At 41.7% G+C, this 72,089-nt stretch overlaps 2 protein-coding genes across 2 annotated transcripts; both read left to right on the top strand.

The window, feature by feature from the left end:
• Positions 1–23,686: 23,686 nt before the first annotated feature.
• LOC142218778 (forkhead box protein E4-like) lies at positions 23,687–25,144 on the top strand. Its single transcript, XM_075287694.1, has one exon. The coding sequence runs from the start codon at positions 23,733–23,735 to the stop codon at positions 24,963–24,965; it is 1,233 nt and encodes a 410-aa protein (XP_075143795.1). The 5' UTR covers positions 23,687–23,732; the 3' UTR covers positions 24,966–25,144.
• Positions 25,145–49,368: 24,224 nt separating this feature from the next.
• On the top strand, positions 49,369–50,676 carry LOC142218793 (forkhead box protein D2-like). Its single transcript, XM_075287721.1, has one exon. It carries the CDS (start codon positions 49,610–49,612, stop codon positions 50,663–50,665), a length of 1,056 nt encoding a protein of 351 aa, XP_075143822.1. The 5' UTR covers positions 49,369–49,609; the 3' UTR covers positions 50,666–50,676.
• The last annotated feature ends 21,413 nt before the right edge of the window (positions 50,677–72,089 follow it).

Here is a 72,089-nt window from a genome sequence, read left to right as displayed (position 1 = left end):
TACACTATGTTTTATAGATAGGTTCCTAGGAGCCCTGACAGTGTTCTACACTATGTGTTATAGATAGGTTCCCAGGAGCCCTGACAGTGTCATACACTATGTTTTATAGATAGGTTCCTAGGAGCCCTGACAGTTTTATACACTATGTTTTATAGATAGGTTCCTAGGAGCCCTGACCGTGTTCTACACTATGTTTTATAGATAGGTTCCTAGGAGCCCTGACAGTTTTATACACTATGTTTTATAGATAGGTTCCTAGGAGCCCTGACAGTGTTCTACACTATGTTTTATAGATAGGTTCCTAGGAGCCCTGACAGTGTCATACACTATGTTTTATAGATAGGTTCCTAGGAGCCCTGACAGTGTTCTACACTATGTGTTATAGATAGGTTCCCAGGAGCCCTGACAGTGTCATACACTATGTTTTATAGATAGGTTCCTAGGAGCCATGACAGTTTTATACACTATGTTTTATAGATAGGTTCCTAGGAGCCCTGACAGTGTTCTACACTATGTTTTATAGATAGGTTCCTAGGAGCCTTGACAGTGTTATACACTATGTTTTATAGATAGGACCTAGGAGCCCTGACAGTGTTCTACACTATGTTTTATAGATAGGTTCCTAGGAGCCCTGACAGTGTTCTACACTATGTTTTATAGAAAGGTTCCTAGGAGCCCTGACAGTGTTCTACAATATGTTTTATAGAAAGGTTCCTAGGAGCCCTGACAGTGTTATACACTATGTTTTATAGATTTTAGAATTTGAGGATGTTGGATCATTTGATCTCATAGGAGATGAAAAAAAAATTGTATCTGCAACTTTAAACCGCTGCCCTGGACGCGTAGATGTCTTTTTATCCATTTGGGCAACAAAAGGTTAAACAGACCTGTGTATTGTGAGAGAGAGCAAGACCAGCCTAATGGAAGAAGTCACTAATGGAAGTGGAACACTTATTGTCCCATGGTCTCCCATAAAGCCTAAATCCTTTTGTTAAACAGTGGAGGAGCTGGGTAAACTTTGCAGCTTTTTAGTAAGTCTCCAGTATGCAGCTTACAAAAGAATGGTGACTTCTTGAATCTCAGCGCGTCCTTACCGCCTGTCACTCAGCTGTCCTGGATGCCTGCCAGTGAGGCCTGTCAGTCTTCCCGAAATATTTCAGTGTGGGAGGCGACATCAATGGTTTGATGGGTTCTTCTTATCTACCGTACCTTTAAGATTGCCATAGAAATGAGCTTTGAGGCTTGGTCTGGCGACATATTAGACTCCTGACTCACACATACACATGCATACTCGGCTCAGTCGCATGTCTAAGACTCTTAGGCTCTATAGTTAAGCTGGTCCCAGATCACAGATCTTCCCTAAAGCAATGAGCCAAAAAGTAGCCGTGCAACAAACATGGAGGAAAATTAATATCTGGTAGTCGTCGACTGTCGGGGCTGAGTTATATTTCATGTCTGGGCTCATGACTGGACTGTTGCTTTAAGTGGAAGAGTGATCTGTTGCTTCTTACAAAATGTTACCACATGAGCGTACACTGACAGGGTCACTTAGTTTCAGTGTGGAAAAAGTTCTAAAGGACAAACATGGAAGAACCTGGAACAAGTTCACAGAGCTCAAGTGCTCTATAGCGGACATCAAATATGGATTCGGCAATTTGTTATAGGGGGAGGTCCGGAATATACAATCAGACCAGTTATAGACAATGTCCCGGCTACACGGCCAGGCTGCAGGTATAGGGGTGCTCCAGACTATACGGCCAGGCTGCAGGTATAGGGGTGCTCCAGACTACGCCACAGGGATGCAGGTATAGGGGTGCTCCGGACTACACGGCCAGGCTGCAGGTATAGGGGTGCTCCAGACTACGCCGCCAGGCTGCAGGTATAGAGGTGCTCCAGACTACGCCACCAGGCTGCAGGTATAGGGGTGCTCCAGACTATACGGCCAGGCTGCAGGTATAGAGGTGCTCCAGACTACGCCACCAGGCTGCAGGTATAGGGGTGCTCCAGACTACACGGCCAGGCTGCAGGTATAGGGGTGCTCCAGACTACGCCGCCAGGCTGCAGGTATAGGGGTGCTCCAGACTACGCCACCAGGCTGCAGGTATAGGGGTGCTCCAGACTACACGGCCAGGCTGCAGGTATAGGGGTGCTCCAGACTACGCCACCAGGCTGCAGGTATAGGGGTGCTCCAGACTACACTGCCAGGCTGCAGGTATAGAGGTGCTCCAGACTACGCCACCAGGCTGCAGGTATAGGGGTGCTCCAGACTATACGGCCAGGCTGCAGGTATAGGGGTGCTCCAGACTACGCCGCAGGGATGCAGGTATAGGGGTGCTCCGGACCACACGGACAGGCTGCAGGTATAGGGGTGCTCCAGACTACACTGCCAGGCTGCAGGTATAGAGGTGCTCCAGACTACGCCACCAGGCTGCAGGTATAGGGGTGCTCCAGACTACACGGCCAGGCTGCAGGTATAGGGGTGCTCCAGACTACGCCACCAGGCTGCAGGTATAGGGGTGCTCCAGACTACACGGTCAGGCTACAGGTATAGGGGTGCTCCAGACTACGCCGCCAGGCTGCAGGTATAGGGGTGCTCCAGACTACGCCACCAGGCTGCAGGTATAGGGGTGCTCCAGACTACGCCACCAGGCTGCAGGTATAGGGGTGCTCCAGACTACACGGCCAGGCTGCAGGTATAGGGGTGCTCCAGACTACACCGCCAGGCTGCAGGTATAGGGGTGCTCCAGACTACGCCACCAGGCTGCAGGTATAGGGGTGCTCCAGACTACACGGCCAGGCTGCAGGTATAGGGGTGCTCCAGACTACACTGCCAGGCTGCAGGTATAGGGGTGCTCCAGACTACACTGCCAGGCTGCAGGTATAGGGGTGCTCCAGACTATACGGCCAGGCTGCAGGTATAGGGGTGCTCCAGACTACACGGCCAGGCTGCAGGTATAGGGGTGCTCCAGACTACACGGTCAGGCTGCAGGTATAGGGGTGCTCCAGACTACACGGCCAGGCTGCAGGTATAGGGGTGCTCCAGACTACACGGTCAGGCTGCAGGTATAGGAGTGCTCCAGACTACACCGCCAGGCTGCAGGTATAGGGGTGCTCCAGACTACGCCACCAGGCTGCAGGTATAGGGGTGCTCCAGACTACACGGCCAGGCTGCAGGTATAGGGGTGCTCCAGACTACACTGCCAGGCTGCAGGTATAGGGGTGCTCCAGACTACACTGCCAGGCTGCAGGTATAGGGGTGCTCCAGACTACACGGCCAGGCTGCAGGTATAGGGGTGCTCCAGACTACACGGTCAGGCTGCAGGTATAGGGGTGCTCCAGACTACACGGTCAGGCTGCAGGTATAGGGGTGCTCCAGACTATACGGCCAGGCTGCAGGTATAGGGGTGCTCCAGACTACACGGTCAGGCTACAGGTATAGGGGTGCTCCAGACTACACGGTCAGGCTGCAGGTATAGGGGTGCTCCAGACTACACGGTCAGGCTGCAGGTATAGGGGTGCTCCAGACTACACTGCCAGGCTGCAGGTATTGGGGTGCTCCAGACTACACGGCCAGGCTGCAGGTATAGGGGTGCTCCAGACTACCCCGCAGGGATGCAGGTATAGGGGTGCTCCAGACTACACGGCCAGGCTGCAGGTATAGGGGTGCTCTAGATTACACTGCCAGTCTGCAGGTATAGGGGTGCTCCAGACTACACGGCCAGGCTGCAGGTATAGGGGTGCTCCAGACTATGCCACCAGGCTGCAGGTATTGGGGTGCTCCAGACTACACGGCCAGGCTGCAGGTATAGGGGTGCTCCAGACTACCCCGCAGGGATGCAGGTATAGGGGTGCTCCAGACTACACGGCCAGGCTGCAGGTATAGGGGTGCTCCAGACTACACGGCCAGGCTGCAGGTATAGGGGTGCTCCAGACTACGCCACCAGGCTGCAGGTATTGGGGTGCTCCAGACTACACGGCCAGGCTGCAGGTATAGGGGTGCTCTAGATTACACGGCCAGGCTGCAGGTATAGGGGTGCTCCAGACTACACTGCCAGGCTGCAGGTATAGGGGTGCTCCAGACTACACTGCCAGGCTGCAGGTATAGGGGTGCTCCAGACTACGCCACCAGGCTGCAGGTATTGGGGTGCTCCAGACTACACGGCCAGGCTGCAGGTATAGGGGTGCTCCAGACTACACCGCCAGGCTGCAGGTATAGGGGTGCTCCAGACTACACCGCCAGGCTGCAGGTATAGGGGTGCTCCAGACTACACGGCCAGGCTGCAGGTATAGGGGTGCTCCAGACTACGCCGCCAGGCTGCAGGTATAGGGGTGCTCCAGACTACGCCGCCAGGCTGCAGGTATAGGGGTGCTCCAGACTACGCCACCAGGCTGCAGGTATTGGGGTGCTCCAGACTACACGGCCAGGCTGCAGGTATAGGGGTGCTCCAGACTACCCCGCAGGGATGCAGGTATAGGGGTGCTCCAGACTACACGGCCAGGCTGCAGGTATAGGGGTGCTCTAGATTACACTGCCAGGCTGCAGGTATAGGGGTGCTCCAGACTACACGGCCAGGCTGCAGGTATAGGGGTGCTCCAGACTACGCCACCAGGCTGCAGGTATTGGGGTGCTCCAGACTACACGGCCAGGCTGCAGGTATAGGGGTGCTCCAGACTACACGGCCAGGCTGCAGGTATAGGGGTGCTCTAGATTACACTGCCAGGCTGCAGGTATAGGGGTGCTCCAGACTACACGGCCAGGCTGCAGGTATAGGGGTGCTCCAGACTACGCCACCAGGCTGCAGGTATAGGGGTGCTCCAGACTACACGGCCAGGCTGCAGGTATAGGGGTGCTCTAGATTACACGGCCAGGCTGCAGGTATAGGGGTGCTCCAGACTATACGGCCAGGCTGCAGGTATAGGGGTGCTCCAGACTACACTGCCAGGCTGCAGGTATAGGGGTGCTCCAGACTACGCCACCAGGCTGCAGGTATAGGGGTGCTCCAGACTACACGGCCAGGCTGCAGGTATAGGGGTGCTCTAGATTACACGGCCAGGCTGCAGGTATAGGGGTGCTCCAGACTACACGGCCAGGCTGCAGGTATAGGGGTGCTCTAGATTACACGGCCAGGCTGCAGGTATAGGGGTGCTCCAGACTATACGGCCAGGCTGCAGGTATAGGGGTGCTCCAGACTACACTGCCAGGCTGCAGGTATAGGGGTGCTCTAGATTACACGGCCAGGCTGCAGGTATAGGGGTGCTCCAGACTATACGGCCAGGCTGCAGGTATAGGGGTGCTCCAGACTACGCTGCCAGGCTGCAGGTATAGGGGTGCTCCAGACTACGCTGCCAGGCTGCAGGTATAGGGGTGCTCTAGACTATATGGCCAGGCTTCAGGTATAGGGGTGCTCCAGACTACGCCGCCAGGCTGCAGGTATAGGGGTGCTCCAGACTACACTGCCAGGCTGCAGGTATAGGGGTGCTCCAGACTACGCCACCAGGCTACAGGTATAGGGGTGCTCCAGACTACACGGCCAGGCTGCAGGTATAGGGGTGCTCCAGACTACGCCACCAGGCTGCAGGTATAGGGGTGCTCCAGACTACGCCACCAGGCTACAGGTATAGGGGTGCTCCAGACTACACTGCCAGGCTGCACTTATAAGGAAGAATCCAGACTACACCACCAGTCCAGGCTGCGGTTATAGGGGTGCTCCAGACTCCACCACCAGGTTGCTGTTATTGGTAATGCTCCAAAGCTAAACAACCAGACGGCAGGATTTTTTTTTTGGGAGGGGGGCTCCAGACTCTTCAGCCACACTGTTTTTCCAAAGTAAAGCGGCACTTGATCTCGGGATCTCACTTGTAGGGTAACATGTAAGGCCCTTCTCATTACTTTTTCATCTTTTTGCTCTTTAGGCTTTCTCTGGTGCTCGTGCTGTTTTGTGACCTTTAAGAACATATTCTGCTCGGGTAACCTTAGAGACAGGATGGATTTACTTGGAACCAGAATATGCTACCGCCCCAACCTGAGCTAAACCGTAATCTGTCATCACGTCCCTCAATATTGTATCGGTCTGAAAATGCAGTGTGAATGTGCTGTCTAAGGACAATATTAAAAGAGATCTCAGTGTGAGGTCATTTGCACATCGTATAAGAGCTTTACTTGGGCTTGCTTCACAGTCTCTGCAAAATGTTACTGAATCAATGAGGCTCTTGTTAGCGTGCAATTACTCCGGAGCTGCCTCTGAGGCCGTGTCAGCGATGTGCGTAAAACAGAGAAATTATTGAACACCGTCTGGTTTCAAGAGACCTGCGATGGTATTTAGGATTAAGAGACTGGTGCATCGGAGCCTTTATACAGGTTCTTTGTACATTGTACGTCCTTGCAACCGCTTCATGTCCTGTCGTTGAAGAAGCTGTAGGGATTGGTCTCCACTTAGATTTATCGATTCCTGATATGCTCCACTAGCTGGCACTTCTGTATTACCCTAAATGAGAGCAATCCCTATTGCAAAGATCAAAAGCGCCCGCCATGGTGCCAGGACAGAAGGTGTGGGGTTTATTTCCCTCTTTTCGCCTGTAATTCTCCAACCTTGTGGTTTTCTACTAAGGCGGTTCCCTTGGAGTGGACACTCTGGTGCAGGTACCAGCCACTCAGTAGCCAAAGCTATTGGACCAACCAGGGGGCTATCGACCACATCTCACCAACAGCCCTGTAGCACCTACATGGCCTGGCTCTATGATACATATACCCCATCCAGTCTCCTAAACCAGTCCAATATGGAAATTCTGAAGTCCATACTTGTATACATATAGTATTAGGATATTCTAGTCAGTTTGCAAAGCCCACTGCAACTAACCCGAGTCCTTAGACCACCCTCCATCTGCACAGACCATGTGAATGCCAACTTTTATACTCATTGCTGTTATAATTATAGAAACAGAATATTGAGTTGGACATTTCGGCAGGTTAGGCTAACTATATGTTTATAGTACCAAAAGATGTTCTGGTGGATCTTGTTCTGGTGAATCTTGTTCTGGTCTTGCATCTACATAATAGTAAAATCTGTGGTTTTTATAATAATTTAATTCGTCTATTATATGGATGAGTAGCATCTGCTTGCGACTTCGTCTGCGGGTTGGCGGTGGCGCTGAGCCGCTTATATGTACTCAAGCGCTTCTGATTGGTGGTGCGCACACGTGCCAACCCCTGCGCGCCCCCGACCCCCATTGCCCCTCGCTTGGCACCGCGGTCTCTACCTACCTATACATCCCAACTTCCAAAGAGCCGAAAGAGGGCCAAAATATGCGCTTCACGTGCCGTGGGAAACTTAACACCGCTCACTTTTATGTTGACTGCCCCCATTCTCATGTTTTTTTTTATGTGCTCCCACACAGTATAATCCTGCTACACTCACCTATACATTATATTCCCCCCTTCATCTCTCCCCCAGTTTATATAAGCCCTTCATCTGCCCCCAGTTTCATGTCCCCCATCTCTGCCCCCAGTTTTATGTCCCTCCCCATCTCTGTCCCCAGTTTCATCTCCCCCCACTTTTGACCACAGTTTCATGCCGTTATTTCCCCCCTTCATCTGCTCCAGTGTCATGCCGTTCTCCCCCCTTTCATCTGCCCCAGTGTCATGCCATTCCCCCCCTTCATCTGCCCCAGTGTCATGCTGTTTCCCCCCCCTTCATCTGGCCCGGTGTCATGCTGTTTCCCCCCCTTCATCTGGCCCGGTTTCATGCCGTTCTCCCGCCCCTTCATCTGCCCAGTGTCATGCTGTTCTCCCCCTGCTCTTCATCTGCCCCCAGTTTCATAGGCCCCCTACATTATGTCCCCCTCGATGTTTAACACAAAGAAATAGTTGTACTCACCTTTCCACGCTCCCCCGCCGCTCTCTCCGCTCGTTCACTCCACTGACATAGGTGTCGGGCCGATGGTTGGGTGGTATGCCTAGCAGCTGTGTGTTGCATACATGAGGCAGAGCAGGCAGCCTGTCCGCGGCGCTCCGGAGCTGCGTGTAGGCGCCATGCTGGCCGGGCTGGAGAGCGGAGAGCGGCCTGCCCATACACCAATGGGAACGCCACGGACAGACCAGCGAGGACGACACCTGAGGCCATACAGCAGAGCCGGAGCAGCGTTTCGCGGGGCTTTCGGGGACTGCGCGGCTCGGGAGGTGGCCTATCCTTCATTCTGGGTAAATATCTAGGTATCTGCGAAATGTCAGCCAAATCCGTACAGGAGTTTGGCTGTGATAGTGGAAAAAACATCCAAACACACAAACTATCACATTTATAATATTAGTAGGATAGACTGGGTGAGATGTTGCATGCTGCCTATCTGGGAAGGTTGGGGGCCCACCTCGGCTCAAGGGTCCACCAGGGGATTAATTTACATCCTTGTGCATCAATCTGAGTCGTCAAATTGTTTTCTATGACAACTTCTTTTGAAGACTTTGTTTTCCTTCAGCCAACCCAAGATACTGTAGCAAACACAGCACTATTAAGACCCCCTAAATGAATACAGATTGAGAAAGAAAACCACCAAATAATGACATCACATCCTCTAAACAAATACAGACCCCAGACCCCATATACTTACACAGCAAATTATAAACTCCTCGACTGTGTGGTTTTGCTGCTCTTCTGACTTGAGGACCTGTAGAGGCATGGTCGTCTGTGCAGGCCATGTGACCAGGTCTGTGCAGGTTCTGCTCATCATTGCCCAATGCAGTATGTGTAATGTGTGTTAAACATTTGATAGGTGAAGGCCCCCCAGGAACCTCCCAGACACCCAAATCAACCATGAGGCACCTATGGCTCTTACTCTGCTGCTGTTAGGGCAATATGTCCCATTTGCCTCGTCCAATACAACACTGCTCACCAATCTGAGTCACGTTGAAAATAACTTCAGGTTAGGGAATCACTCTTTATGCCAGTCTATAAGATGGCGCACCACCAAAATTCTTCCCCATACAAAGTGATTGAGCCTAGTAGGGATGAGGAGGTCACGGCGGCTTCCTGGGGTTGTATGTGAAGTGTAGGTGAATCTCTGCAGAGTGGTTAGACTGGTATGAGAAAGCTTTCAAACAATGTAGAAATGGAGCGGCAGCTGTCAAACCTCAGGATTCCTCAAGAAGCTGCGAGAGGGTCATGTTATTTTAAGTCAGACAAAAAGTTGGAGTCATCAGAGTAAGAGACTTTCATTGAAAATTGCTCAAAATAGAGAAATACTTTGTTAGGTTAATCTGCCAGGTAAACACGAGCGACGATAACAGATCTGGAGGATAAGGCAGGAATGCTGCGACTCTCTGAGGTTTTACTACATCAAAATACATTTTAGTATGATTGACATAAAGATGACATCTATAGATAGATAATGTGATAGAAATAGAAAGAAAGAAAGAAAGAAAGAAAGAAAGAAAGAAAGAAAGAAAGAAAGAAAGAAAGAAAGAAAGAAAGAAAGAAAAAGATAGACATCAAATGACAGATTAGAAAAATAGATCAAAAGATAAAGAGATAGATTAAACGACAGCAACATTTTACTGCATCAAAAAGCACATTGATATAATCGACGATAACATCTATTCATAGATATTGTGATAGATACAGTAAGTGCAATGATAGATAAATCAAAACAGATGAAATGATAGATAGATAGATAGATAGATAGATAGATAGATAGATAGATAGGAGATAGATAGATAGATAGATAGATAGATAGATAGGAGATAGATAGATAGATAGATAGATAGATAGATAGATAGATAGATAGGAGATAGATAAATAGATAGATAGATAGATGATAGATAGATAGATAGATAGATAGATAGATAGATAGATAGATAGGAGATAGATAGATAGATAGATAGATGATAGATAGATAGATAGATAGATAGATAGATGATAGATAGATAGATAGATAGATAGATAGATAGATAGATAGGAGATAGATAGATAGATAGATAGATAGATAGATAGGTGATAGATAGATAAATAGATAGATAGATATGTGATAGATAGATAGATAGGAGATAGATAGATAGATAGATAGATAGATAGATAGATAGATAGGAGATAGATAGATAGATAGATAGATAGATAGATAGATAGATGTCATCACTTTCCACGGGTCATAGCTTGTAACAGCTGTAGAAAAGGAGTTTATATCTGTAGTCAACTTTTTACTGTGTAAATAGTAAAAAAAAAATATGTACCTATATCTATAACATCCATATAAATTTGGCCATAATATTACCATAATTTTGTTGCAAATATTTATACATCATAAGTATCTGTCAACATGAATCTCCTATTCATTGGCCTATACAAACAAACTGATCTGTTTTTTTAAATGTAAAAATCGATTCACATTTGTATCTGTTTTTCTTGAAGTTCTATAACTTGTCACTCCACCACCAAGATGTTGCTGCGGCATTTGTTCTGATACAGGGATAAGAGGCAGGATAATCCGGGTTCTTTTCTGGCTCCCATGTTTTCATGGTCATAGAATTCTTTCTGTTTTAGAAGATATTCTGACCTTTTCAGCTGACACAGCAGGCACACAGATAGTTTCTTGAGATTCTGTATTTGTCACTCCTCGTTGCTGCATCAGAGAGTGATGGCATATTCTAACAATATGTCATCATTTTTGTAGGAAATAGGGTTTACTTTACCCCTAGAACAACTCAATTTTTGTCCATACCTGGTATTGCAACTCACGTCCAGTCACTTCAATGCAGATGAGGTGCAATACCAGACACAGCCATGAACAAGAGTGGCGCTGTTTCTAGAAAAGACAAAACCCTTCCTTCTTCTAATACAAACCTGTTTAATTTTTTTAATTGCTCAATGTCAAGAGAAGGTGGAATAGAAGGGGGATTCCAGGAGTAATGATGGAGACTGCGGTCCAGTTACTCTGAGTCACTGGCGTCTTTTTCCAGTCTTACGTTATTCATAAAGTAGCGCAAAAACAACACAGTTGGGAAGTTCAGTTCTGTCCTGCATGGTCAGCATGGGAACCGCACTGACTAAGCACTAGCAGTCCTTGAACGGGTCACCTCAGTCTGGGAAGGATCAGTAGGTGATGATTCGGGAGCTGTCAGGCATTCCACAGGGTCAGTCATATGAAATAAATATGGATCTTGGGAATCCAGACTTACAGAGATTGCCTGCAGCCAGACATGGAAAAGAGTTACAGTAGCCGACTATCACATGAGGGAGTGCGGTCTCTCCATACTGCTGTCCTATATTGTCACCATCATTTATTATACAGCATCTTATCCTAAAAGAATCCAACATTGTCTGCATGAAATACTATACCTTTAATTTATTTTTTTTATGGAAGAACCCTTTAAGGGGTGAAAGTGAACCCATAACGTGATTTCTCGTGTCCTATCTGAGAACATGATATGATGGAGAGAAGCTGAGCTCTGTGATCTATAGGGTTATATGATAGAGGAGAGAAGCTGAGCTCTGTGATATATAGGGTTATATGATAGAGGAGAGAAGTTGAGCTCTGTGATATATAGGGTTATATGATAGAGGAGAGAAGCTGAGCTCTGTGATATATAGGGTTATATGATAGAGGAGAGAAGATGAGCTCTGTGATATATAGGGTTATATGATAGAGGGAGAGAAGCTGAGCTCTGTGATATATAGGTTATATGATAGAGGAGAGAAGCTGAGCTCTGTGATATATAGGGTTATATGATAGAGGAGAGAAGCTGAGCTCTGTGATATATAGGGTTATATGATAGAGGAGAGAAGCTGAGCTCTGTGATATATAGGGTTATATGATAGAGGAGAGAAGCTGAGCTCTGTGATATATAGGTTATATGATAGAGGAGAGAAGCTGAGCTCTGTGATATATAGGGTTATATGATAGAGGAGAGAAGCTGAGCTGTGTGATATATAGGGTTATATGATAGAGGAGAGAAGCTGAGCTCTGTGATATATAGGATTATATGATAGAGGAGAGAAGCTGAGCTCTGTGATATATAGGGTTATATGATAGAGGAGAGAAGCTGAGCTCTGTGATATATAGGGTTATATGATAGAGGAGAGAAGCTGAGCTCTGTGATATATAGGGTTATATGATAGAGGAGAGAAGTTGAGCTCTGTGATATATAGGGTTATATGATAGAGGAGAGAAGCTGAGCTCTGTGATATATAGGGTTATATGATAGAGGAGAGAAGCTGAGCTCTGTGATATATAGGGTTATATGATAGAGGGAGAGAAGCTGAGCTCTGTGATATATAGGTTATATGATAGAGGAGAGAAGCTGAGCTCTGTGATATATAGGGTTATATGATAGAGGAGAGAAGCTGAGCTCTGTGATATATAGGGTTATATGATAGAGGAGAGAAGCTGAGCTCTGTGATATATAGGGTTATATGATAGAGGAGAGAAGCTGAGCTCTGTGATATATAGGTTATATGATAGAGGAGAGAAGCTGAGCTCTGTGATATATAGGGTTATATGATAGAGGAGAGAAGCTGAGCTGTGTGATATATAGGGTTATATGATAGAGGAGAGAAGCTGAGCTGTGTGATATATAGGATTATATGATAGAGGAGAGAAGCTGAGCTCTGTGATATATAGGGTTATATGATAGAGGAGAGAAGCTGAGCTCTGTGATATATAGGGTTATATGATAGAGGAGAGAAGCTGAGCTCTGTGATATATAGGGTTATATGATAGAGGAGAGAAGTTGAGCTCTGTGATATATAGGGTTATATGATAGAGGAGAGAAGCTGAGCTCTGTGATATATAGGGTTATATGATAGAGGAGAGAAGCTGAGCTCTGTGATATATAGGGTTATATGATAGAGGAGAGAAGCTGAGCTCTGTGATATATAGGGTTATATGACAGAGGAGAGAAGCTGAGCTCTGTGATATATAGGGTTATATGATAGAGGAGAGAAGCTGAGCTCTGTGATATATAGGGTTATATGATAGAGGAGAGAAGCTGAGCTGTGTGATATATAGGGTTATATGATAAAGGAGAGAAGCTGAGCTCTGTGATATATAGGGTTATATGATAGAGGAGAGAAACTGAGCTCTGTGATATATGGGGTTATATGATAGAGGAGAGAAGCTGAGCTATGTGGTAATACCTTGGCCAGAGCCTTTAGATATAGGACAGATATATTTAGATATACCTAGGTAGTATAGTATGTGATTGAACTGCTATTCTTTTAGTCTGATATGATATCAATCAGATGAAAAAAAATCTCTTTAATTCTCTATATGAAATCATGGCCATACGGAGATACAGTAGAGCCACACAGAAGTCTATGGATTCCATATCACAGCTCCATTACTTATAGGCAGTGTAATTCAGAATCTGCTCATGTGCTGGAGTCCTCAGTGCTGGAGATCTGACATTTGCTGGAACAACCATAGATGGCTGACAGCACTTAAAGAGACATGTCAAACATGACTGCCATCTCCAAATGTAACCTCTTAGAGCGCGGCTTGTGCGGTGACTGGCAGCTTTTTAATAGAGCATTAGAGGATTATGAGACCTTTGTTTGCTCTGTGATACACCTGCCAGAGACATGGCTGAGAGGGTTTATTCTGGACACTGGGCATAGCTGCTTGCTGCATTTTTAGGGAGAAAAATACAGGGGGCAGATTAACCCTTTTGGACTATTTTTAGACAATCATTATAAAGAGCAGCCAAATATAGAGAGAAAGGGAGTAGCTCTGATGACTGGGAATAAAGATAAGATAAGATAATCCATTAATAGTCCCACCATGGGGAAATTCAGTGTGTTACAGCAGCATGGATAATACAGTAATATATTACAAGAAAGACACATACAAGCTCATAGCAGATAGAGAAGATACTGGGAGTCATAGCCACTAGGAAGAAAGACTTCAGGATCACTTAGTTCTCTGTGCGGAGTGCGGGTATGTCTGAAAACCAATTCACGGCTTATAAATATGTCATCTACATAATAAATCACAGCTTTGCAAATACATAACACTACATTATTTTTCTTGTACGGGTCTACAGTTACAGCCTATACAATACTCTGGAGCTGTATTCAGAATTCTGCTTATTGTCATTACAAACATGTTGTCAGACAAACCTTTACAGAACACTGGATATGTCATAAAGGTCTTCAGGGTGGCACTAATCTCCAGAATGGTCACCTCTTGAGCCCCATCATGTCTGGTGAGGTGACCATTGGCTACCACGTCTAGATGGGAGATGAGGGTTGGCCACATACATGTATAGGATTCTTTCTAGGGTTGGGGGACACTCGTCCACATCAGGGAGAGTGTGTGCCTACATAGGCAGTACGGAGACTTACAAGTCATTCCTGCTCCGCTAGGGATTATGGGTAAACAATATGCAAATCTATTCTCCTGGATGGAATTAGGAAAACAGAGTGCACTCTGTACACCACCCTATAGAGGGCGGCATCCTTAACATCATGAACGACTCAGTTCTAAAGTGTTTTAATCATGATGTGGATTTAATTGCCAAATCAGTATTTCTATCCCAAAAGGAACAGATTCCCAGCTATGGACAGCGCTGTTTCGGCCTATTGGGCCATCCTCAGCATAGTGTAGGGATACTGATTTGGCAGAGTGAGAGACTATAGACCAGGGTCAGGGGACACTCGCCCACATCAGGGAGAGTGTGTGCCTACATAGGCAGTACGGAGACTTACAAGTCATTCCTGCTCCGCTAGGATTCTTTCTAGTCACTTCTATGGTAGTCAGCTTGGAGCAGCCCACTTGTGACGCCCATAGAAGTGAATGGAGAGAGTCACGCTCATTAGCAGCCAGGTGCCCAGATTTTGTGGCCAGAGGTTGCATGATCAGGTAGGGAGGGGATTAGGGACCTCTATTCTGGAGATAGGTGCATATATCTTGGAGGCCAATTGTGCAAAATGTGGCACGAAAATTTTTGGGTGGCCATGCCCCATTTTGATAAAATTCCCCCCCCCCCTTTGGGTCACATCCTTTTGTACCCAGGCCACAATGGTCAAGATCCCAATGGAATTCTCCTGCGAGACCTTCCCGCTCTTCCGAGACCCTGAGAGTGGTGAGACTATGGAATTCACTGCCATACGATGTAGTGATGTCTGATAACTTACGCAAGTTCACAAGGGGTCTGGATTGCTTTCTTGAAAGTAAGACTATCATGGATTATGGACACTAGAAATTTTTGGGATAGGATGTTGATGCGGGGTCTTAGTACAATAGCCATAATTGGAGAGGGAAAATAAATGTTTTCCTCTGATGGGGCAATTGGCATCAACTTTCCTCTGGATCAACTTGGTAGGTTTATAGGTTGGACTTGATGGACTTGTGTCTCTGTTCTTCTGGTCCGTTGGAGGACTCAGCCCAATGGATCCCATCGACTATAATGGGGTCCATCGAGTGTTCCTCGTTTTAAACCTGAAACCAGTGGAAGAAAAAGTCCTCCATGCACTAATTTTTGGCAGACACTGTGACTAAGTCTCCAGCTCAGATGTGAACATGGCCTAAACCGATGGCAGACCCTATAATTTGCACAAATGTTTTCATTTTTTGAAGACCTGCCTTGTCTATTTTTGCCTTCACATCCCTTATTGGAAGCTTCAGTAGAACAGACAGAGATCAGAGTCACCAGCGCGCTCTACAATAACCTTGTGAATAGAGGCCTTTGTACGAGAAAGATAAAGAGGCCAAATCCCAAAATCGAATGTTTTTTTCCCAGTAGAACAAGGTCATCTGTAAAATTTCAGGAACAATTGCCATGTTCCCTAAATGTCCCTGTTTTTGTAATTGCGTGTCAGACCAAGTGCACTCAGAATGTCCACGGTTGTTTGATACAAGGAAAGTGAAATGAGATAATCCATGTTTTCATCATGGGTAGGCCCCTCTTTCACGGGACATGGGGCGTACTTTAATGGGCTGAGCAGTTCTGGGCCTGTAAGAAAGACTCGGGTCTTTCTCATCGCTGGGAGAATGGGCCCAGTGAATTCTTTCCAAGTGTTTACTCAGCATTTGTCTCCTGCCCCATCAGAGGAATGAGGAGGGGTGCCGACAGATCTTTTGTCCTACCAAACAGCCTGATGTGTTATGACAATGTTCCATGAATATTCAGAATGGCAGAAAGGATTAGGCCCAGAACATTTACCCTCGGGCTCCTTTCTCTCCCTCTCTTTCTCTCTCTCTTTTTTTTCGGCCTGGGATGTGCAAAGCGTTAAGGATGACCTGTTCATAGCCGGGGAATCTAAAAACCAGATTTCCCCTATAGATAGGACTCAGAGATCCCACGCATGTCCAGGTTGGTTAACGTCTGACGTGAGGATTGCTCAGCCTTAGTCATTGCCTTCTGCTGTTGCTTAGGGGTGCATTTATTTAAAAAAAAACACAAAAAACTGCAGTGAGACAGAGTATAGATGACAAGTGAATGATCATTGGGGGTCCGAACACTGGAAATACCCATCAGTCATGAGAACGGATGTCCCTTGTCCACTGTCTCTTGGGATGGAGTGGTGGTTGCACATGGGTGATGATGCTCCAGTCAGAGTCTACTTACTATAGATTTGGCTATATCTCCATCCGACCCATAGACTACCAATGAAACATGGGATCCCCACTCTTATGACCAATAGGGGTCCTAGTGGTGAGACCACCCATGATCAGATAGGTGACAAATTGAGATTCTGTGAACATCCCTTTAACTTACCAATAGCACACAATAGTAATAGTATAGTACCAACAGATTTCGCCAGGGGAATGGCTTGCAGTTGGTGCATGAAAGGCGCCAATGAGCCAAAGTCTAGCTATTTGGATAATGGTCTATGGTACTGAATGGAGTAGCAGAAACTCCACCATACTGACCCCCCATATCCATTCCCATCCATACATTACTAATAGATGCCTAAAAGGTGCACATTCCATATTAGATTCCATCTGTCATAGAATACAGGAGTGCAAAAATACTGTATATGGGTAACATACTTTTTCTAAAAACTTCATTAACGGGGTTTTCTTAGTTAAAAATATTAAGGATAGGTTGTCAGATCTGTGGGAGTCCCACACCTTATATCAGCTGGTACACAGAGAATGGAGCAGGAAGCAGACAGTGCTGTTCTCTGTGTGTTGGCTAAACCAAGTCATTACAGCTTAGCTCCCATACAAGTGAATGGGAACTGATCTGCAGTACCTGGTTTGGCCACTAAACAGAGAACGGAGCTGTCTGTTTCCTGCTTCCATCTCTGCGTGGGTACCAGGTGTCAGACCCCCACTGATCTGATACTGATAACCAATTCTTCGGATGGGGCTTCAATATTTTTAGACAGGAAAACTCCTTAAATCTTTATCTGCAGTGCCAGGACCAGGGACAGGGATAGCAGGCAGCTGCCTAGGGTGCTATTGATGTTGGTGCAATATTAGAGTTGAGGTGGCCGTCCAGTTAGGAGGTCTTATATCTAAATCAGTAACTGCAGTGGATGATCACCTGTCATTTATCCGTAACTCTTGCTCCTTTGTTGCTTTTTTTGCGCCACAACCTAGAGATGGAGACGGGGAGGTACAGGCAGATGTACAAGCCATGGGAGAACAGACTGTGCCAACACTTTGACCAGGGGGCCCTAGAAGATGAGGCCCACTTCCTGCTACACTGCACCAAATCTTCAGCTGTACATTGGCACTCCATTCGCAATGAAGCTTTATTAGGGGGACTTCTGGTCCCTTGTCCTCCTGAACACTAGGAAATTGGGCCCATATCGATTGGGTACTTATTCCTTGTTCCTTAGATAGAAGATCCCTTAAATGACTTCTGTCTATTAGGGCTCGTGTCTGTCCCCCACGCCTTCTGCTTTTTGCTCTTGCTGCAAATCTTCTTTATTTCATTTCTTGTATATTTTTATAACATAGTAGCATTTACTTCCCAAACATCACAGCTACGTCTCCAAGAAGCCGCGTTACATAATATTTTGACAACTCATCTTCATAGTAAATAACTGGAGACAGTAAAACGCTGTTTGTCTTTCTTCTTTAGATATTGACCCAGAAAATCGTCTGCAGTCTACTGACAAACACAACATCCCCCCGGAGGTGCGGGAGGCGCAGGCTGAACAGGTAGAGTGACATATAGTCATGAAATTACGTGGATTCCTGTTACGGTCGGAAAGAGTTTTTCTTTATATTTAGATGGGATAGTTTGGATATGGGGCTGGAAGAGGTATCGCTATAGGAGGGGAACCTAAGGGAACCCTTACTCTTATCCTTAGGATAAGTCCTCAATATCAGATTGGTATAAGTCTGACACCCGGAACAGCTGTTTAGAGACAACAGTATGGGACGAGTGCCGCAACCTCTTCTCAACTTGTCAAACACAGCGCCATACATTGTGTAGAGGCTATGCTTGGTATTGCAGCTCAGCCCCATTCAAACAGGACATGTGACCGATGAAAGGGACAGCACGTTGTGCACAGTTGTGCCGCTGCCACTTCCATCAACTGTTCTGTGAAGGTCCCTGGTGTCCCCTGTCCTAAGCATAGGTCAGCATTATTTAATCCTGGGAAACCCCTTTAAATGACACCTGTGGGGGGGTTTAAAAAGAGACCCAATTGCAATGTGTCTGTTCCTTACTGAGTGATTATAGAGTATGGCAAAACATAGTAAGTGCTTAGAAGGGGGAGACGACAGAAATATGAGAGAACATGACAAGTAAATTCAGCGAAACCCGTTCTTCACCTTCCTTACCACGTGCCATTGAGTGACTACTGTAGTGTTAATGTGGAAATGATTTCTGCTGGAATTGCCCTTTCACCCCTAAAGAGGAAATGGTCAGACCATCTTTTGGTCCAATATTCTGCGCTGGATTCTTAGTATATATTTCTAGTGGTCAGAGCTCTCACTAGGCATACAGGTAAAGGGGTATCCCCATCTCCAGAAGTTATCCACTATCCATGGGGTCTGACCGCTGAATCCCCCCACTGATCAGGGGGAGCTCTGAATGGTGAAGTGATTGGGACGGACATGCCCCTCTCCATTCATTTCAATAGGAGCACAGCACTGGGCTACCTTTGGTGTTCCCATCTAAATGAATGGAGCGTTGCACATACATCGCCAAAACCCCCAATATTCTCCTGATCAGTAGGGGTCTCAGCAGTCAGACCTCCACCGATCTACAAGTTTTACCCTGGCCAATGAATAGGGGATAACCTCTTATGTTGGGAAAACCCATTTAGGCTAAGACCCTGCAGAAAAAGACGCAGCACCATGCACGGATTTTCCTGCAGTGCTTTTCACAGAAAGACCGCAGAGGTTACCTATAGAGAACCATGGGCATTTCCATAGGTATAATGGACATGCTTCGATTTCCAAAAACGCAACGGTTTTAGATATTGCGGCATTTGCGTTGTGGGAATTTTTCTGCAATATATGGATGGGACTTGCTAGAATCCCATGCACTTTGCAGGGACTGTAAAAGCCGTGGCAAAAAAAAACGTGTGACCCCCGGCTTTCAGTTGACATGCACACAACCGTGTGTGCGTCACCAGGTTGGGATTGAACGACACAGACAACAAATAGACAGGAATAAGACCTGTTCTGAGTTTTGCTCATGGCTCATAGCCCCATATGTGGGATTGTGAAAATACATAGTCGTGTGTATGGTCGTGTGCGTGGAGCCTCAATGACACTCCAGCACCAAAAGGGTTAATCCTAGGAGACTTCCTTGGGCAGAGTGCAGATGGGTGAGGTTGGCTGAAGGTGTCAGACATGATTCTCCCTTAATGATGGATTCACAGGTCATTGTTTACAGGGGTGTTCTGCTAATAGGGAGATTAGTGTCCATCTGATAGACTACTGGGGAAATGGTCAGAGACAGCGCGCTAAAGCCCCGGGCAACAAACACTTATCCTCTTTACAGGTGATTAGCACTAACTTGCCGGCAGCCTCACACATTACCAAAGAAATATGTGAAAATAAACAACTGGACACAAAGGACACAACTGGTTACAAACTATCACACTGATATAGTAAGTGTATTGGGGGTGGGGGAAGGGGAGGGGGTGCAGCGCCTGCCTGGTCACCTGAATGGCAGCATAAGGCTCATGGCCAGTGACTGCAAATATTCTCAACAGGGGTGAAAGTCTTTAGCAATGGATAAGAACAGGGTTACCTGCAAAAATATCAAGTCCATAAAATATATCTCTAATACTGAATAAAGCATTAAGGGGATGTTCAGGGAATAACCAGGACTCAGCATATCACCCCAGCCCTGCAGATAGATAGGTTACTGTCACCAGACCCAGCATATCACCCCAGCCCTGCAGATAGATAGGTTACTGTCACCAGACCCCAGCATATCACCCCAGCCCCCAGATAGATAGGTTACTGTCACCAGACCCCAGCATATCACCCCAGCCCCCAGATAGATAGGTTATGGTCACCAGACCCAGCATATCACCCCAGCCCTGCAGATAGATAGGTTAGTGTCACCAGAACCAGCATATCACCCCAGTCCTGCAGATAGATAGGTTAGTGTCACCAGAACCAGCATATCACCCCAGCCCTGCAGATAGATAGGTTAGTGTCACCAGACCCAGTATATCACCCCAGCCCCCAGATAGATAGGTTAGTGCCACCAGACCCAGCATATCACCCCAGCCCTGCAGATAGATAGGTTAGTGTCACCAGACCCCAGCATATCACCCCAGCCCTGCAGATAGATAGGTTAGGGATAGATTATCTGCAGGGCTGGGGTGATATGCTGGTTCTGGTGACTATAACCTATCTGTCTGCAGGGCTGGGGTGATATGCTGGTTCTGGTGACAGTAACCTATCTATCTGCAGGGCTGGGGTGATATGCTGGTTCTGGTGACACTAACCTATCTATCTGCAGGGCTGGGGTGATATACTGGGGTCTGAGACTCCCTTAAATTTCTTACTAGAAGCTTAGAATGTTGCAAATTGAAACATTCATACCAACTTTCGCCCCCCCATTCCATTGCTGCTAAAAACTGGTCTCTTTATCCAACTTTGCCGTTTCAGGTCCTACCTATGTAACTGCTGCAACAATGACCTCAGTGGTGTCCAGGGATTGGCTGCCGCAGTCACACATTGATGTTGAAATGTCATCATTGGATACATAAACTGGTGAGGGATCTGGGGATTGGTATGGTGAACTGTATGCATTTTATTTTATAGCATTTCAAATGTTTGGTAAAAAAAAAAAAAAAGTAAGGGATGAGACAATCAGCTGTAAAAATTTCCTCTGAAATAAAAATCAAGTAATGATAACCTGTTTTTTGCTGCCATATTGGTTGGCTTCCAGTTTTCGAAAACCCAACTATGACCAGAAGGTGCAAACATTGAAATTGCGAAGGTCCATAAGGCCCATAGTAGCAGTATTATCAGCAGTACATAATACTTGGGGGACCCTGTTACACGTCTGCCATGGCTACAACCCCGTATACCCTATAGGACTCCCATCCAGTAGCCATGTCACTGCGTATTCGTGTAAATCATGTATAAGGCATTGACTCAGTAAAAATTGCTTCAAGCTATCTCAGGTCAGAAGTTTTCGTGACACGACCCTCACCCCATCACCTGAGAAGCGAACTTCCTGATGTGATGGATCAAGAGGGAAACTTGTCACGTCAGTCTACTGGAATGATAAAATGTAGAGCAATAACCCAGTGACCCAGAAGAGGAAATTCCTGGTCAACCATTTCATGGAACTAGAAATTGTTGTCTTCTCCGTATACGTGGCTGGGCCTGGTGTGGTCACATCTTTGCGGTGATGAGCGTCGGATTTAGATTGGGTGGTATGCGGGATGAGATCTTCTAGTGACGCCCCTTTATAGCCAAATAATACTGTCCAATGAATATACTAGAAGATGAATCCTGTGTGGTGACCTGCCATGGGAATGGGTGCCCAAGCCACTAAGCCCAGTGGTGCCCTCTTTAGTCGGGACAAGTGATGCAACCCATGCGACTGCACTGATCCAAACTCCCAAAGAAGATGAGAATTGGACCTATCCTAAGAAAATATAGATGTATATGGCCAACGCCAATGTTCTGATCCACCGGACTGGTGTAGACCATAAAACGTTCCTGCATTCGTGGTCGTGCCCATTGACAACCGATCAAGACAACAGATGTCACCACGAAGATGTTTAGAAGAAATCTTGAAAATTCTGCAAAATTTGCAAAAATTTGTAACTTTCAATTGTCTTCAAATCTATGTACAGTGATGTTCATGGGAAAGCGCTTTATATAGAAAGTCATTGGTGTAAATGGTGGTCAGTGGATCTCCTGCCAATAACTTCCCAGGATTGTGTAAGAAATTTTTCCCAGGACAGCAATGGAGGCTAAAACCATCCACCAGATTACAGAAGCAATTACCCCGGACCTAATCCTCCTATTACACCCCCAAATAAAGTATACCCTCATTACCAGCGAAACCCATTAACATTCCCTGTACGGGATCTATTCAGGAATCTGGTAATCCAGCTATCAGGACCTCGCACCCACCTAATCCACTAGATCTCTGACTATGATAGGGGATCCATTATAATATATAGGGTCACGTGATTTCATATTTAATAGTGTGTGTAAAACATAATATGATGAATAATTATTATTGCAAAATTAAAATTCAGTATTTCATTAAAAAAATGTATTTGGAATATTTGTATTTGTTAAATATGGAGTGATTAAAATAGAAAAATCTAAAGAATATATATATATATATATATATATATATATATATATATATATATATAGTATATATACACACACAATATATATAGTGATTATAGTATATAGAGTATATAAACAATACAGTAAAAAGATTCAAACAAGTAGTTTTTTATATTTATTTTAATATAACAAGAATAATAATAATGATAATAATATATAATTATAATTATAATTATAATTATTATTATTATTATTATTAATAATAATATTAATAATAATAATAATAATAATAATAATAATAATAATAATAAAATATAATTAATAATAATAATAATAATAATAATAATTAATAAATCCCACCTGCAACAATATAACTAAGATCAGGGCAAAGCCATATAACAAGTGCTAATTCTATAACATGTACAATACTTATACAGATGGAGCAGACTTCATTGCAGCCAACATGACCTTACGTGTGGCCACACTAGTGGATAAATCCCTGCATTGGTTTCTGAATTTGCAGCACAATATCTGATACCTACCGGTATATTATAAATTTTGGGATTTTTTTAATTTTTCATCTGCAGTCAGTGTGATATGATCAGCAGATACTTCGTTCTTGTATCACCCACCTGTATCCTGGCACTACTGCAATGTTATACAACTGGCATGCTATTCTCGGTGCCCTCAGATGATATGTCTGTGTGACTTGGCTCTTGTGCCATTTTATACATCAGAATGCAGATTTTGCAGACTTCTGGTTTTGGGAATATTAGCATTCCTTGAGCACAGGGCATGCAGGGATTTGTAGTTCCACCCAAGAGCTCAGGGTGCAGTCCCAGGACTGGAGCTAATCTGCAAAGGGTTAAAGGCTATCCAGGGACCATTAGGGGTGGGCATTGTAATTAATGGCTTTGACATTGTGTTGGAGAACTGGGAGGCGCCAGGATTTTTTTGCTCTGTGATATATAAGACAGGTCTGAGGAGGGAGAGCAGCACCTGGTCTGTCTGGAGAGAACCCAGATGACATTTACTGAGGGGGATCTGAGAGGGTTTTGTTTATGAATTTGGCAAATTTCTCCTACTACTCAGGCATGTGCACCATGACTGTGGACTCCCAGCACTCCCCCAATGAGGCTGCCAGTCCTATGGGGAGCTCCCCCAACTTGTCCATGGAATCTCCTGCTTCAGTAAGGGTCAAGGAAGGAGTCTCCATCAAGTCTGAGCCCAAGGGGAGTTGTAGTCCCTCAGAGGAGATCAACCCTGGACAACATGAGGAACATATTCCAACGTCTGGAGGAAGGAGAAGGAAACGTCCAGTCCAGAGAGGAAAACCACCCTACAGTTATATAGCCTTGATTGCCATGGCCATAGCCAACTCTCCCGAGAGGAAGCTCACCTTGGGTGGGATCTACAAGTTTATCATGGAAAGGTTCCCCTTCTACAGAGAAAACTCCAAGAAATGGCAAAATTCCATCAGACACAACTTGACTCTCAATGACTGTTTTGTAAAAATCCCCAGGGAACCTGGACACCCTGGAAAGGGCAACTACTGGACCTTAGACCCTGCAGCGGAAGACATGTTTGACAACGGCAGCTTCTTAAGAAGGAGGAAGAGGTTCAAGAGGACAGACATCACTACTTACCCTGGATACATGCAGAACAGCAGCGCCTTCACCCCAACCCCAGCTGGAAGGCCCTCCTTTCCCAATAGCCTGTACTCCAGTGTAGGATCTGGATACAACCACCAGATACACCCACCATCCCACCATCACCACCCAGCCATGGTCCATCACTACCAAGCCCCTGGAGGATCTGCCCAAGCTCAGCACAGGATGTTCAGCATAGACAGCCTGATAAACCAGCAGTCCATGATGCAGCCATCTCCAGGATCAGAACTCAACCATCACTCCCTTGGCTTGAATGGGGACATTGAAAATTTGGGTAACAGCTGCTCTGTGGGGGACCTGTCCTGTTTCCAGACTCAGTCGGTCAGTCCCACAGGTGTGGGGTCTCTTATGAACAGATCTAATAACACAATGTCTTCCAACCTGACCTATTCCTACTCCTCCTCTCCTCCCCATATCTCTGTGCCTCAGGCCAGCTATTCCCCCAATGGCTCCCAGATCTATGGCGCCTCCAATAGACTCTCCATGAGGCCTGCAGCCTGCATAGGACACACAGAACAACTGCTGACATTGCCAGCTCCGCAGATGAATGGAGTCTGTCAGTATAATAACAATTCCTACATGAGACAATCTAACTTTTCTTCTGGGCTTGAAAGATACATGTAGATATTATTTTATTACTTTTTTTTTAATTGACTTCAGACATTCCAGAACTTTATGGCTGACGCTTCTATTCCAGGTGATCTGTGAAATATAATGCACTGAATATGTAATGTTACTGGTTAGTTCGGAGTCTTAGATTATGTTATTCCAAGTACAGATCTTTGTAGCACAGAAATAAACATTGTCTTAGTGAAGTATCACGGCTGGATACATAATGTATGGAAATGGATGAAGTAACAGATAATATCTATGTACAAACATAACTGCACATTGTGGATCTATCTATCTATCTATCTATCTATCTATCTATCTATCTATCTATCTATAGTATCTATCTATCTATCTATCTATCTATCTATCTATCTATCTATAGTATCTATCTATCTATCTATCTATCTATCTATCTCATATCTATCTATCATATATCCATGTACAAAATAATTGTGCATTATCTAGATATTGTCTATTTATCTATCTACCTACTTAAGTCATTGCATTGCTTATCTACCTAAAGAAAAATAATTGTATCTACTTTTCTCCTATCTATCTATCTATCTATCTATCTATCTATCTATCTATCTATCTATACATCTACCTACCTATTTCATACTTACAAATTTTTTTTTGTGTTGCCTATGTACAAAAAATTATTCTACACTATGTATTTCTAAAAATGATTATGCATTGGCTATGCATCTAATATCTTACAATGTCCTATCTATCTATCTATCTATCTATCTATCTATCTATCTATCTATCTATTATTTTTTTTTATTTATTTTTTTAAATGTTGATTGTGAGCCCCACATAGAGCTCACAATGTACATTTTTCCCTATCAGTATGTCTTTTTTGGAATATGGGATGGAAATCCATGCAAACACGGGGAGAACATACAAACTCCATGCAGATGGTTTTTTGCCCTTGGTTGGATTTGAACACCAGGACTCCAACGCTGAAGGGTTGCAGTGCTAACCACTGAGCCACCGTATGGCCCCTATTTAATATCTGTCTATCTATCTATCTATCTATCTATCTATCTATCTATCTATCTCCTATCTATCTATCTATCTATCTATCTATCTATCTATCTATCTATCACCTATCTATCTATCTATCTATCTATCTATCTATCTATCTATCTCCTATCTATCTATCTCCTATCTACTATCTATCTATCTATCTATCTATCTATCTATCTATCTATCTATCTATCTATCTCATATCTACTATCTATTTATCTATCTATCTATCTATCTATCTATCTCATATCTACTATCTATTTATCTATCTATCTATCTATCTATCTATCTCATGTCTACTATCTATTTATCTATCTCATATCTATTATCTAGCTATCGATCAATTGATCATCTATCTATCTCTCTCTATCTCATATCTATTATCTATTATATGCATCCAATAAGAAAACAACACAAAGGCAATAAATCTGTTTGTGACATTATCAAATGACCCTCTTGCTATATAAGTCAATAATATGTTTGTCCTAGAATATGTATTACTAGGAAGAATTCGGAATATTGAAGGTTATAAATTATTCATTGAACAGATGAGTATTGTAATGTATTTTTCTTACTGATGGACATTGTACATTAATATCTGTTAATACACAGACTTTACATATTAGGAAAGATATATATCATATATTAGTGTTTATTTTAATTTATTACATCAGAGGTATAATACCTGGGCCAATGTATCAGTTGTGGTAGATTTCTAGGTATCTGTAGCCCCAGAAGAAAAAAATATTCTTTATAATTCTATATACAGAACACTGAAGCTTTATGTTCATACTTAGCATTAAATTAGATATAGTGTTACAGATTTGGTTATAATGTAATATTTACATGAAAGATTACAATATTGTAACATAACTTTTATTAATATAACAATGTGGTGGAGCTGCATAGTTATTATATGGATAGATAGATAGATAGATAGATAGATAGATAGATAGATAGATAGATAGATAGATACATGGCGACTTTGTCTGTGACTATCAATGATCACTGGATTGCCCTGCGAGCTGTAACTTCTTACCTAAAGTCAGTGAATGGAGTCACACTGCACCCACAACTTCTAGTTTCAAAATAATTGAACATTGTTTGATCTTTGTGCGACAAGAAGTCATGTTGGGGTACACTGGGGGGGGGGGGGGTACTATGCAACTGCACATTAGTGAAGGAGTCACAACTCTCAAAGCGACCCCGTGATCTTTGGTTGCACGATGGGAGTCACATCCAAAGTCATTGCCTGGCCCCAACCTAAAGGTGCTTGTCATAGTCTGAGCTTTATACTTCTCTATCTAATGTGTAATTCTGCCTACTGAGTATATTATGTAGCTTGTATATCTTCTATAGTAAATATACACTTCTATAGACCAGGACTAGAGGTCAGCGGATTGTTTTATCTGTTCTGCCATGTTGTCTGATTTGCTGCCCCGTAGTATAAAATGAGGGAATCCATTCACCTATTCCCAGGCCAAAAATGAATTTAGTACCTGATGAACCAGCGCAACAATATATCTAATAATAATAATAAAATAATAATAATAATAATAATAATACATTTTATTTATATAGTACCAACATACTCCACAGCGCTGTACAATTTATAATAATGAAGAATATGTCCAATAATGACCGAAAGATCAGACAAATTGCTAGGACTGGAATTGGACTGAGAATGTATCATCTGTAAGTAGCATCACACAGAATATATCCATTTAATCTATCTTTCTGTCTATCCCATATCTATCTATCTATCTATCTATCTATCTATCTATCTATCTATCTATCTATCTATCCCCTATCTATCTATCTCTCTATCTATCTATGTATCTATCTATCTATCTATCTATCTATCTATCTATCTATCTATCTATCTATCTATCTATCTATCTATCTATCTATCCTTCCATCTATCTCACATCTCCAGAATCTTAGTTGGAGACTCTGTGGCACCAGCAATCGTTGGAGAGAATCAAAAGGGTGGATACCCAGTGGACCCCATTATAGTCAATGGACCATCAGAACTTCTTAATGGCCCATCATACAAAGGATAAAGATACAATAATTCTATTTTATGTATATTGTATATATTGCAATACACTATACACAGTCCACATACTCTTACCTGTCTTCTCTATCCCGGGGGCACGGCTATAGGAGAGGGAGCAGCTACACCTAGTCCTGGGGTCCCAGGGGGCTCGCAGACCCTTCTGCACATCACAGGACCCCTTACTATTATAAATGGCACTTAGTATGGAGGGAAAATGTTACCTATTAATGTTACTTATTGCTTGTAAAAAAATAAGCGTCTATGAGAGAAGTCTGGCAGCTGCTTATCTCTCCCCTTCCAGTATAGCACACATGCAGCAAGGAGCGGAGCCAAGTGTGCATGTGGGAGTCAGACAAGAGAGTGACCAATCTACAGCCAGCTAAAGGGTTTGCCACCAAAGAACGTCTGTATCTGACAGCGGCCGGGTCTCTCCTGATCGGCCCACATTTCTTAAGGCACCCCAAAGCTCGCAGTTGCATTGAGGCCCTCGAAGTTAAGGACTGAGTTTGTGAATCTCGTCAGACACCAGAGCCATAAATAACGCGTAATGTCATTTCATTGGAGCCATAGTTGTCAGTCCTGCGCCGCTGTATACTGTATATACTGTATATACCTGCTCTAGGATCTCATTAATATTACTATCTGTGACTGCAGAGATAAATCCCTTATCTGTGAGGACATTAGGGATAATCTCTAAACTCCAAAGACTCTCCTATGGGAGGGTATCGCCCCCTACAGGCTGGTTTTGCTCTTACAGGTATTGGCAACAGCAGAGATTATATACAGTATATACTGTATACACACAATACATACATATATACACACAAACATATACTTACATAAAGCTTAGTCACTTTATAGACAAAGAGATTTACAACCTTCCAATATACTTTATGCCATAATTCTGCCCAATTGTAAGATCTGCGCCAGCTGTCAGTGAAGGAGAAGACGGTCACATTCAGAGTCAGTGTAGCTTCATCCACATGGCCGGAATATTATTATAGACAGTATACAGAGCCATTGATTTCCAGGGCCGCATGTACAGTATGGTATCCAGTGTCTGGGCTGTATATCCTACTAATATTATAAATGTGTAAGTTTGTGTGTTTGGATGTTTGTGTGCTTGTTACTCAATCACGCAAAAACGGATTTGGATGAAATTTGGCACATAGATAGTTTGTAACCTCGATTAACACATCGGCTACTTATTATCCTGGTAAATGACATGACTTCACGACTGTTATGAATTTATGTTCACATACTACACTCACCGGCCACTTTATTAGGTACACCTGTCCAACTGCTCGTTAATTTCTAATCAGCCAATCACATGGCGGCAACTCAGTGCATTTAGGCATGTAGACATGGTCAAGACAATCTCCTGCAGTTCAAACCGAGCATCAGTATGGGGAAGAAAGGTGATTTGAGTGCCTTTGAACGTGGCATGGTTGTTGGTGCCAGAAGGGCTGGTCTGAGTATTTCAGAAACTGCTGATCTACTGGGATTTTCACGCACAACCATCTCTAGGGTTTACAGAGAATGGTCCGAAAAAGAAAAAAACATCCAGTGAGCGGCAGTTCTGTGGGCAGAAATGCGTTGTTGATGCCAGAGGTCAGAGGAGAATGGCCAGACTGGTTCGAGCTGATAGAAAGGCAACAGTGACTCAAATAGCCACCCGTTACAACCAAGGTAGCCAGAAGAGCATCTCTGAACGCCGCACAGTACGTCCAACTTTGAGGCAGATGGGCTACAGCAGCAGAAGACCACACCGGGTGCCACTCCTTTCAGCTAAGAACAGGAAACTGAGGCTACAATTTGCACAAGCTCATCGAAATTGGACAATTGAAGATTGGAAAAACGTTGCCTGGTCTGATGAGTCTCGATTTCTGCTGCGACATTCGGATGGTAGGGTCAGAATTTGGCGTCAACAACATGAAAGCATGGATCCATCCTGCCTTGTATCGGTAACGGTTCAGGCTGGTGGTGGTGGTGTCATGGTGTGGGGAATATTTTCTTGGCACTCTTTGGGCCCCTTGGTACCAATTGAGCATCGTTGCCAAAGCCTACCTGAGTATTGTTGCTGACCATGTCCATCCCTTTATGACCACAATGTACCCAACATCTGATGGCTACTTTCAGCAGGATAATGCAATGCCATGTCATAAAGCTGGAATCATCTCAGACTGGTTTCTTGAACATGACAATGAGTTCACTGTACTCCAATGGCCTCCACAGTCACCAGATCTCAATCCAATAGAGGAGCATCTTTGGGATGTGGTGGAACGGGAGATTCGCATCATGGATGTGCAGCCGACAAATCTGCGGCAACTGTGTGATGCCATCATGTCAATATGGACCAAAATCTCTGAGGAATGCTTCCAGCACCTTGTTGAATCTATGCCACGAAGAATTGAGGCAGTTCTGAAGGCAAAAGGGGGTCCAACCCGTTACTAGCATGGTGTACCTAATAAAGTGGCCGGTGAGTGTATATTACACTGCTCCTGCAGCAGCTTATCTCAGGTCCCAGGGCTGTTATCTCTCAGCTAAACCTCAGTGTATACACACATTTGCATATTATTTGATCTTCTCCAAGCAGTGCAGACAAACTGACATGGGCAAACCCCTTTAATACAAACTGGCAGTTTGTCAATTTTAAACATGCCAGGAAAAAGAGAATCTAATTTGTTGCGAACAATGAGAGCTATGAAGGAGCCAGAATTCAACAGAGCTCTCCTCAAGTGAAGTTGAGGGGGATCATTGACGCCAACAACACATGCATTATATAGCGTTGCAGTGAGCTGCTGAGATACCGCAACAATCACAGGCACAGCACGAGGAAGAATTCAGTGACAGGCCAGCTTAAGAGCTGTCAAAATGCCGGAGCAGGCAAACCATCGACGGCAGCAAATTGCTGAATATAGGTGGATCATCCACTCCAACAACCCGCAGACAAAGTCGCGGGCAGAGGCTCATATACGGTATATATGAGCAGTTCCTATTCGTGTCTGTTTTAGCAGTTCGGTCTTATCTATTCTCATGATGGTTTCTGTGGCAAACATGGCCTGCAAACAGAGGCCTCCTGTGTCCCATCCATTCCATTTTCATCAGACCTGCACACAATGACGGTCCTATATATGAAGCCTTACCCTGTGTATATCTACTCCTGTATATGAAGCCATACCCCGTGTATATCTACTCCTGTATATGAAGCCTTACTCTGTGTATATCTACTCCTGTATATGAAGCCATACCCTGTGTATATCTACTCCTGTATATGAAGCCATACCCCGTGTATATCTACTCCTGTATATGGAGCCTTACCCTGTGTATATCTACTCCTGTATATGAAGCCATACCCTGTGTATATCTACTCCTGTATATGAAGCCATACCCCGTGTATATCTACTCCTGTATATGGAGCCTTACCCTGTGTATATCTACTCCTGTATATGAAGCCATACCCCGTGTATATCTACTCCTGTATATGAAGCCTTACTCTGTGTATATCTACTCCTGTATATGAAGGCTTACCCTGTGTATATCTACTCCTGTATATGAAGCCATACCCTGTGTATATCTACTCCTGTATATGAAGCCTTACTCTGTGTATATCTACTCCTGTATATGAAGCCATACCCCGTGTATATCTACTCCTGTATATGAAGCCTTACTCTGTGTATATCTACTCCTGTATATGAAGCCTTACTCTGTGTATATCTACTCCTGTATATGAAGCCATACCCCGTGTATATCTACTCCTGTATATGAAGCCTTACTCTGTGTATATCTACTCCTGTATATGAAGCCTTACCCTGTGTATATCTACTCCTGTATATGAAGGCTTACTCTGTGTATATCTACTCCTGTATATGAAGCCTTACTCTGTGTATATCTACTCCTGTATATGAAGCCTTACTCTGTGTATATCTACTCCTGTATATGAAGCCATACCCTGTGTATATCTACTCCTGTATATGAAGCCTTACTCTGTGTATATCTACTCCTGTATATGAAGCCATACCCCGTGTATATCTACTCCTGTATATGAAGCCATACCCTGTGTATATCTACTCCTGTATATGAAGCCATACCCTGTGTATATCTAGTCCTGTATATGAAGCCATACCCTGTGTATATCTACTCCTGTATATGAAGCCATACCCTGTGTATATCTACTCCTGTATATGAAGGCTTACTCTGTGTATATCTACTCCTGTATATGAAGGCTTACCCTGTGTATATCACTCCTGTATATGAAGCCATACCCCGTGTATATCTACTCCTGTATATGAAGCCTTACCCTGTGTATATCTACTCCTGTATATGAAGCCTTACTCTGTGTATATCTACTCCTGTATATGAAGGCTTACTCTGTGTATATCTACTCCTGTATATGAAGCCATACCCCGTGTATATCTACTCCTGTATATGAAGCCTTACCCTGTGTATATCTACTCCTGTATATGAAGCCATACCCCGTGTATATCTACTCCTGTATATGAAGCCTTACTCTGTGTATATCTACTCCTGTATGTGAAGCCATACCCCGTGTATATCTACTCCTGTATATGAAGCCTTACTCTGTGTATATCTACTCCTGTATATGAAGGCTTACCCTGTGTATATCTACTCCTGTATATGAAGGCTTACTCTGTGTATATCTACTCCTGTATATGAAGCCTTACCCTGTGTATATCTACTCCTGTATATGAAGCCTTACTCTGTGTATATCTACTCCTGTATATGAAGCCTTACTCTGTGTATATCTACTCCTGTATATGAAGCCATACCCTGTGTATATCTAGTCCTGTATATGAAGGCTTACTCTGTGTATATCTACTCCTGTATATGAAGGCTTACCCTGTGTATATCTACTCCTGTATATGAAGCCATACCCTGTGTATATCTACTCCTGTATATGAAGCCTTACCCTGTGTATATCTACTCCTGTATATGAAGCCATACCCTGTGTATATCTACTCCTGTATATGAAGGCTTACTCTGTGTATATCTACTCCTGTATATGAAGCCTTACTCTGTGTATATTTACTCCTGTATATGAAGCCATACCCTGTGTATATCTACTCCTGTATATGAAGGCTTACTCTGTGTATATCTACTCCTGTATATGAAGCCTTACCCTGTGTATATCTACTCCTGTATATGAAGCCATACCCTGTTTATATCTAGTCCTGTATATGAAGCCATACCCTGTGTATATCTAGTCCTGTATATGAAGCCATACCCTGTGTACAGTATATCTAGTCCTGTATATGAAGCCATACCCTGTGTATATCTACTCCTGTATATGAAGCCTTACCCTGTGTATATCTACTCCTGTATATGAAGCCTTACTCTGTGTATATCTAGTCCTGTATATGAAGCCTTACCCTGTGTATATCTAGTCCTGTATATGAAGCCATACCCCGTGTATATCTACTCCTGTATATGAAGCCTTACCCTGTGTATATCTACTCCTGTATATGAAGCCATACCCTGTGTATATCTACTCCTGTATATGAAGCCTTACCCTGTGTATATCTACTCCTGTATATGAAGCCATACCCCATGTATATCTACTCCTGTATATGAAGCCTTACTCTGTGTATATCTACTCCTGTATATGAAGCCTTACTCTGTGTATATCTACTCCTGTATATGAAGCCTTACTCTGTGTATATCTACTCCTGTATATGAAGCCTTACCCCGTGTATATCTACTCCTGTATATGAAGCCTTACTCTGTGTATATCTACTCCTGTATATGAAGCCTTACCCTGTGTATATCTACTCCTGTATATGAAGCCTTACCCTGTGTATATCTAGTCCTGTATATGAAGCCTTACTCTGTGTATATCTACTCCTGTATATGAAGCCTTACCCTGTGTATATCTAGTCCTGTATATGAAGCCATACCCTGTGTATATCTAGTCCTGTATATGAAGCCTTACCCTGTGTATATCTACTCCTGTATATGAAGGCTTACCCTGTGTATATCTAGTTCTGTTGATTTTGGAACAACATGACTCAGCTCCACTACATGCCTAAAGAATGGGAAATGTGATTGTTTTTAATTTTTTAACCCATAGTCCCCCGTATAGTCCTAATAGACCCTTGGGGAAGGGGATTATAACTTTTCCTCTTGTGATTTCCGCTGTCACTGGGTTGATTCATGCTACAGGAGGAATACAACCTCCTAACATGAACTGCAGAGCCGATCTGCGCTCTCTAGGACTCAGCAGCATCCTACTTTACAGCTTGTACCATAGTCTAAAACTGCATTTACAGTTCTGCTGGCTTCAGAGCTGAAATCAAGTAGCGCTCCCTGGTGGCCAATCTCTGCACAAAATTTGCTGTAATAATTTGCATTTTGGATGGCATAAAGTCAATGCGTACAAGGCTCTATGCCAGCAGTGGGTCTGGATTTAGAAGCTTTAATAAAATTAGCAAATGCGTATTCATTATTCTAATCCCATTCTTTCTGTTCAATGTGAACATGTCCCTGAGATCATAATAAACCTCTACAATAACCTGTTTCCTCTTATTCAGGGAGAAGTTTTTATCAGTTTATATGAATAGAAGGTTCCTGCGTACATATCGTGGATTTTCATGCAGTTGACGGCTATTCCTCTGAAATGTAAAAGTCTATAACCCTAGTGACTGCGGACAAGGCCTAGGATTTTGATAGAAAATGGGCTATTGCTAGGGAACATAAAGACAAGCACTTTCCCTTCACGGTAACTTCCCCTTTGCTGATGCTGAAAATAAATTTTAATTTTCTGTAGTTTCTCCTTATGGCCAGTAGGTGTCAGGATTGCAGTTGTCAACAGTGAATCAGTTGTGAAATGTTGAATCAGTGAAATATGGTAACGGTGCCACATAGTGGACAAAAGTGGTACTGTGCCATATTTAATAATCTTGCCAGTTCAACTATGGTACAGCGGTGGATTAATTCTACCATACATCATGGGCTGTAAGAAGATTGTGGGGCCCAACAGTCTAAAGATTTTCATATCATCTGATGCTGGCTACATATAGGATACAATAAATAAAGACACTGCATAGACATTCTGCCAGAACCAAGTTTATTGCCGAGATATGATGTCAGAACCAAGTTTACTACATGGATATGGTATCGGAGCAAAGCTTATTGCATAGATAGGGTACCAGACCAGGCGTACTACATAGATACAGTACAGAACCAAGCTTATTGCATAGATATGGTACCAGACCAGGCGTACTGCATAGATACAATACAGAACCAAGCTTATTGCATAGATAGGGTACCAGACCAGGCGTACTGCATAGATACAATACAGAACCAAGCTTATTGCATAGATAGGGTACCAGACCAGGCGTACTGCATAGATACAGTACAGAACCAAGCTTATTGCATAGATATGGTACCAGACCAGGCGTACTGCATAGATACAATACAGAACCAAGCTTATTGCATAGATAGGGTACCAGACCAGGCGTACTACATAGCTACAGTACTAGAATCAAGCTTATTGCATACATAGGGTACCAGACCAGGCATACTGCATAGATACAGGACTAGAACCAAGCTTATTGCATACATAGGGTACCAGACCAGGCATACTGCATAGATACAGGACTAGAACCAAGCTTATTGCATAGATAAGGTACCAGACCAGGTGTACTGCATAGATACAGGACTAGAACCAAGCTTATTGCATAGATATGGTAATACCAGGCGTACTGCATAGATACAATACAGAACCAAGCTTATTGCATAGATAGGGTACCAGACCAGGCGTACTGCATAGATACAGTACAGAACCAAGCTTATTGCATAGATATGGTACCAGACCAGGCGTACTGCATAGATACAATACAGAACCAAGCTTATTGCATAGATAGGGTACCAGACCAGGCGTACTGCATAGATACAATACAGAACCAAGCTTATTGCATAGATAGGGTACCAGACCAGGCGTACTGCATAGATACAGTACAGAACCAAGCTTATTGCATAGATATGGTACCAGACCAGGCGTACTGCATAGATACAATACAGAACCAAGCTTATTGCATAGATAGGGTACCAGACCAGGCGTACTGCATAGATACAATACAGAACCAAGCTTATTGCATAGATAGGGTACCAGACCAGGCGTACTGCATAGATACAGTACAGAACCAAGCTTATTGCATAGATATGGTACCAGACCAGGCGTACTGCATAGATACAATACAGAACCAAGCTTATTGCATAGATAGGGTACCAGACCAGGCGTACTACATAGCTACAGTACTAGAATCAAGCTTATTGCATACATAGGGTACCAGACCAGGCATACTGCATAGATACAGGACTAGAACCAAGCTTATTGCATACATAGGGTACCAGACCAGGCATACTGCATAGATACAGGACTAGAATCAAGCTTATTGCATAGATAAGGTACCAGACCAGGTGTACTGCATAGATACATGACTAGAGCCAAGCTTATTGCATAGATATGGTACCAGACCAGGCGTACTGCATAGATACAATACAGAACCAAGCTTATTGCATAGATATGGTACCAGACCAGGCGTACTGCATAGATACAATACAGAACCAAGCTTATTGCATAGATAGGGTACCAGACCAGGCGTACTGCATAGATACAGTACAGAACCAAGCTTATTGCATAGATATGGTACCAGACCAGGCGTACTGCATAGATACAATACAGAACCAAGCTTATTGCATAGATATGGTACCAGACCAGGCATACTGCATAGCTACAGTACTAGAATCAAGCTTATTGCATACATAGGGTACCAGACCAGGCATACTGCATAGATACAGGACTAGAACCAAGCTTATTGCATAGATAAGGTACCAGACCAGGTGTACTGCATAGATACAGGACTAGAACCAAGCTTATTGCATAGATATGGTACCAGACCAGGCATACTGCATAGATACAATACAGAACCAAGCTTATTGCATAGATAGGGTACCAGACCAGGCGTACTGCATAGATACAATACAGAACCAAGCTTATTGCATAGATAGGGTACCAGACCAGGCGTACTGCATAGATACAGTACAGAACCAAGCTTATTGTATAGATATGGTACCAGACCAGGCGTACTGCATAGATACAATACAGAACCAAGCTTATTGCATAGATAGGGTACCAGACCAGGCGTACTGCATAGATACAATACAGAACCAAGCTTATTGCATAGATAGGGTACCAGACCAGGCATACTGCATAGATACAGTACAGAACCAAGCTTATTGCATAGATATGGTACCAGACCAGGCGTACTGCATAGATACAATACAGAACCAAGCTTATTGCATAGATAGGGTACCAGACCAGGCGTACTACATAGCTACAGTACTAGAATCAAGCTTATTGCATACATAGGGTACCAGACCAGGCATACTGCATAGATACAGGACTAGAACCAAGCTTATTGCATACATAGGGTACCAGACCAGGCATACTGCATAGATACAGGGCTAGAACCAAGCTTATTGCATAGATAAGGTACCAGACCAGGTGTACTGCATAGATACAGGACTAGAACCAAGCTTATTGCATAGATATGGTACCAGACCAGGCGTACTGCATAGATACAATACAGAACCAAGCTTATTGCATAGATAGGGTACCAGACCAGGCGTACTGCATAGATACAATACAGAACCAAGCTTATTGCATAGATAGGGTACCAGACCAGGCGTACTGCATAGATACAGTACAGAACCAAGCTTATTGCATAGATAGGGTACCAGACCAGGCGTACTGCATAGATACAATACAGAACCAAGCTTATTGCATAGATAGGGTACCAGACCAGGCGTACTACATAGATACAGTACAGAACCAAGCTTATTGCATAGATAGGGTACCAGACCAGGCGTACTACATAGCTACAGTACTAGAATCAAGCTTATTGCATACATAGGGTACCAGACCAGGCATACTGCATAGATACAGGACTAGAACCAAGCTTATTGCATACATAGGGTACCAGACCAGGCATACTGCATAGATACAGGACTAGAATCAAGCTTATTGCATAGATAAGGTACCAGACCAGGTGTACTGCATAGATACAGGACTAGAACCAAGCTTATTGCATAGATATGGTACCAGACCAGGCGTACTGCATAGATACAATACAGAACCAAGCTTATTGCATAGATATGGTACCAGACCAGGCGTACTGCATAGATACAATACAGAACCAAGCTTATTGCATAGATAGGGTACCAGACCAGGCGTACTGCATAGATACAGTACAGAACCAAGCTTATTGCATAGATATGGTACCAGACCAGGCGTACTGCATAGATACAATACAGAACCAAGCTTATTGCATAGATATGGTACCAGACCAGGCATACTGCATAGCTACAGTACTAGAATCAAGCTTATTGCATACATAGGGTACCAGACCAGGCATACTGCATAGATACAGGACTAGAACCAAGCTTATTGCATAGATAAGGTACCAGACCAGGTGTACTGCATAGATAAAGGACTAGAACCAAGTTTATTGCATAGATAGGGAACAAGAACAACATATGCTACATAGAGACAATACAGGAACCAGGTGTATTGCATAGATACAGATACAGATACATAGATACAGTAATAGAAACAATATGGTACCAGAACTATGGTTGCTGCATAGATACAGCACTAGAACTAAGCAAATTGCATTGATACAGTACAAGAACCAAACTTGCTACAACAATACAGTACAAGAACCAAGTTTGCTGCATAGATACAATATCAGAGCAATGTTTGCTAGAGATTCAGTATAGATCCAAGTATATTACATTGATATGGAAATGAGCTTATACATACAGTAAAAGCAAACTTACTGTATAAATACATTATCAGTACATCTGCAACAAATTCAGTTTTTCTGCTGCGTTATATACAGAAAGTCATATTATTATTATCCCTATATCCCTATATATTATTATTATCCCCCCATATTATACCTATATGGAAAGCGTCAGTGATTCCATAGGTTATAGGTGACATGCTGCATAGTGTGGCCACTGCCTATTTTTCTCTGTAATGTGTGGATGGGATTAGCCGGAATCCATCCACTTTGTAGGGACTATAAACCGCTGCAGTTTTGCACCAGTTGCGCAATGGTTCTTGGGATGGGCACAGGACTTGTATAGATCATGTCCACACTTCTTTCTTCTGTCTTTCTATAACGTGCTGTCAGCTTTCATAGCTGTGACCCCAAAGAACACAATAAACCCCAATAAATAAACATTTTTTTTAATGTATTTTTTAAATTCAGCTTTATTAAGATTTGAACAAAGACAAAACATAAACATAAAGCAAGCAAAAGCTATAAAGCATTGAATGCAAGGTACACAGTGCAAAATATACCAGAGAAGGGACGGATAAGAGGCGAGGGGGGAGGGGAGAGGATAAGGAGAATACCTATAAATACATGACTATAAGAGGCGTATATCACAAGGCTGTGCGCAACGAGCCTTCAGTTTTTATTTTATTTTTACATTTTTTTTTTTTTGCAATATTTATTTGCCAGTAAACACAATATAATGTGGTCGTCTGGTTTCATCAATGTGCAATTTCTACCAGTCCCCTGTAGGTGGCGCTGCTTGCTGCTGTAACTCACTTGGACTTGTCCTATATTTCACCTATAGAATAGTCAGGATTTGTAACTTGTGCAATAAACTAGTCAGTGATTTCAGCTGCAGATGGATTCCTTTACTATGGCAGGACCGTCAGCGATAAAGAGACCTAAGGTTATAGTCGCCATGTGCTGCTGCCTGAAGAGACCCCCCTGCCATGTAGGAAGACCCCCCGTGTCAAAAATTGCACATGGTAGCACAAGCCATATCTTCTAAGGGCGGCTTTGCTTGTACTACGGTAGCTCAAACCTGCGGGGTAATTTTTTCTTTTTAGCATTTGAAGCCACTCCCCGTTTCTACTAGGCCACACCCCCTTGTCAAATCAGGGTCTAAAACCGTCTATGGCTGAGGCTCCACCCAAAGTGCACTATTAGGAAATTTATCATGGCGGAAAGTCAGTTTTGCTGGAGTCTTCGTTGTGGTCATTTGTGACATGTTTCTCATTGACATGGGTAGGCCGAGTGTCATGATGTCATAACACTTGGCATGCTCATGACACCTGTGGCCCAATCACAGGCCTCACTGGTGACCCCAGACGAGTGACATCACCGGACGCCGCTAGTAGGCCCAAAGGAGGTGAGCGAAGGTGAGTATGAATGTTTTTCGTTTTTGTCACCTCCCCTGGGCCTCCATTTATTATACTCTGGGGTCTGAAGAGACCCCCGAATATAATAATCTACTGTAATGCTAGTCCTGGCGGCCATTTTAGTTCGTCCAAGATGAATCCCGTTTCACGAAAAACCAAACAATATGAGATATCTGGCTCGATCCCGTCTCTACCACAGATGCGTATATGGACTCGTAGAGGATTGTGGGCCCGTATACCATGCACAATTGCGAGCCGTAATGGCACGCACAAAAATGTTCTCATTATCTCAAAAAGTGGTAAATCTCTACTTTGCGACTTTTTTAGGCCACAGTTGGGGCGCGCGGAGCTTTATACGTGATCCCCCTGTTATGCCGATCTCTGAAAATTGCCAAAAAATAGGGAATGACCCCGAGGAGATCTAAAACGTAAACGAAATAGCGCGACGGATTGGGCAATGTATTTTCTTTCCATAAAAAAAGATTAATAAAAAATATATATTGAAAATATAGGCGATAAGGAAAAGGTAAGTGGTTGCCAATAGCAACCAATGGGGTTCCATCTTATAGAAGCCTTAAATGAAAGCAGTTACCTGATTGGTTGCTATTGGCATCTGCTCCACCTTCCCTTGTGACGGCTTTTTATGACTCATCATTTTTAACAAAAGTGGGTGGAGACCAAAGTGGGCGGGGACAGGAGACCTTTTCACGCCAGAAACGGACTTGAGTTCGGCTACGTCCACATGACCAGTCCGCTTCTCCACCCTGAAAAACAGACAGCCGTTTAGCATCCATTGTCCAATTGTCATTTTTTTGACAGCCGAGTGTCATCCATTTTGCGCCCGTCAGCTGCGATTTCCAAAAACGCGCCAGTTTTGGCAATGGCGGTATATTCGCTGCTGGATGGTATTCATTAGATTCCTATCTACTTTGCAGGGACTTTGCGGGGACCAGGTTGCGCCCCGGCCTAATCATTGAGGCTCACGTTGCACCACTGGGGCAATTGATAAAGTCTTAATAAATTCTCCCCAATATTTAGCAAATCTAACATTATTTGCACCATAAAACGAACGGTTGAAATCGACGCAACCCCCCCTCCCCCACCGGTGGTCCAAGATGATGCTCTATATTGGCGCACCTTGTGCCACTCTTCCTTGTTCTGCCCTTAGGGTCTGTTCACACTGACTATTTTGCAGACTGATTTTGACGCGGAATCCGCCTCAAAATCTGCCCGAAAAAAACCCCCATTCATTTCAATGGGAGTCAGTAGCAGTTTTTTTCCTCTAGTGTTTTTTTTTTCAGCTAGTGGAAAAAAACCCCGACATGATCGCAACACGTTTTTTGAGGCGTGGTTTTTGACGCTTTTTTAAAAAAAAAAAAAAAAAAAAAACACGTTAAAAATAGCTAGTGTTTTTTTAGGGTCAGTTTTTTGCAATCTGCTTCAGGAATTAGAAAAACTTTTACTGACGCGGTTTTTGATGCAGTTTTTGACACTTTTTTTTTTTGCTCCAGCGCATTGTATGGACCTGGAATCTTCGCTAGCATTTTTTGACGCAGTTTTTGGAAAAACAGCGCTAAAAAAAGTGTTTTGCGAATTTCCGCCTCCCATTGACTTTAATGGGGTTTTGCAGGCAGAATCCACCTGAAGAAAGGAGTAAACACGCGTGTATTTTTGCTAAATACATGTGTAAAAATATGCCTGTAAAATGTCTTTGAAGTCAATGGGAGTCTTATTTTTATACGTGTGTTTTGCAAAAATACACGCGCGTTTACTCCGCGTGAAGGCTCCCATACAGTGCGCTGGAGCAAAAAAAAAAATGTGACGAAAACCGTGTCAAAATACCGTTTCCTATTTCCTAATTTTTTTCAGCTAGCGAAAAAAAAGAGACATGACGTATCCGCAGACAGATTCCACCTGGAAAATGCCACTGAAGTCAATGGGAGGCGGAAATAACGTGACACGGATTTAGGACACAGTTTTTGGCACAGATTTGCAAAAACCGCATCAAAAACCATAAGGGCCCCTTCGCACGGAGTATACGCTGGCAGATTCTGATTGTGTAACACGTTCCAAATCAGCGGCGTTAAAACAGATCTCATTGCTTTCTATGGGAGCCGGCACACGCGCACATCACATTGAAAGCAATAGGGAAAAAGCCGCCCATTCGTTTCTATGGGGAGCGCGCGTACGCCGGGATCTGTTTTAACGCCACTGATTCGGAACGTGTTACACATTCAGAATCTGCCAGCGTATACTCCGTGCGAAGGGGCCCTTATGGTTTTTGATGCGGTTTTTGCAAATCTGTGCCAAAAACTGTGTCCTAAATCCGTGTCACGTTATTTCCGCCTCCTCTGTGTGAAGGGGCCCTTACTGTTTTTTTAAAGAGACATTTCCATGCCCATACAGTGTGCTGGAGTAACAGAACGCATCAAAAACCGTGTCAAAATACCGTTTCCTGAAGCTGGAAACGCTGCGATTTGCCCATGGCAGAAACACCGTGGGAAAAATCGCGGCATTGTACAATACATGCAAAGTGAACGGGGTTTATACAAATCCCATACCCACCGGCGCGGTTTTGGAAATCACAGCATGTCAATTACATCTACGGAATCGTCGGTGGCTTTCCCGTAAATATAATGGTAACGGAAAATCAGCGGAGGAAAACTCTGTCAACTTTCTGTTCACAGTGGCGTTTTTTGCTACAGTGTCCCCATATAAACCAATGTCCCCATTGTTACAGATCCGCTCCAGCCATGGGCTCCATTTTCAAAATTTTGGCAAAATTTTTTATGCACTAATGAGAATTTTCGGTTTCTAAATGGATAGAAAAACATATAGAGGAAAAATAAATGTATAATCTATGGGAGCAGCTTCACCTGTGGGGGGTCAGGGGCAGTCTGAGCAATGATGACGTCATCCTCCATGCAGCCTTCATCATCATCATCATCATCATCATCCTCCTCCTCCTCCTCATGGCCCAGCTGTAACTTTATGATGTGACCCCATAGGAGGATCTGGATTTCCTTCATATTATATTTCCCCTAAACCCCCCATCCCCTCCGCAGCTCCCCCTACTCTAATACACTGCCTGCGGTTTATGGGATCCTGCACCACAAATGGTCGCAGCTGCCTTCACTTTCCAAATATTAATTAATTAGATGTAAATATAGATTATGTTAATTTGGGGGGGGGGGAATCCTTTATTTTAACTCATGGAACGAATAATCCCCTCCCTCATCTACTAAAAAAAAAAACTATAAAAATATCACTAAATCTGATCTAAAAATATTCATATTTTTTTCTTATTTCTTATTATTTTTACTATGTATTTCCTTGTTCGTATTTTTTAATTAGATTTATATCATTTTATATTGTCTTCTATTTGTATGGCTATAATAGGAACCACGATCAGGATGATGATTATTATTTATTTGTATTGATCAGACTTTTTTTTATTCTATTTTATAATTCATTCTATTTCTAATTATTCATTCCAAATTATTCATTATGATACAGAATTAATTATAACGATTATTATAATGAAGACATCTCACTATGACTATTAGATTGGGATACTATAGAATTAGACAGATTCTGATTTCTTAGATGGAGAGATCAAAAAAAAAAAATCTAAATAAATGAAAAAAAAAATTATTAAAAAACGACGAATTGCAAACGAATGATTTAAAGTGACTCTACAACCGGCCGAATAGGAATTGCCAACATGTTCAGATAGGGATAAAATACATCCTATAAGCTGCAAAAGAGAAATTCTAGATCAGATTTAGATCTAAATTTAATACGTGCGTATTAAAACAATTGCGGTAAATACGCGATTTGTCGGCTCGCGATTGTACAATTTGCATCGCATTAAATGAGATCTAAATCCGCAATCTGCTTATAAATGTTACACCGATTTTTAATACTGCAACTTTGTCACGATCGTTAGCTTCTGAGTCTGAACATGAGCCGATAGCTGAGCGGCTACCAAAATTTGCCGGTAAATTGTAATGGGTTAAAAAGAAGCCGCAAACTTGATCTTTGTCTGAATTGTGTCCACGTGTAAATTTGCAACTGCTCATCCCTATTGGACACATTTAATCCAACCTTAAGTTTCGTTCAGATCGTTTCAATATCGATTTACAATCATTGCGGCAATTGTACAAATTGTGGTAAATTTTGCAAACCTCAGAATAATAACTGGAAGGGATTTGCTTATGACATGGCGATGATATCTGTCGTCTGAGGTCAGATAATCGCTCCATATTGCAATAATTGCACCGATTTCCTAATAATATCAGGTCTCCAGATTGTGATATTAAATATCATTAGACATTGATACTAATATGAAGTAATAATTGTTATATCTGTAGAATTTGCCACTTGGACAGCTGCATTGGATTATTATTAGTGATGGCGGTCTTAAAGGCTCTCACACCTGTTCTGGGCCAGGATGAAGTGCAGCCCCTCCCCCCCTCCATTCACACCCCAAGTCGTTTAGGAGGAGACAGACAAGACCAAGGGGGGCAAATAGTCACTGACCAGGCCAATAAAATGCCAAAATCATTTATTGTGTGCCTTGGCACAAATTGTATGAATTTTGCATTAAATTGGCTCTCATGGGGGAAGGGGGGAGAGGGGTCTCCAGTGACAAATAACAACCCCCCACCCCTCCTCCTGGCACCACCACTCATCTCCAGGGCTCTGCACTTTCCTACATTAATATCTCTGAAATGAAGAAATTACCTAAAAGTCTCCAAATGAGAAGAAATCACAGATCAGCTGAAGGTAAATGAGACCGATCTGGGAGGAATAGACCGATCAATCTGTGCGATATACGTGCGACATAATCTGCAGACATGAAAAGTCCTCGTGTATTATTAAAGAAATATCAGCAAGAAGCAAATGACGAAAGATGGAGGATAAGGAATAAATCTTCAGATCAGGGAGTAAGACAAGGTCGGGATATAAGATGGAGTGAAACTAACACAAGGATAGATATAGTCAGTAAATAAACTGCTGCTATACTAAGGAGATCGAAGTGTAGACTGTATAGGAGTAGTGTATAGTATATAGTACAGTATAGCGGGAGTATATTGTTATATTAGTAGTAAAAATAGGAGACAAGATTATAATAGTATGGATATAAGAAGTAGTAGCAGTCACATCATATACTGATATACTACTGCCTATAATGCTGCCATAGCATATACTGATATAATATTGACTATAATACTGCCATATTATATACAAATATAATACTGCCATATCTTATACTGATATAATAATGCCATATCTTATACTGATATAACACTGCCATAGCATATACTGATATAACACTGCCATAGCATATACTGATATAATACTTCCATATCATATACTGATATAATACTGCCATAGCATATACTGATATAATATTGCCTATAATACTGCCATATTATATACAAATGTAATACTTCCATATCATATACTGATATAATACTGCCATATCATAGAGTGATATAATACTACCTAATTACAGTGATAATTGTGCTGGTATAGTTATTATATTAGTATATAACATAGTAGGAGTAGTAAGTCTGGTAGCTTTGGACCTTGTAGTGGTTAGTACAGTAGTATATAGTATATTATAGCATATAGTAGAAGTTTATAGTGATTAATATATCAGCATATATAACTAGTTAGGTTAGCAGTAGCTAATATAGTATAGTATATAAGTGTGTGTGTGTGTGTGTATATATATATATATATATATATATATATATATATATATATATATATATATATATATATATATAGGTAATAAGTCATATAGTTGTATAAAAGTAGAGATCATTATATTAGTATGTATAAGGAATATAGTATAATAGTAATATAGTGGTAGTCAGTATATCCATAGAGAGTATAAATATACTGTGGTGTTGGTATATAAGTAGTGACTGTAGAGCGGGTATACAGTATAACTGTGGTCAGTGGATAATACCAAACCAGTATAGAGTATTATAGGGACCAGTATAGCAGTAGTAAGTCTAATATTACTATATAGAGTATAATAATACTATGCTAGTAGTGAGTATAATAGCACTATATAGAATATAATAATACTATACTGGTAGTGTTTATAGTATACTAGTACCATACCAGTATAGAGGATTACAGTGGTCAGTATAGCAGTAGATAGTATAGTGGTAGTTAGTAGTATCAGTATAGTGTTATAGCAGCATAGAATATTACAGTAGTTAGTACAATAGTACTTATGTCCTATCTGCCTATAAGTCACAGATGTGTACAGGGGGTGATGTATTTAGGGGCCTCTGCTCAGGCTCCATTACAGAAGACACTAATAATCTGTGTGCTCAGAGATCTCAGCCTGATCTATTGTCCCCAACTAGTGGCAGAGGCCAAACAAATCCATAAACCTCATTAAAGTGTTACTGTATGTACATAGAGAGGTCAGTGCATGGGGGCTGGGGGAGCTGAGCAGATAGATAGATAGATAGATAGATAGATAGATAGATAGATAGATAGATAGATAGATAGATAGATAGATAGATAGATAGATAGATAGATAGATAGATAGATAGATAGATAGATAGATAGATAGATAGATAGATAGATAGATTAGATAGATAGATAGATAGATAGATATCCAGAAACAAAATCCAGGCAGCCCTCCAAGAGGTGAAGAAATAAATGTTACTGTATTCACCCCTTTAAGGTTTGAGCTCCAGCCACTAGATCTTTCTCACGCCTCGCTATGGGGAAATATAGTAACCACTTTTTTCTTCACTCACCCTTGAAGTGCTGTCTGGATTTTGTTTCTGGATACCTGCGAGGAACTTGGTCGGCTCCTTGGGTCTCGACTCATCTCATCTTACTAGATTTCTGGGTTGCTACAATTTTTTTTTACATATATAGGATTTTAGAGAGATGGAAAGGAGATAAATTAGATAGATATATAATGGATAGATAGATAGATAGATAGATAGATAGATAGATTTATAGATAGATAGGAGATAGATATTGGTGATGATAGATAATAGATAGATGATATATTTTTTTGCTTTTTATATCTTATATAAATAATAGCATGAATATAAGAATACTTCATCTGACCTAGTTCCTATTAGTCACAGAATTATTGTACAAGTATATACACTGACCTATTAACACATAAAACACAGCCCACACCAGCCATTCCTATAGATACAGATGTAGCAGAGCCGACACTGCTCTGATGGCTCATTGAGATAAGATGATACATTTGGCTTCTGTGCAGTAACAAACTGGAACATTAAAATGAATTTTGGCAACTAAAAAAATCTTCATCCCTGTCGGGTCGGGTAGTGTCTGTCTGTACTAGTGTAATAAGCAGATGTGTGTCAGTAGTCACCCCCCATCCTGCACTGCAGATATAACAGGCAGGGGTCAGAGCATCTGCAGGGGCCGCACACTCAGGTCAGGCTGCAGTGTGAACACTCGGCTAAGAGATACTTTATATTAACAAACACAAGCAGAGATCACAGCCAGCACCACAGCACCTATAGACATCACCTATAAAAGAGGCTGAATGTCACCTACACCTGGACAATACTAGAAGGATCACCTTATACACAAGACACTACACAATACATGATCTGTATACTGACATGTGCTGATATCCTGGATCTGGGTGTGATGGTCGAATTAGAAAACCCCCCAAAGAATTCCTAACGAAGAAGAAGGTAAAATATATCCTGAATATACAATGAGTGGTTATAAAGATTATCTATCTATCTATCTATCTATCTATCTATCTATCTATCTATCTATCTATCTATCTATCTATCTATTCCATGAATAATAGTAACAATACAATTGGTTTACTTGTCATTGCTACTGAAATATCTACTGGTGTGTATTAGAATTTATCTCATATCTATCTATCTCTCTATCTATCTATCTATCTTCTGTACATCTATCTATTACTTAAATAATAATATCAAAACAATTGGTTAATTTTTCATTGCTACTCAGATATTTATTGATATATTTTGAATTTCTCCTATCTATCTATCTATCTATCTATCTATCTATCTATCTATCTCCTATCTATCTATCTATCTATCTATCTATCTATCTATCTATCTATCTATCTACGAACCACTGGATATTAGATGACATTATATCTATGGCAGAGTCCTCCTTTATGTTCCATTGACTATGAATATATACTGTCTGTTATTTTCTACTAAAAGTTAGTTGCAGAAATATATGCTGGCGCCAAATAACACATTTTACAACAAAATACTGAACGTAAAATAGATAGACAAACAGATAGCAGCTAGTTAAACATAGACATAGATAATTAGATAAATATTAAGAAGGATTAATAGATAATAATATGATACATAGATTCAGAGATAGATATTCTAAATATTTCATAGATACTCTCTAGATATTCTGTTGGTGTCCTCCCATTATACTATATACTTACAGCTTCTATAGAGGTTTCTTTCATCCTGTAGTTTCTTACATGACTTAAAAATAAAACAGATACACAAAAGGATGATAATAGTAATAATTAATAATAAAAAATAGTAATAAAAAAAATAATAATAACAAAAATAATATAGTAAATAATAATAATAATAATAATAATAATAATTAATAATTAATTTGCTACAAATCTCAGTTCCCTCCAGCTGTCCAGTCTATAGACTTCTACCTTGTCTGTCAGATGTGAGTCCATTGCTGGCCCTGCTCCAAATTTACCAAGATAGAAGGAGCTGGACAATCCCTTTAACCTTCCTGTCATCTGGTCTGGAGGAATTTAAGGGAATATTTTTGGAAGTTACAAAAATAAATAAAAACAAATAAAAAATAATAATAAAAATAAACAAACAAATAAACACATGAGTAAATGTGAGTATTTAGTAGTGTGCAGGGAAGTCCTGGCTGTGATCTGCAGGCTGCTATATAATGCTATAAGACAGTGAGGCAGAGAGGACTGGGAGCACAGCTGGTGACGTCACGGTCATGTGACCAGGCGGGTAGTATAAGTAGTCAGGGCGCAGAGGGGAGGGCGGCAGTCTCAAGCTGACAGTCTTACAGGGAGCAGCAACTTTGTTTTTTGGATCTTGGAGAGTTCCTGTTGGCAGGAGGGGGCCAGGAGGAGGAGATGAGGGGTGTCAGGAGGATCTGACCTTGTGCATGGTGCCCCCCTTACAGTTTGCTAACAGAGGAGCCCATTCAGACTTGTTCCACTAGGGGGGTCCTGGATTGGGAGTACACACAGGACTTCCTGCACTCATCATCATCACCATCATCATCATCATCATTACCATGACTTTGGGAACTGAGATGTCTGATAACTCCCTGCTCTCGGAAGACACCGACATCGATGTAGTCGGGGACATGAATGTCAAGGATGGGAAATACTCCGACTACCAATCCGACAACGATTCAGACGACAATCTCTCCAGGACTCATCCAGCGGCCTCTCCAGATCTCTCTTCTGGCTCTGATTCTAACCCGAGAGGGGTGGACAAGAACCCAAAGAACACCTTGGTGAAGCCCCCCTACTCCTATATAGCCCTGATCACTATGGCCATCCTGCAGAGCCCCAAGAAGAGGCTGACCCTGAGTGAGATCTGTGAGTTTATCAGCAATCGCTTCCCTTACTACAGGGAGAAGTTCCCAGCCTGGCAGAACTCCATCAGGCACAACCTGTCCCTCAATGACTGCTTTGTCAAGATCCCCAGAGAACCTGGCAACCCTGGCAAGGGCAACTACTGGACCCTGGACCCGGAGTCTGCAGACATGTTTGACAATGGGAGTTTCCTGCGCAGGAGGAAGAGGTTTAAGAGACAGCAGAGTACAGAGATCCTGAGGGACCCCAGTAGCTTCATGCCAGCCTTTGGATATGGACCCTATGGCTATAACTATGGTCTGCAGCTGCAGAACTACCATCACCAGCACCACCACCCAGGGGCCACCTTCTCCTTCCAGCCCACACACTGTCCCCTACCGACCCCGACCTCTGTCTTCTCCAGTCCCACATTGCCTGGCTTCATAGGGAACGAACTGAGCAGGAAATCCTTCTACTCCCAGCTCAGCCCCACATTGCCCATCATCCAGACCCTCAAGGCGGACACCCAGACAAGGACTTCCTTCTCCATAGACAATATCATTGGGGGGTCTGCTGCTTCTGCTCCCCCATCCACCCCAACCTCCCCCTACACAACAGCCCAACCTGGGAGCCAGACACAGGTCATTGCTATGTTAACCCCTTCTTTGGCCCCCATGCAGAACCATTTAAACTTGACCCATGACAGCATGTTACAGAGCGGACAAAACTTCTCAAGTAAAATCACAAATCTTAGCAGCTGTCATTTTTAACCGCGACCCGACTACCCGACTACACCCACATAATTATATAAAAGTAATTTTTAAAAAAGTCTCAACCTGTGTATTGAAGGTAGGAGGAATTCTTTTTTTTTTTTTTTTTTTTTTTTAGCTGACTTCTTTGCCTCCAGTTGTCGCCTCCGCCCAGAGAACGTTTAATCTGAATAAGTGGCTATTTATAAAGTGTGTTGTATATAGGATGTATATGTCGGGTTCATGTCACCGCTTATAGCTTGACGCTAGACCAATTCTATAAGGTCAGACCAGTAACTATTTCCCCTGTGGAGAGTCAATGGAGCAGGCCGACAATTCTAGAAATGTCACATACGTTTCTAGAAAAGTCGCAGCCTCTGAAAAACTTTACATTGCGGTAAATAATGCAAAGAATGCCATTAATTGTAGCTCATTATTACTTCTCTAATAAATGCAACTTGTGGGCCTTAATACTAATAATGTGTATGGCCTACAACTGCAACAATTAAAATGGGTTAATGCTCATTAAATGGTTGCTATTAATTTGCATTTGCTCACATCAAGGGTTGCAGAGCAAGCGATGTATTATAAAATAATACTCTGGCCATAGCTGCATATCATTGCAATAATTAATATGCATCAATTGCATATCGATATTGATGACTTAGTTGCAGTTATTAATAGACACTAATTGCATATTGATACTGAAGAATCCATTGCAATGAATATGTATTGATTGCTTATCACTATTGAAGAACTGTGTATTTAATAATATATATGAATTGCATATTGAGTAGTTTATTGCAATGAATCGAATTGCATATTGATAATGAACGATTAATTGCATTTAATTAATATCTATTCATTTGCATCAATCTACTGAGTACAATTAATGACTGTTCAACAAATACATAATATTACGGCTCTGTATTACAAAATACAACTCTATCAAGGCATCTCCCCACTGAAATAGTTATTGGTCGGCCGACCAACTTTTCTCAAATCGATGTAATAACCATTACGAGGTATCTCAGGATTTCCCAGAATTTCAGTGCAGATAAATTTCCCCTCATTTCAACTTTAGCAACGAATAAAATGTCAAATGCAGGTTTTTGTTATTTTTCTCCTAATGTGTATATGTAATTATGTATATAGATAATATATAGAGATCTGAGCAGATCGTACAGACATCGTCAACTCCACCGCCTGCATCGTTCTGTGTTTATCCATTGGATTGTGAATAATCAGAAGCCTTATAATTATTCTAATTATTATTATGTGATAGAGACACAATTGTCACCAAATGAAATAAATGTTTGTGAATTGTAAACGATGGAGTGATGTCTTGTTTCCTGGGGTCGCCATCGTCCGATGCCATTGGTCGATAGAAAAGAATCGCCATGTTACATTCTAATTATTATTTTCTGTGTAATGAGCAGTGCTGGGACTTGTAGTGTATGGGGTTATTATATTTGGGCACTCTCTGTAGATGATATTTCAGGGGAATTGTCTGATATCTGGGTCGGTTACAGACTCTGAAAGATGATGGCTGATAAATTAGTGACGATTAGAGGTGACATCTAATTAATTAGCGACTCATTTACCTCTAATGTGCCGGGAGGTAATGAGCTGAGCCTGGTCATAGACCACACAGGATGGAAGGGAAGGGATTTATTCATAGCTGAGTATCTATCTATCTATCTATCTATCTATCTATCTATCTATCTATTTTCTTTCGTTCTATCTATCTGTATCTTAGTTTATCGCCTCTCTTCATATATTATCTATCTGTTTTATCTCTTGATATATTTCTATATATTCAATGAATGTGCAAAAATATAATCGTGTTTATGTGTATTTCTAATTATATTACATAGATCTGCATTTTTACTAATCCATATCTATCTAGTTGCTATCTGATAATGTTATTGTTATCAGATATTATGAATATGATATAATATTTAATCTATCAATTTTCTTTTTCTTTCTACTGATTTATAGAACTATTATATAATAATGTTACAAGTTGTTCAATACTTTGTTCTTGTATAGAAATATCTAAAGCTCTCCACCCCCACCCCCTTATTATTGGGGGTTTGTATAGCTCCTCTCCTTATGCAGGATCCCCAATGTTGTGGCTCAGTGAGGGGTCTCCATATTTTGCTTTTCCCCTTTCAGACAGAACTTTCTATCCTGAGCCCCTCCAGACAGCCAGGACTCTCCTTCTATTCCCTGTACAGACATTTTCCAGTTTACCAGGCACATTTACCAGGCCTCTCAATAGACTCCTTTCAAGACTTGACCTTTTTTCTTTAAGTTTCGGTGGCCCTGTCTGTCAATGAAGGGGTTAAAAGCTCCGGCTTTATGTCTAATAATCATTAAGTGTTACATCTACAGTCTGAGGAACTAGTTACAGGCATAGCCGCTTAAGGGGTTAATGGTTACAGAGCCTCAAACTGGAGGGGACACAATTTATATATATATATATATATATATATATATATATATATATATATATATATATATATATATATATATATATATATTGTACTAATAGTCTATTTAATGGGTTTTATCTTGCGTTATAGATAGGTAAACATGAATTTACAGTATGCAAATTAATAGAGAATCAGGTAAATACCTATATTTATATTTTGAGATATATTACATATAATATATACATTAATATATAATACACGTTGCATTAGTACTGGCACGTAACTTAAAGAAATATTGTAAGTCTTTCCAATATGATATATAAATATATTTACACATATACACACAGTAATATATATATATATATATATATATATTACTGTGTGTGTATATGTGTAAAATATATATATATTTTATTGAACTCCTAGCAATGATATAATACAATGCTATGATATAATATTTCACTATCAGTATAATATTACATAAAGTATCTGCACTAATTCTGATGTCTATTTGCTTCCCCCACATTGTTCTGCATATTTTTATATTTATTTATGTAATTTATTTTTATTTGTGACTTATTTCCCAGCCCCCCCCCTCTTTATCTTCTGCACAGCAGTGATCTAATCGCTTGATTGTATATTAAGATATTTTCCTATTTTATTCTCTGATTCCTGGCACTGACACAATCCTCAGTAATTGTAGTAGATGAGATTGTGTCTCCTCTGGGTACAGATATGAGCTGTGGTCTGGGGGCCATTACACATTACACACATTAACCTCTCCCCTGATAAATAATACAGCGCTTATTTTCTATATTAAATGATAACAGGACAGAAGAGATGTGACAGGGAATAGTCTATTATCTGCTCCTCCAGCACCTGCTGAGGCCTCAACTCTCCTATTAGTCTGATATTCTGATATTATTATCTATTAATAATAGTGGTAAATACAATATATTCATTACTTTCTTTCTTTCTTTCTTTCTTTCTTTCTTTCTTTCTTTCTTTCTTTCTTTCTTTCTTTCTTTCTTTCTATCTATAGTATCTCTTAGCTGTATATCTATTTATCTATCTATCATATTATCTGTATATCTATTTGTCTGCCTATCTATATATTTTATATCTAGATATTATCTATATATCTCACATCTGTGCATCATATTGGTGCATATTAAAATAGACGTATAATATATTACAAGGATAGAACTACAGATAGATATTTATAAATTTACAATATTTTAACCACTTCGTGCACTATTCAAAATATATTGAAGTACATTTAATATGCTTACTTATTAGAAATTAATATAATTAAATAAGTGTGTGTATATATAGATATATTAATTTTTATATAATTTTTTTTAAGTATTTTCTGTTTATCCAAGCATCACATGAAATACACAAGTCTGGCAGTAAACACTACACAGATATTCTATTTTCTGATATCTTTTCTCAGTCCTTTCTATACAATACAATTACAATATATCCATATACATAGAAAGGGAATAGAATTCTCTATATTTCTCTTTGCTTGATGGCACAAAAAACCACAAGACTGGTGTAAAACAACATCTATCAATGAGCTGTCATCTATCGTTCTATCTATGATCTCTATCTTTATGTATCTATCTACAGTAACTATATTCTATCATCTATCTCTGTGTTTCATGAATGGGATTTCAATTAATCTTTCCATTTTATTGAGGTTCTGTCTTATTTTTTTTTTGTATTGGAGGATGCTTGAAGCTAAGGGTATCCGACCATGATTGCATCTATCTATCTATCTATCTATCTATCTATCTATCTATCTATCTATCTATCTATCTATCTATCTATCTATCGATCCTCTTCGTTCTGTATATAAGAATTGTGCAACCATGTAACAATTGAGTATAATGGTTTTTATTTGTAAAGTTATTGAACCTAGATTATTTTACACCAATATATCTGTATATGTATTCCTATAATTCTATGTAGTGTGCAGTGTAATGTGTATGATATAGGTAGAGCTTCCTTCTGTATGACTGATATATCCTGTCTATTCTCTGCTACTTCTCATTTTATCATCTCTAGCTCAGAGATATTTGTAGCACTTGCTTAAGAGCTATAAGATAAACTCAGTAAAGTACTCCAAGAAAATATTCTATCTATCTATCTATCTATCTATCTATCTATCTATCTATCTATCTATCTATCTATCTATCTATCTATCTATCTATCTATCTATCTATCTATCTATCTATCTATCTATCTATCTAGTATCTATTCCTCCTTCCACACACACTTTATCTCCAGCCATTACTTCCCATTTGCTGTCTACACTATCTGAGAGCTGGAGATATTCTATGTAGAAGTGCAGATTGTTCTCCTGTATCTAGAATTGTCTCTCCTTTATGTGGCTTTTACATTTATATTGTACAAAAAAATTTCCGCTTTTTTCACAAAGAAACAAACCAATATCCATCACATCAATTCACATATTCATTATTTACATGATGTGGAAAATATTTAAAAAAAAAAAAAACAAAAAAGTTGTAGTTTTTATTCCCCCCCAAAAAATAAATAAATAAATAAAAAAAAAATATATATATCTAAAAATAAATATTAGCCCCAAAATAGAAATTCTCAAATTGGAATTTTAAAAATAGAATCTATCAGTTTGTATTCCTATATCTGTGGCCTAGACATTGACATTACCTTCTTTAGACTGAGAGATTTTTTTTTTTGTATTTCTCATTTTTTGTACAGCTGATGCCTGTAGCAGTGATGTATTGCCCAGTATGACTCTACATATTTCTTCTCAATTTAGGTTATTTTCGGGACCCCAGACCCTGAAAAAACAAAAACAGCAGCCCCCCCCCCAGCACATACACAGGGCTCCTCCACACTAGAGGTTTTGTCTCTCCAAACTGATCCCCTTTGACAGCTGTTTTATTCACAGAATTGCGGAAAGTGTTGAAATTTTACACCAATATTCCAAATTCATCAGTCCTTGGCAATATTAAAGGAAATTTTTGCAAAAATTTTTGATCATTTGAGATCATCAATGGGGAATGGTTTGGAATTTCTAGGTTCTATTTCTTCTTGTAAATCCAGGTGGGATCAGGTTTGGGGAAAAATATTCAAAGTTTGTCCAGACCTTGCCCAGTGTGAGGCTGCTAGTGTTTGTGATAAGATGGATGGCCGCTAGGGTTATGTCCGAGGCTGGGGGATCAGTTTGTGAATCTTCAACTCTGTTCCTATCCGTATCTGATCATTAAAATAATTTTTTTTTTTTTGAAAATTACATGCAAAAATTGTCTTTTTTTTTTTTTTTTTTTTTTTTTTACTTGTTCTTTTGGCAAAAGAAACAAAAATTGAGTTGGTGACCCCGATGGAAACCAGAACTGGAGTAATCTTAATGTCACCTTTGGGCCTTGGACACATTGCGACTCTGTTCGCATGGACTTGAATGTCGTAGGTGTGACGGCCATGCTTTTACGGCTGTCACATGACTGTATTTAATCCATGTCTATTGACTCATCCGTTTCTGTAACGGATCACGTGGACAGTCTTAGCTTTTGTCTATTTTTACAGATTCCTTTATAGACTCAATCAAGACTATGAGACATCCGTGAATACGAGTCTCACGTGAAGGCAAATTGGGCATTAAACCGGTTGGCTGATTGGCATCATCAAAAAAAGAGAAAAAAAAAAAAAGGCAAAAAACCCTTAAAACTCAAATGTATCTGAGTTACATTCACACGACAGCGATTAATGGCTATCATTAAATTCAATATCAGTGGACGGGGGATATTCAGATGACCACATGAGCATTTGTCACTGACCGTCAAAAAATAAGTCATGTCCTATTTTTGTTCACTCAAATGTATAGGGAGTGCATGAAAAACGGATGCCCCTCGGGTGCAAGACGATCGCAAAAAAATGTCGATTTTTTTTTTTTTTTTTTTTTTCTGTTTTGCACCTCAGTCATATGAATGTATCGTCACTCATACAATGTTGTCATATCAATAGTTTTTATAAAAAATTTTACAAATGTTTTGGGGGATTTTTTTTTAAATTCTGTAAAAGGCATTTTTCTGGCATGTCCGCCCCCCATTCCTATAGAGAGGCGCCAAGGGCGAAAAATATAGCGAAAAATAAAAAAAAGCCGTACTCCAGCTGTATTTTAGGTAAAAAAAACACAAGAAATGCCCAAAATTCCAAAAACAAAATTTCTGTGTATAGAGACCTTCAATAAGTTACTATGACATGGGGTGTGCCGTGAGGGGTCCTGGGTGTCAGAAAAGAAATCTAAGCTTTTGTAAATTTTTGTTGTGGCATATGACAATTTTTTTCTAGTAAATCTGATAGGTCAAGAAGTCCCTGAACCACCTGCGTCCCCACCACTTTCATGAAAAGTGGTCAATGGGGCACAAAAATGGAAATTTACAATTTCCCAAGCACATGCTACAAAAATTGAAAAATGTACAATGGTGCCTGGGGCAACACGATGGCTCAGTGGTTAGCACTGCAGCCTTGCAGTGCTGGAGTCCTGGGTTCAAATCCCCCCTGGGACAACATCTGCAAAGAGTTTGTATGTTCTCCCCGTGTTTGTGTGGATTTCCTCCCATAGTACAAAGCATACTGTTAGGGAAAAAATGTACATTGTGATCCCTATATGGGGCTAACAATCTAAAAAAATAAATAAATAAAAAAATTGGGCCCAAGACCTGATAAAAATGGACTATAGTGAGGGGTGGGTGGGAATGATCTGGGTCTCTGCCTCCCATCCAGGCACACAAGGGCTAATTTACCATTAGAGTATTTTTTAAATTATTTTTTTGTTACTTTTTTTTCCCAGTGTGGTGGGTTTTTTTTTTGTGACAAATCTATCAAAATTTCTCACGTTGGTTCGTAAATTTGTTGTAATTTTCTGGAGGACGGCGCCAGATTTCACAAAGGATTTTAGTTATATTTTAAGTCAAGTTGGAAGCGCGGTGTGCTTATCTAAGTACCCCGACCAGATTAGAAGAAGTTTTTTTTTTTTTTTTTTAATTCACATTAGGCAAAACAATCAATATAAAAATTCAGCCCAAAAATGTAAGTTTTTATATGCTGGAATTGATCTCCCTCCTGATAACATTTTTGTAAAAAATGTTTTTGAATCAAGCCTTTCTTTTCTTTGGGCTTCACACTTAGGCAAAAACTGAATATATCTGAATGTTTTTTTATTTAATCCCCCCCCCACACAAAGAAAAAGTCAGCATCTGCTCTCTGAACAGAATTGGTTAGAAAGACAGACTAAGGAACGAAGTGATGTGGCGTCATCTTCTGCATCTGTTGTCCGAGGAGTTTAGATCAGTCACTAAAAATAGAAAAAGAAAAACATACAAGAAAAAAAAACTCAAAAACAAACAGGAACACATTGGTGTGAATGCGGCTACAGACACCATCTGCCCTGTTATACATGAAAACACTAAGACCAGGCTGAGCCTCAGTCACTTAGCAATGTATATGGGATAGATAGATAGATAGATAGATAGATAGATAGATAGATAGATAGATGGCTAGATCGATAGTAAGACAGGTAATATATAGATACTGTATGTAGATAGATAGATAATAGACAGATACTATAGATAGATAGATATGATAGGATGAAGAGAGATATGATAGAAAGATAGATATACAGATAATGATACTGTAGATAGGCAGATATGATAGATGTACAAATAATATATATTACATATTTATATAGACAAATAATAGACAGATACTATAGTTTAGATCTATCTATCTATCTATCTATCTATCTATCTATCTATCTATCTATCTTTATAATATGAGTATTGGTGTATGTCCGCTATATACATACATATCCACGTTGCTCACATGAATAACAAAGTGGAGAGTTATTATTTTTGGTAAATAATTTTGGTGGGTCGAGTCTTCTTTTCTAAGTGTTGGTGTGATTATTTTCGCAGTGCACAGTGTATACACCATTATAAGGTTCTTATATATCAATAGTTCAGTGCCTGAACCCAATACAATTACTGACATTTTCATGTACCAGTCTGACAACCGTAGTCAGGCGTAGTTGGATAAAATAGTTGCATGAATTACGGTGGCTCAGTGGTCAGCACTGCAGCCTTGCAGCGCTGGAGTCCTGGGTTCAAATCCCACCAAGAGCAACATTTGCAAGGAGTTTGTATGTTCTCTCCGTGTTTTCGTGGATTTCCTCCCATTCTACAAAGACATACTGATAGGGGGAAAAAGGAAAAAATGTACATTGTGATCCCAACAAGGGAAAAATAGTTGCATGAATAGTCAGAGGTGTAATTTGAAACTTCTGGGCTCTGGCGCTAAATTTGTAATGGGGCCCCTACCTTGTGCTATCCAGAACAGTGGCTTATTTTATCTGTCAAGGGGACCTTTGGGTTCCCATCAAAGTCTTGGGTCTTTTTGTGTCCTGTGGATGGAAATGATATTCTGTATATGTGAGTGTATATGTATATTACATGGTGTTTGTATATACACTGGAACCTCTCCAAACCTCCACCCCATTACCCAGAGCAGATTTCCTGGGACATTTTTCAGTTCCACCATATGCCGCGCACACCGGCCATCTTCTAGACCAACCGCCTAGAAGACCACTAGGTGATACAGAATTTTGGTGGTCGACTCAGAGAGGTGGTACAGTATCTGTGCTGGGGATAATGCCAATCTGGGTGGTCCTACAGAGGAGGGTGTGGGGAAGGGGGGTGCAATAGTTTGGAAAGTGAAAGGGTTAAGACCACAAATAAGTGAGGAGACAGGTGACATGACGGTATATTTACTATCATCCAAAAGACTTATATATCATTAGACAACCCTCACTATGAGAACACATTTATTCTAGAAAGATTTTATCAGCTTTAGTTGTGAAATATTTGGATGCTTATATATATAAATACAGTAAAATGTTGACTACAAATATAAACTACTCCACTTTTGGCCTGTGGAAAGAGATGACTATCTATCTATCTATCTATCTATCTATCTATCTATCTATCTATCTATCTCCTATCTATCTATCTATCTATCTATCTATCTATCTATCTATCTATCTATCTCCTATCTATCTATCTATCTATCTATCTCCTATCTATCTATCTATCTATCTATCTATCTATCTATCTATCTATCTCCTATCTATCTATCTATCTATCTATCTATCTATCTATCTATCTATCTATCTATCTCCTATCTATCTATCTATCTCCTATCTATCTATCTATCTATCTATCTATCTATCTATCTATCTCCTATCTATCTATCTATCTATCTATCTATCTATCTATCTATCTATCTATCTCCTATCTATCTATCTATCTCCTATCTATCTATCTATCTATCTATCTATCTATCTATCTATCTCCTATCTATCTATCTATCTATCTCCTATCTATCTATCTATCTATCTATCTATCTATCTATCTATCTATCTATCTCCTACCTATCTATCTATCTATCTATCTATCTATCTATCTATCTATCTATCTCCTATCTATCTATCTATCTATCTATCTATCTATCTATCTCCTATCTATCTATCTATCTATCTATCTATCTCCTACCTATCTATCTATCTATCTATCTATCTATCTATCTATCTATCTATCATCTATCTGTGATATGAGTGACTATACAGATAACTTAGACTGGTTGAGCCTGTGCTGTTCTGCAGTGTGTCACTATTTGCACTTTGTATTAGGCTCCTTCTCATTGACACAAGTAGTGAATAATTCATTCAGCCAAACACAGATGTATCTATCTAGTGACCACTGCAGTCTCCTGGGTATTGATCTACAAATGATCCTCCTGACCAGTAACTAAAGTAACCATTTATTTAAATAGACTGACAGATGTCAAATGTTACAGTGACCTGTGTGATCTATCTATCTATCTATCTATCTATCTATCTATCTATCTATCTATCTATCTCCTATCTATCTATCTATCTATCTATCTATCTATCTATCTATCTCCTATCTATCTATCTATCATCTATCTATCTATCTATCTATCTATCTATCTATCTATAATATAATAATAATAATAATAATAAATTTTATTTCTTCAGCGCCAATATATTCCGCAGCGCTGTACAATTTGTAGGGTTCAAATACAGACAGAAAGATACATTACAAAGAAAGCCCCTGAAGCCCCTCCATGATGGCATCGCCATGGCCTCACCAGATAGCTGAGGATCTCATTGTGTGTGATCGGATTATTACCAGGGTTCAGTATTTATTACTATGTGCGCAAGTAGACACGGATCTAATTGTACCTTTACATTCAAATACATTGACTGCCTAATGCTGTATATATTGTATACTATGAATAGACCACAAGCTTATGTCAGGAGGCTCCCCAATGTCTTTACCTTGGGGAAAACCGCAAAACCTGGATTTTCCCCAGACCTGACCACCAATGATTCCATACTGTATGTCCTATATGTAAGTGTATCTACAGAACAGGAGGAGGAACATGGCAGAACCAACATGGGGTCCCTGTACTAACTACATCATATCATAACTACCCTCCATCAAGTTACTGTCTGCCTCTGCCTGCACATGATGGATGTGCCTGGATCTTGTATTACAAGTGAGTATATAGCAAGTGAGTATATAGCTATATAAATGTCACGCACAGAAAAATTATTCATCCCAATAATGGACAATCAACTCGTAAGGAGGAAAGTGGAAGTGTCTGCAGAGGCCAAGTGATGTGACCTCCTCAAGGATAATGTGATGTCTCTGTAACGATAACATTTACTTAAAGGTATATTAAAGAACCCAGGACTGCAAGGACTGCGTGCCCTGCATTAACTATTCAGCTTCCAGAGACCTCTCTAGTAAGGTATATAGTATCTATCTATCTATCTATCTATCTATCTATCTATCTATCTATCTATCTCGTATCTATCTATTTATCATCTATCTCTCTATCTATCTATCTATCTATCTATCTATCTATCTATCTATCTATCTATCTCGTATCTATCTATTTATCATCTATCTATCTATCTATCTATCTATCTATCTATCTATCTATCTCGACTAGTCTGGATCCAAATGCCAGTTATACACTCCCTTAAGAAATGTTGAACACGTCATCAATGTTTGTGCAGTTTCACATTTGTATTAAGAAAATGTTTAGTTCCCTTTTGTTCCCATAAATCCTTGCTGTTGTTGATTTTTACCTTGTCTTTCCTTTTTATAGGGACGTTCTTAAAGAGCACTAATGGACGCCACATCCCTTTGTTGGCCTCTGTATGCGGCCCCATTACTCTGCACATAGGTGGAATCCCATTCTCCGCAATCGTGTCCTTGACTTTAGCATTATTCCTTCCAAGACTGAATGGTTCGGAGTGAGCGCTGCTGAACGTGGCGTCCTCACGTGGATTATATGGAATAAACTTATCATTAAGTGTTTATTATATACTATAAAGTCTAACATAGCTACATATTAGCGATGGGAGAACCAATTTGTCGTGAACCGGGTTCGACTCAAGTGTTCCAAATTGTTCGGTTTATAACAAAAATGGTTGTCGCCACATGTACGGAGCTGAGATACGGAAGAGGCATGTCTGTGAGTCACTGTTTCTGAGCCAATAGACAGTGGTAGGTGAACGCCTTACAGTGCTGGTGCCATAGACATTATATAGGGTGCTTGAACATGAGGCATTACAGTAATGGTGGAGATACGGAAGGGTCTGTGATTCATCTCGCTGCATCATACAGAGCATTCAGTTTGGAAAAGCTTGCAAATTTGCTAGTAATGGTTAAGAATACAAACCGCTTTTCTAACAGCAAATCGCTGATTCTGCCTGCGCTAATCGTAAAAAAATCCCCTCTATTGTCTAAGATTTGTTGTTATTATTATTATTATTATTATTATTGGATGATTAAGAGACTCCATGTGTCAGAATCGAGATTGCCTGATTGGCATAGATAACTAAAAGTGTCCCTGTCCCTTCCCACCTTTATCCCTCGCCCGTCCACTATTTTGAAAAATGGCGAGCAATTCGGAAAATACATAAACTGTGCTAAAAAAAAGTGACCCAAATGCGCCAGAAAAGCCGTCCATGTTTTTTTTTTCCCTTGAATTATTCCATATAACTAAAATAAAAGTTAACAATTATTGTAAATCTTTTTACTGTATCTACAGCTCCTAGTCAACACCTGTGCAGTCAGGTCCATCCATATTGTACTCTATGGCCGGGTTCGCACGCCTTGGAGCGACACGGTGGCTCAGTGGTTAACCTTGCAGTGCTGGAGTCCTGGGTTCGAATCCCACCAGGAACAATATCTGCAAGGAGTTTGTATGTTCTCCCCGTGTTTGCGTGGATTTCCTCCCATTCTATAAAGGATAGGAGAAAAAAAAAAGTACATCTTGATTCCTATATGGGGCTTACAATCTATCTAAAAAAACAAAAACGCCTACCATTGAAACCAATGCGAGCCGGTCATTTTCCGGAACAAACTGCTCGTGGTAAAAAGAAGCAACCTGCCCTTTCTTCAGCCTGATTCAGCCGCGGACATCCGCCTCGCGACACCTCCCTCCCAACTAGGCCCATTCATTTGGGCCTAATCCAGAGTGGAATGCCGCGACTGGATGCCGGTGCATTGTATGTACTACACCGGTAGTTTTTTGGACCGGATTCTGAGGTGGCCTCCGTGTTAAACTGCGGACCAAAAAACTCGTTTGAACTTACCCTATTGCTTGCTAATTTTACAATGAAATCTCTACTGCTTAGACCAGGGGTGAACCTACCTTTTTTGCCACCCGGTGCGAAGGGGGCGGAGCGGCGTTAGCAGGCAGGAAGAGGATCTGCTCTCTGCCTGAGCGTGAGGGGAGGCCTCTGGAGCAGCGCTGCATGCACAGGGCCTCCCCAATCCACCGCTCGCTTCTCGTGTCAGGCTGCTGAGACAGTGACGCTAAGCCAGTCCAGGACAGCTTGTCCTGGACTGGCTTAGGTAAGCAAAAATGCCGCCCCCCCGGGGCACTGGCAAAGCGCCGCCTGAAGCGGTCGCTTCAGGTCGCCTCATGGGAGGTGCGGCACTGGGTTAGACTGGAGGGCAGAGTCTAAGGGATCTCTAATCTACACCCTTAGGCCGATTGCAGACGACTGTGCTGCAACCAGCCGGCCGTGAATTAAAAGCATGAGCGGCACACAGGGGAAACGTGGTTGTCCCCCCCCATGTGCCGCTCACGCATGGGCCGTGCTTCCGTGGCTCCTTTCATTAAATGAACAAGGGCTGCAAAATAGGACATGGAACCGTGAAATTCACAGTCTTGTGTAAGGGTTCCTAGAAAAGAATAGGTCAGGGTGCTATCCCTGAAATACACAGAAAGCCCACTGACCCACACAATGGCCGTTTACATTGTCGTCCCTAATCTATAATTCTAAATGTAAAAGTAAAAGTAAGTACCCAAATTTGCAACAAAAGAAACAAAATGCATCAGATACATTTCTTAAATCACGTTTTTTCCTTTATATTCATTGCAACATTTCCAAAGGATCTTGCATTAAAGAACTTCCAGCAGCGAAAGAGTTATTTTTTCTTTTTTTCCGGAAGAACTTTTGCCCTTAGTAATGTGAGAGGCCGCGCTGCTCATCCTGGAAATGGCCGGCCTTGTGGGATTACACAGATCATTTAATATACTACAACAGTTTTATTTCATGCTATTTAGTGCCATGCTGCTTCATTTATAAGAGAACCTTAATAGTCATCCCAGGCATTTGGCACATGATATGTCAACCTCCGGGGGGCGGTGCAGTCAACTGGGCCTGAAAATACTTTACTAGCTGACCTCACCCAGCTCAAATATGCAGCGTCAGATGTGCTGCTCTGGATATTAGAAAATGTTTGCTTTGCTGTATTAATTGGTGTCTGGCAAGTGATGAATATATTTTCCTTTATCCCTATGATGTTAGTGTAAGCAAATGGTCTCTCCATGGGCCGTGATTCTCCATAGTTAAGTTAAAAACATTTTTTTTAGAATTGGTTTTTCTAATTTCTATGCCACTATTTGTATTTATCATATGCTGTAATTTTCACTCTCCCACTAAGCCTAATTATAGCCTGACACTTACCAGTTCTCTAGAGATTTCTTTGCAGCAGAAAGAATGACAATAGAAGATAACACCTCTATAGATAACACCACTGAGCCATCATTGCACACACTACTGACCATAGATGATGTCACAGCTTATATCCTCCCTGTTCCTGCACAGAGCATGCCCCAAAAATTCTCCTATAGACCTCAATGAGTCAGCTCCGGTTTAGTGCTGCCTATGGCCATGACTGTGCTGTAAATCTAAGGTGAAGCCATTGATAGGAGGTTTTGGGAGCTGGCTGTGTGTGAGTGTGTGCATGGGTATTCGGGGTTTGGGGCGTATGAGGGGGGGGGGTAATGTGTATCATTTCTCTCACTGGGAATGTTACCGACCCAAACATATTTTTTGAATTTATGGAAATAAAGATTTTATTGTTCATCTCGCTGGCCAGAATTTACTAAAGCTGCTGCACCTCGAAAATTGGCAAAAAAATGCACCGCAATTTGACCCATTTTTGGCACACTGTGCCATATCCCAGCCAGTGGATGGAGTGGGGCCGGAATCCAGGTGGACCAGTCCGCCCGATTTACTATTATTCACACCAGAAAACTGATGCATACGTCCCAACTTTTAAAGGACAGAAAGAGGGACAAAATGTTGGCGGGCAGCTGCAAATTTAGCTCCACCCACTTCTATATTAACTTCACCCATTCTCATCTGTTTCTCATTGGGTACACCCTGCACCCCACAGCACACCCATTCCCTTCTCATCTCCCCCCACACAGTATACACTGCACCCCATATCTCTCCCCCTATTGTACACCCATGCACCTCACTTCTCCCCCCCACACACAGAACACACTGCACCCCACATCTCCCCCACACACAGAACACACTTCAACCAACATCTCCCCCCACACAGTATACACTGCACCCCATATCTCTCCCCCTATAGTACACCCATGAACCCCACATCTCCCCCACACAGTATACACTGCACCCAATATCTCTCCCCCTATAGTACACCCATGAACCCCACATCTCCCCCACACACAGTGCACCCATACGCCCCACATTTCACCCCCCCACCCCCCCACAGTACACCCATGTACCCCACATCCAGGCTTCGGGCCTGGGCAAAGCCGACTGCGCATGCCCGCGCTACAAATAAATGGCCACTTTGACTGTAAGCGCGGAGAAGACTTCTCGGAGGATCCAGCCCGACCCTCACTCGTGGACTTGGTAAGTATAATTTGATTGAATGTTGCCTACCCCTGAAACGAGCATTTTCCCCCCCATAGACTATAATAGGGTTCGATATTTGATTCGAGTAGTCGAATATTGAAGGGCTACTCGAAACGAATATCGAACCTCGAACATTTTACTGTTCGCTCATCTCTAGTTGTTACGTTTCCTCACCTCACTTGGGTCTACCATTCTCAGGAGACCCCAGACTATAATTCCGTTTAGTGGGAGATGAACCCTAAATATTTTACGTTATAAATTCCTTCCAATGAACCATCTGCCATAATGAAATATTTTTAACGTAGCTGTATGTGCCACCCCACAAGCCTTGTTATACCCCAATGATGTCACCTGGTGATTTTCCAAGTAGGCCAAGGCTCAGCGAGTGTATTGTAAGTAGATTCTGACTCTTGAACAATACTCTGAGTTCTGTAAGGAGAATGGCCCTGACACAGATAATAGGGTAAGCAAGCGGACGACCAGAGCTATTCTAAAAACCCCAGTAAAAAATATGTTTATACATTCAGCTATAGACTTCTACATGAGACAAATGCAAAGGCAAAACAAAAAGAAACCTGGATCTCCAAGGCATTGAGATTGTCAGGAACCGAAGACCGGGAACAATGGCAGCTCACACAATGGCCACTTCTACAGTCTTATACCGTCATAGAAACCTGAAAAAGTCCTAGAAAAGGTCGACGATGAGGAATGAAAGTGAAATTTAAACAAATTAGTCGGAAGGTCAGAAGAAGAAATCTTAGGAAAGTAAATAGGCCATGAGCTTAATACAAAGTTATAACAGTCTATTACAATGTATCTGTAAAAGCGTACAGACCTAATGGTCAAAGGAAACGCGGAAAAGAAATTTCAACTGAAATTTTTTATAGGAAGCCGTGTTTAGGTTGAGGCTCAAGTCTGTGAATTTTGTAGCCAATAAAGTTATTTTATTTATTTAAATTTTTTTTTTCCAAAGTTCTATTCTATAAAAGCAAATGGGGCGAATTCAGCCTGTTCCAGCCCAAACTGGAAGTGCTATTGTTATTGTTATACACTGAGGTTTCTTCTTTGGTGTCCTCTACCAGCCTCCAAGGTGACATCATGGTCCATGGTGTGTTGGTCCAGGTGCCACATAGAGATGAGCGAACGGCGTTCAACCGAGTACATGTTTGATCGGATATCAGGCTGTTCGAGATGTTTGATTTCAGTCGAACACCAGGCGGCAAACGCACTAAAAATTTGATTCCCCTCCCACCTTTCCTGGCGCATTTTTTGCACCAATAAATGCACAGGGGAGGTGGGACAGGAACTACGACAACGGGGGCATCGAAAAAAAATCGGAAAAAGTCGTTGGCTGGCTATATCAGGTGACATCCACTTTAGACGAATAGTGGATTTCAGATCCGGGTCATATGAGACTGTGAACTATGTGACTGTGAGACAGGGACAGATGTACAGGCAGGGTTAGCTAGGGATTACCTTTATTTAGGGGGGAATGTTACTCACACAGCTCTTTGGGGCTCTATGGGGCAGCCCATTATATGCTAGTCGGGATCCCTGGCAGCCTGCGATATGCGTTAGCTGATTTTTCCCCATAGGAATGCATTGACCAGCGTTGATTGGCCGTATGCCGTACAGTGTACAGCATTCGGCCAATCAACACTGGTTCTGCCAGAGGAGGCGGAGTCTAAGATCAGTCCACAGCAGTTTCCATTGTGGTCCGATTTCAGATGTAGCAGAGTTGACAGAGCTCTGCACATCTCAGATGTAGCAGCGTTGACCGCACAGCACTGCTACATCTCTGGAATAGCAATGTTGAGTGGGAGCTGACTTTTCCCCATAGGAAAGTATTGGTAAGCGTTGATTGGCCGAATGCCATGCAGTGTACAGCATTCGGCCAATCAACGCTGGTTCTGCCGGAGGAGGCGGAGTCTAAGATCGATCCACAGCAGTCTCCATTGTGGTCCGATCTCAGATGTAGCAGAGTTGACAGAGCTCTGCAATATCTCTCAATATCTCTGCAATATCAATGGAGACTGCTGTGGACCGATCTTAGACTCCGCCTCCTCCAGCAGAACCAGTGATGATTGGCCGAATCCTGTACACTTTACGGCATTCGGCCAATCAACGCTGGCCAATGCTGTCCTATGGGGAAAAGTCAGCTCCCGCATTATTAGTGGCGTAATACAGGGACTTTGGCATGTTAGATGCCCCCAGACATGCTTCCCCTGCTGTCCCAGTTGCATTCCAGAGGTGTTGTCCTCATTTGCTGAGTGGACTTGGTGACCCTCCTGAGTCGAATAGTGGTTTCCTCCTAAACCAGTATTTTTTTCCCCATAGACTATACTGGGGTTCGATATTTGTTTGAACAGTCGAGTATTGAGCGGCTACTCGAATCGAATATCGAACTTTGAACATTTCACTGTTCGCTCATCTCTAGTGCCATAACGTTGAGACCCCCTATGTAACTGCTGATGTCAGCATTCCTCCAAGGCTTGTGACTTTTACCTAGGAGGCCAGAAGAAAGGAAGAGTCTTCCTCTTAGTGATCTCCTTCTCAATCCACAAAGTATCTGCAATGTTAAAGGTATGGGGTGTAGATCCAACTAGTAGGCCCTGTCTGATCTGTTATGAGGTCCATATAACATTACTCTTATTGCACACAAATTTCTAATGTTGAGCAGGCCAGAACAACACGAATTGGCCGAATATAGTCCAACTAGGACTTAGGACTCAGGACTTACTTGCTACTCTCACTACACACTCCTTGTCTCCTTACATTCTCTATCAAGTCAAGAGATGTCCATTCCACAGACCAGCCAAGTTGTAGTTATGAGGTCCATATAACTTCACTCTTATTGTACACAAATTTCTAAAGTTGAGCAGGGATTCCTTCCATCTCCTGACTGCAGAACAAAACTGGGGCCAATTGGTTGAATATAGTCCAACCAGGGACTCAGGCCTTAGTTGCTACTCTCACTACACACTCCTTGTCTCCTTCTATTCCCTACCACGTCCATAGTTAAGGGATGTCCATTCTACAGGCCAGCCAAGTTGTAGGTTCCATTATAATACAGCTGACAATGCAAAATCCTTGGTGGCCCCCGACTTTAGAAGTTGCCTACTCCTTTCCTATATAGTTACGTATGCCAATAAATTTCACCCGACAGAGGCCAAATGACACTCTTTTGGCCTCCATCCTATGAATGTATATGGCGGGAGCCACTTTTTTCCAGATTACACACTATACATAGGGCTTGAACAGTCTGCACAAATCCTTCCAGATTAAGTTCTGGGCTTCTCTGTCCTCTCCTCCTCCTGACCCTGAACTTAATTCACATTTTCAAGAACTGAACAAAAATAACCGGTATTAAGTGATTCACAAAAACAAGAAGCAGAATTGTGAAGAGATCAGTTTCTCCGCAGCTGTAACCAGTTTCAGTCATATAAATGGATTCGCACGTTGTATTGTGCGCAGTAATATCCTTTACATTATGGAATGTGCAGAAATCTTCAGTAAAATAACATTCTGTAACTTTTCGGTGACCTTGAGTATTTAGAGACGAAGAAAATCTACGTGTTTTTGGCATAAGTGTTTCAATATATGTTAGATTAGCATCGCAGATGGAGTCAGAATCGTGGAAGGACAACGGCGATTGACTCAATAATAACCGTCTAATAGAAAAAAGTTGCACGTTTCAACCCAGGAGGTATGCAGGAATTCTGCTGAATCAATCTGTAAATCTATGTTCACTTTTGCTTTCGAGGCTGTGCCGCAGATTTTGTCAAATTTTTCAATTTTTTGACTAATGAAATGAAAGATACATGAGCAGAACCTGACCCGTATCTCGATGGGGTCCATCAGGCTGTGGTGGTATTTGTCATCCTATGGATCCGGAACTGGTTGTGGTTACTATTACTATTACCATGTGTCTAAATATCAGGGTGTCCACCTGGGTACAGTCCAATATTGGTGTACTCCAATAGGCAATGTGGGTATACTTGCCCTATTTTGCCCTAAAGTGCTCACCCTGTACCCCGATATGACTTCCTCCCTGACAAGGGCAGTACTCAAAGCTCACCATGAAAAATCAGCCCTGTAATGCCCTTTCTAGGGCCCCTAACACTGGTGACATCTAGTTGCTCTAGTCAGGTCTCTCTTAAACGAGGGCGGATGAATAAGCCCATTTTTTGGCCATGTTTGATCCTTACCGTGTTCATATATAGTAACAGTCCCTTAGCATATATTTCCTGTAGTCCCAGTGGTTCCGGAACAAAATGTCTATTGGGATAGGCTGTTATAAGGGCACATTATTTGGGTGAGCTTTGGCTACTTCCCTTGATAGGGTGGGTTTCATAACAGGGTACAGGGGGAGCACCTTAGGGCAAAATAGATCAAGTTTACCCTATGATAAAGGGCGGCTCCTAAGAATCTTCTGTTGTGCTTGGTAAGAGACAGCAGCACTGGTTTGGAAGCTGCCGGCCCTACAAACAGCTATCCCGACTTCTGGGACCCCGGGTGATCTTTGAGTGATGACCTACCAAGATCATCAGTTTAATAGGCCCAGAAAACCCTCTTAAAGTTATCTAATGCAGATTGTCCTCCACATTGTCCAATGAACAATGCTTTAGACCATATATTCCCTACTTATCAAATTTGGGGCCCCTGTCTACTTCTAATTCAGCATGGCAACCACAGAGAATATTTGTCTAAATTGTTATGGCCCTTAAGCCCAGTGGGCCCCATCTGGGTCTGCCTGGTGATGGCACTGGACTTCATTCCTGGTTTGTAGCATGGAGTCCTCACGGTTTTGAAACAACATATCTACCTCCCAATCCATTTGAATAGGGAGCAAATTTCCCGAAATTTATTTGAGTTCCAATTCAATCGACTCTGCTGATTGATAGATTTGGTTGGTATCCAAAGTGTAAGATTTCTCTGAAAATTCATGTATGAGACTCAGAGGTCTTCCAGGACTGTATCCAATCCCTATATCTGACCCCTTTTAATATTGGTGTGCATTCTTGAGGCACTGGCTTCCTAATTACATCATGGAAGTCAGATTTGCATATTCTTCCCATGTCCCTTTTAATATCAAACTGACAGCAACATACATGGTCATGACCCATCTACGTAGTCATCACTGACTCACATCTATAGTCCTATGTGATTGGCTGTGGTAATGGGAGAACTTCCCACTAGGCATTGTGGATCACCTCCCAAGGCCATATTAACCCTCTTTTCATCCGTCTAATATAAGCTCTCCATTCTGAATGGTACACGAGGGACGAATTACACAATTTTCGGATTCATTGAAATCCAAAACTTTTGGAAAATTTCATAACAAGTTCCATTTGTGCCGAATCGATTTGTCATCTCTACATTGTTACAATTTTTCTTTTAGCTTTGTTTACTGCACTGTTGTAACTTCCAACCAAACTGGAAACATGCCATTGACAGTCACATTTAGTATAGATAACCTGGACAACATGAATTCCTTGAGTAAACATTTCAACACTTTATTCAGAAATTCAAGGCTAGCCCTTCACAAAAGGGAACGAGAAAAAATGGAAAACATAAAATTGTCGGCTTACCTCACCGGAGTTCTCTGCTACTGGACGGGTTTTGCTTTCTGTGTTTTTAAGGTTGCATAGAATACTTGGCACTGGTTGCACTA

The sequence above is a fragment of the Leptodactylus fuscus genome, chromosome 9 (genome assembly GCF_031893055.1).
Source record: "Leptodactylus fuscus isolate aLepFus1 chromosome 9, aLepFus1.hap2, whole genome shotgun sequence".
Classification (NCBI taxonomy): Eukaryota; Metazoa; Chordata; class Amphibia; order Anura; family Leptodactylidae; genus Leptodactylus; species Leptodactylus fuscus.
This window is presented reverse-complemented; position numbering and strand designations above follow the sequence as displayed.

Coding starts and splice junctions, on each gene's coding strand:
- LOC142218778 (XM_075287694.1), top strand. CDS start 23,733: ATGAATTTGGCAAATTTCTCCTACTACTCAGGCATGTGCACCATGACT.
- LOC142218793 (XM_075287721.1), top strand. CDS start 49,610: ATGACTTTGGGAACTGAGATGTCTGATAACTCCCTGCTCTCGGAAGAC.